The following is a 72,089-nucleotide window of genomic DNA, read 5'->3' on the forward strand; positions in this document are numbered from 1 at the left end:
ACACACCTGCTCGCAAAGTGTCCATTTTAATCTTCCAAGAAAGGTAAAAAAATATTTTGAATAATTTCTTAAATCAAATTGTGTTATTTTAGTACGTATAATCAGGCTATACTATCATGAAGAATATTTCTAAATCATTTACAAATAAATCAATCTTTTGAGTACATAGCGTATTAATTATCATATATAGTCGATTCTGTGACCTTAGCAATTAGCATGCATATATATATATATATATATATATATATATAGAAATATTAAAACTATTTCTAAACTGTTTCTTATTTGATATAAATTACATCATCGTAATCATCCTTATAAATCCTCTAAGTATAAAATATAACCCTTTTTTCTATTGTTATGTTTGATATTTCAGTTTCTATGATAGCTATGAGTATAGTGACGCTGGGACTTAGGGGCCGTTTGGTTGGATGTAGTTGCAGAAACAGTGTAGTTGGAAATATATGCAGTTGCAAATGCTGCAGTTATAACTACATCTAGTCTGTTTGGTTTTACGCAGTTGCAACTGCTGGAGTTACATTTCTTCTGTTTGGTAATATGAAGCTGATAGTTGTATTTATGAATTTTGTTACCTCTTCAGATAGAGTGGTGAGGTTACCTTCACTAAATATAAAATAATTATATAAATTTATTAATTATTTAAATTTACTATTTATAAATAAATAAGTAGATATATATAATATTTTTATATTTTTCAATAATTCTTCAACTTATTAATTGACACATTTAAAATTTTTAATTTATTTAATTTTAATATGTAAATCAAATTTTAAAAATTTAAGCGATTCTCTCATTTTTTTTTATCAATTTTAATAATTATAATTAATTAAAACTTATTAAATTAACATACACGATCACATTCTATAAAAATTTAGAAAAAAAAAACTATATTTATATTTTAAATAAAATAAATTTAAAAAAATTAATTTTTTGCACAAAGCTTGTATTGTCTAAAAAATTTTATTAGTATGAGTTTATTTATAAGTATTTTTATTTACCTATATACATATATTATTTATTTATTTAGCTATTTATTTATTTATTATTATTATTAATTTGTGGGTGATCCTATCCCTCACCAACTGCTGCAGTTGGAACTACGACCAATTTGGATGTAGTTCCAACTGCAGCATTTGGGCCTTCTTGTGCAGTTGAACTGCAGCAGTTGAACTCAACTACACTAAACCAAACAAAGAAATTGTGGCTGCACGCATTTGCAACTGCATTGCGGTTGCAAATGCGTACAACCAAACAGCCCCTTAGAGGGGATGAGAAAATAGAATAAGCACAACTCGATAAATACTCGACTCGTCGTAGAATCCACCACATTGTATTCGAACACACTCACCACTACTATTCAGAATCCACCAACACAATAGTTGAGCAACACTCTTATCTCACAGAAAATCTACTTCAGAGATAGGAATGAGAAGATATCCTTCTTCTCAAATAAAAGTATAAATTTCAACTCAATTTGATTTGTTTTTCATTATAAAATTATTATATATTTTTAGCTTAGTTCATTTCTAAAACAAAAATAAATAAAGCAAATAATATAATAACTTTCTCTCAAAAAAATATACATTAATAACTTTAATTCAATATCCTTACAATCATATTATAACATGGACTCAACCCACTGTACGTTTGGGAGATTGGATTCCATCAAATTATTTTCAATAATCCAACATTCAACTCAGTGATTTGACTTGTTTAAAATTCAAATTATATAATTATNAGAGATAGGAATGAGAAGATATCCTTCTTCTCAAATAAAAGTATAAATTTCAACTCAATTTGATTTGTTTTTCATTATAAAATTATTATATATTTATAGGCTGTCAAATGACCTTCCATCTTCTCTATACATTAACTCATTCATTAATTTTATAGAGAAACTAAAAGTCACTTCTAAAAATACTAAAATGCACACACTATTCTAAACTAACATAATTCATTTTAAGAAAAAGAAAAGACAGTTTTATAAAAAAAAATTGAGGGACACACTTATTTCAAAATTAATATTTATAGAGTAAGTAATGACTTTATTCACCAATGCCAAGAATAGTGTCATTCTCCCTAATTGAAAAGAACTTTTCCTCAAGTTTGGTTTGTGGATCGTCTTCATAATATGGTGAAATATCCTCCTTTCAAGCAATCACTGATGGGGGTGATGATGGTGCTAAACCCTTTGATGAAGCGCCGGTAGAAAGAAGCAAGGCTATGAAAGCTTCGAATGTCCTGAAGTGAAATAGGTTCAGTCTATATAATAATGGTCTCAACCTTTGCTGAATCCATCTTGATACCTTCGGCCAAGACAATATAGCCCAAAAAGATTAGGCTATTTGTCACAAAGTCGCATTTTTTTAAATTGGCATATGGCTTTTGCTCCCATAGAATTTGGAATACTTGCCGAAGATGTGTTATATACTTCTCAATGCTTTTACTGTAAATCAAAATATCGTGAAAACAAACAACAAGAAATTTGCCAATAAAGGATTTGAATATATGATTCATGAGCTGCATAAAAGTGCTTCAAGCATTTGAAAGGCCGAATGGCATGACCATCCACTCGTAGAGACTGTCACGTGTCTTGAAAGCTGTTTTCCATTCATCACCGGGGCGCATATGGATTTGATGGTAGTCACTCCTTAGATCAACTTTGGAGAAGACCGAGGCACCATGAAGTTGGTCAAGAAGATCATCGAGACGTGGAATAGGAAAGCGGTACTTAATAGTGATTTTGTTGACTGCTCTACTATCCACACACATGCGCCAAGATTCATTCTTTTTTGGCACTAGTAGCATCGGCACTGCACAGGGGCTCATACTTTCTCGCACCTTTCGAATAAGCTCTTCAACTTGTCGTTGTAGCTCTTCATTTTCTTTCGGACACATTCGATATGCTACCTTATTGGGGATAGTGGTGCCCGGCACAATATCAATGCAATGTTGGATCTCCTACATAGGTGGAAGACTGGGTGGAATCTTCTCCGGAATTACATCTTTAAACTCATGAATAAAAGGTATGATGATAGAAGGTATTGTATTCTCTATTTTATTTTCCTCTACGAGAGTAAATTATAGGCCTCGGAGGATTCTGACAACTTCTTAAGAAATAATGATTTAGAACATACCTTGCCATGAGAAGTAGTGCACTGTGTGTGAAAAATATTATTAAGCTAATCATCTTCCTTGACAGGTGTAGCGCTCAAGGCTTGTCGAGTGACAAAAGCCTCACCTCCGTCACCATAAGTGATTTTATCTTCCTCTTCCACTTCTTCATCCTACACGGGTGATGTAGTTTCAAGACCTTCCTCTTTGTCAGGTGTCTCCTCGAAAAGAGTAACAATTCTCCTATTTGGGCATTCAGAGGCGCAATGTGTCCGAGGCCTTGACATTTGTAGTATCATCGCGGGTTAGAATTTGAAGAACTAGGATAATTAGAAGTAGTCACTGCCTCTTGTTTTGGATGAGGCTTTTGGGATATGGACATAGAAGTTTGAGAAGCACTCCCCTGGTTGGAAGTGTTCTCACGAGCTATGGATCGATTACCACTGGCACTTGATGCTCGACGCACACCCTTTGCCTTGAGTTGCCTCTCTACCTTAATCGCAAGCTTGTAGGCATCATTGTATGTCCAATAATGTTGAAGGTTGACGATGTCGAATATCTCACGACGAAGCCTACCAAGGTAAAGAGCTATGGTTTGCTCTTCCGGTTTGTAAATGCCGCACCACATGATAAGATGATCAAACTCCTCCGAGTGCTCCTCAATAGAGCGATTCTATTGTTTCAGGCGGTGAAACTTGAGAAAAGCATCTTGCATATAGTGCTCCGATAAAAACTTCTTCTTAAGTTCTTTCTAAGTTTGTATTTTTTATTTTTCTTCGCGAGCTCGTCAAACTTTGAATTGCTCTCACAAAATAGACGCATACTTTTTAAGCTTGATGGCCACAAGCTTTACTTTGTAGTATTCGGGTACATCTTCATATTCAAAGATCTGCTCCACAGTGTGAAGTCAGTCAATGAACTCATCATGTTGCATCCTTCCTTCGAACTCAGGAATATTAACTTTGATGTCGAGGTCCCGGCGGAACTCATTGTTCCTCCAAGGTAGTCGATATAGAGAACCTTCCTTACTAGGTGCCCGCCTACGAGCATTATGAAATTGATTGATATTCTCCTCATCTTCTTGCTTTGAACCATGACAAGGGTCGCCATATTCCAAAACTTCAAAGCAAGCAAGTTGCTCTTCAAGAAGTCGCACTTGTCTCCGCAAGTCATCTTGCCTCTCAACATCCTGCAAATCATACTCACGCGTTGCGGGATCCTCCATGCGTGGATCATGCCTTTGGTTGTTAGCCATCTTGAACCTAGGGGTCTGATACCAATCTGACGCCGGGACTTAGAGAGGACGCAAAAATAGAACAAGCACAGCTCAATAAACACTCAACTCGTTGTAAAATCCACCACGTCGAACTCGAGCACACTCACCACTATGTGGAATCCACCAACACAATGGTTGAGCAACACTCTTCTCTTATAAAAAATCCACCTAAGAGATAGGAGTAAGAAGAAATTATTCTTCTCAAATAAAAATGGAAACTTCAATTTAACTTGACTTGTTTTTCATTATAAAATTATTATATATTTATAGGCTCTCAAATGACCATTCATCTTCTCCATATATTAACTCACTCATTAATTTCATAGAGAAAGTAAAAGACACTTCTAGAAATACTAAAAAACACACACTATTCTAAACTAATTAATATAATCCATTTTAAGAAAGTGAAAATACAATTTTATAGAAAAACTAAGGAATATACTTATTTCAAAACTAATATTTATGGAGTGAGTAATGACATCATTCACCAATTTAAAGAACCGTGACCGTAACTCTTTGAACGTAGGAATTTTACAAACTTGTTATATCTCTAATACAAAACACATACCTTTGGACAAAATTGATGATGCTTCTTTAAATTATTTTGTTCCTTCTTCCTCAATTTCAGAAGAAAATTGAAAAAAGGCACTAAACAATTTTATCCTATAAAACTAATTTAAGTGCATTGAAAAGTAAATTATTACAAAATATATTTGATTACAATAGTTTGTGCCGTTGTGATAATGCAAATCATATTATTTAGTTATTTATTGCCATTAGTAATAATTTGCAACGATCGTTGTTTGTTATAAAAAATTAGTATTGTAACTAATAGTTATCAACTGCAACCGTGTTTATTACCAGAAAAGAATGGATTTCTTATTTGCATTCAAGTTAAAAGAAAAAAGAAAGATAACACCAAGAAATACCACCACACAAGATTAATTAATGCCCAAAGAAAACATGGGAGAGAAAATTGAAAACACCACTGGATACTATCACAATGATTTTCTTTTTTCTTTTTTTTTTTGTATCTTAAATAAGAAAAATAAATTAAAGCTGCACAAAGAATATTTAATACACAACAAAAAATACAGCCACCACCACCACCAGGTAATTGATTACCAATAAATATGTAATTAACCAAGAACACCACCTTATTAATTCTCTAGCTACAAAGTAGTAATGTAATGTATATATGCCCACCAATGCATATACATATGTTAGCTGAGGAGCCCGTTCTCTGTGCATACAACAGGCTCAGATGTGGGAGTGCTCATCTTCTTTAGATTTTGTTGGTGATATACTTGTCTCAATCTCTCAATCTCCTTCTTCAATGCCTCTTGGTGGGCTTGCATTTTTAAAAAAAAGAAAAAGAAAGAAAAAACCTATTTGAGATCCAATTAAAGTGTATATCAAAAACTTTGCAAGGGCAGGTGACAAATATAAGGGCAAAAAATATGTATAAATATTTCCTATAATTAAACCTACCTAATATATGGTGTTCAGAGCTTTTTATTTAAACACTTTAGTGCCTAATTAAATTTTCCCGTATATATATATTGCAATTGTGTATCCTTGGCCTTCCTAGTTGCCTAATGTTTGCAATATCATGTGCTCGCATGCAACACTTTTACGCAAAATAGCTATCATAATTCAATTTGAAACAACAAAACAAAAGGAAAACCAAATTGAAAGAGAAGAGAAAAATGATTGTTTTCTGAAAGTGGTTGAATGTTGAGCATTTAAGTCAATATATGGTAGTTCAGAGACCAAAATATTTAAGTGAAGAGTTTAGAACTAACACATAACATCTGAAAGGTACATGCATGAAATATTATTTGTGCATATATTTAACCCTAATATATAACCAAACAAGATATAACAATAGTAATTATTGTGTGGGTCTATGTAACATATTGGCCTTATTTTTGAAGAATTATCCTTTTATCAAATTGTGCACTATTTATTCATATTTACTTGAGTAAAAGTTCCATTGCTTGATGCACAGTTGATGTTTATTATGATTTGTGACCTGCAAACTGGTACCAGGGACCACTAATTAAGTAATTGTCCAAAAATTATCTTCATGTCTAAAATAAATGTATTAATTAGTCCATAAATTTTTTTTTTCTATTTATATTATTACTTCGTGTAGGGTAAATTATGGAAAGCAATGAGATTATTTACAGCGTGGAAAATCCAAGTACATTTTGATGCTTTAAAAATCTATATTTTATCAAAGTGTACACTATACATGTATTTAGTAGCTCAAGTGATTTGTGGGGTTCATTGTAGTATTATCAGCTATAAATTAAAATTATTGAGTCAATGGAAATACCAATTTCGAGGAAAAGGATACCTCTTATTTAGAGATTAATTAATGTGATTAGTTTTATAACTAATAATTTGCATGTACAGAAGAGTAGAATAATTATTTACCATGAAGTAAATAATATCAACCTACCCAAGTTGCTATAGCAATAGCAACAACCATGGGCCTAAGTTAATTTGTATCATGTGTTCATGAATGGAAGAGGACCACCACAAACACACATAGTGCCTGTGGACCTATTCTAGATAGGGAAAAATACAAAAAAACAATTAAGCAAAACCTACAAAAAAGAATAACAAATATGAAATATAATTGAGCATGGTTTTAGACTTTTAGTTAACTCACCATCCTTGAATATTTTGTCCTGTGCCAGGGCCGCGATCCGCTGCTTGAGATGGCTGTTACCGACGCTGAGGATCGACCGCTGGTGATCGAGGAACGCCACTCGGGGCGACAATGCAGATACCTCAGTCTACATGCAAATATATACCCCGAAAATAAAAATTTAAGTATGCATGTAATAACCACTTTCTGAAAAAAAAAAAAAAAAAAAAAAAAAAAACAAAAAAAAAAAAAAGTATCAATAAGAGAATTGGAACTTATCATGTAAACGCTAGTGGCATGCACTGTTTCATTACTAATAACTCAACGAACTCATTTGTAATGTTGCATCAGAGCCAATTCTTCTAGTTTAAGTATATAATTTTTAGCCTAGCTAGTCTCTAAGGTATNATAAGAAAAAAAAAAAAAAAAAAAGAGAACAAAAAAAAAAAAGAATCCTTAAGAGAACAGGATCCTATCATGCAAACTCTAGTTGCATGCACTGTTTCATTACTAATAACTCAACGAACTCATTTGTAATGTTGCATCAGAGCCAATTCTTCTAGTTTAAGTATATAATTTTTAGCCTAGCTAGTCTCTAAGGTATTGATGTTTTGGGCATTAAAAGTCACATCCTCAACCTTTGATTTATGGGTTTGAACTGATCCTTTATTTTTTTCAATTTTTGTAAACTGGGACCTATTTTCGTGAACTGGGACCTCCTAATATTTAAAATGTTACTGCATGTGCTTCTAATATTAAAGAAGGGATTAATTTTTATGCAGATACCTGCAATCATAGTGAATTACAGATATATCCCTACAAAATTCAACTTTCATATATTGTTTCTACAAAAGCCCTAATATTTAGAAATATGTCTCTACTGTTAGAATCCATTAGAAAACTTTAATTAATCCTAATTAGTTTATAAGATAACTTGATATTTTTGTCCCTCTTATATTATATTACTGTGACTTTTAGAGGAACATATTTGTCATGACAAAATTGACATTTCATTTAAAATATAAAAAGTTCTATAACGGTAACAAATCAGAGTAACATATTTGAAAATATTAGAATTTTTATGAGAACAACATATGAAAGTTGAACTTTAGATATATATTTATAATTTACTATATTTATAGGGACCTATATGCATTTAACCCTAAAAGAAGAATGTGGTAGGGACATGATAATGCATGCTAAAAAAGAAGCTCTTTTTTCTCTTGCGAGAAAATTGAAGAGGTACATAAAATTACAAATTCATAGCAATGGGAATTAATTAAATTGCGGAGTGCCATGTGGGTACGTAGCAATGTGCCTAGCAATTGCAATTAATAAAATTGTTTCTATACATATGAAGAGAGATTTTACTTTACTTAACACCACTATTATTTCAAGAGCAATACTACTAAATTATGCATATAAACTTTACACTCTATTCATCCAAAAACTCTTTTTTTTTTATATCAGTCTTATCATTTTTGTAACATTAAAATTCTAAAAGAAATAACTAAATTCTCAGATGAGATTGTAAGGTTTGCGCCCAACTTAGGTGCACAAGAAACATTTCTCTAATTTTAACCAAATTAAAAAGGAAAAATAAAACCATAATGATCTACATTTGCATTGAGAGGGAACATATATAATGTTGGTGTACGTTTGTTATTATCAAAAAACAGTTTGTAAATAGTCTTAATTAATTCTGTCAACGCACATATATGATGGAGATCATATATAATCATGCCATGTGTACCTCCACAAACAAAATAGAATAACACATGGGAAATTTTGCCATCAAAAGCTCCTAGAACGAAAGGGGCTTAGGACTACTTAAATCTGATATTATGTTGTTTAAAAAATTGATTTAATAGAATATAATAGCGTATCTTATGTCATTTCAAAGAGACGAAGGATTTAAAAAATATGAAGGACCCAATTGCAAAAATATTTGAAACTTAGGGTAAATTAAAACTCAAATTCAAAATTTGGAGAATTAATGACACGCATCTCTCCCATTAGCTAACACTACACATACCTGTAACGTAGTCACGCTACGTTCGAGCTCCGCAATGTATTGGAGCTTCCTCACTCGCGACCTCTGCGCCGATTGCCTATTAGCTAAAATCCTGCAATTAATAATTCAACTCAGTTAATTAAGCATAATTCAATGAGAAACAAATTAATTACGATATTTATATGTTAATCCTGCTAGGTGACTTGCTACGACACGAGTCTGAGGTTTTTGTGATCAAGAATAATACGATTGGTTATATAAGACTGAATTATATATTCATATGTTTTACTTGTTCTTATTCTTATTTATTATTATTATTATGATTTTGCGACAAATTTTTTTTTTTTCTTTCTTTGGTTTAAATGAGCTACATTGTGGCGTAATTCGACCGTTGGGCTCGCTAACCTTTTGACTCTCCTGGTGTCCCTGCTCGGCCTCGCACTGGCTCTGCGCCTCTTCGCACTCGGCCGCGCCGGCCGCCGCCTTGTCGTCGCTGACGCTGTTGTGGTCCGACGGCGTCGACGGTGCTGACGACGCCGACGGAGGCGGCTGCGGCATCGGCATTGGCATCGGCATCGGCGGCGGCGGGGCCCCGGCGTCGTCGGAGAACATGGACATGAGCTGGTCGTCGTCGAGGCGGTCGAATTCGGCGGCCGGCGCCGCGGGGCCGGCCTCGAGGAATGGGCCGGAGTCGCTGACGGAGCGGCGGTGGGCCCCGCGCTTCGCGGCGGAGAAGTCGAGGAACTCATCGACCCACGAGGGCTGCAGGGTGGCCGCACTAGTAGTCGTAGCGGCGGCGGCGGGCCAGTTGAGGGAACACGTCATCATGCTGCATGGGATCTTGGGCGGAAGCTGCGCCATAACGACGAGATAATCTTTCTCTCTCTACCTGTCTCTCTCCGCTCTAACTTTCTGAGCTATTTCTCGTTCGAACGAAAAAAAGAAAAGAATGAAAAGAATCACATGACAAGGGAAGAAGAGGAAGACAGCTTAGACACAGCTGGGTGGTGGCCGGTGGAGGGAAGAGAGGTTGGGGATTAACGGCACAGCACAAAAGTCGCAGCTGCAGTTTTTTTTAGATGTAAGTGGGGGAATCAGTGACCACGTGCAGATGTGACCGTACATCTCTCGTGCTCCTTATAGAGCGCCCAACTCTCTCTCTCTCTCTCTCTCTCTCTCTCTCTCTATATATATATATATATAATTAGGCTACTATACTATCTATAGTACGGGAGCTCCCGTACTATAGTGTTGTTTTCGATCTTAGGGCATTCAAATCAACGATCCACACCGTTAAATATGATCTAGGGTATATGAAATTCTTAGAAATAAAATTTTAGTTCTTTTCAATATCGTTTACTTAGTAAATAAATTATGTCAAAATGGACGGTGGGAATTGAATACTCTTTAAAATTTGAGCATAGGACTTTTAAATTCAAGATCAAGAATGTTAATCTTAATCTATATAGTTTAAAGAATTTTCTATCAAAATTTGAAGAAATTTAGATTCTTCTACACCGTTAAACTCCAAACTCGTCATAATAGTCTTTGAAAATTGACAATTTTGAAATAGTTTGATCATAAAGTAAACTTTGTCGAAAAAATATAAAATTTTACTTCTAGAAACTTTAAATANAAACGGTCTATAGCGACACTTTTAAATGTAGGTACATGTCAAAAAAGTGCCGCTAGCTAAAATTACCGACACTTTTAAAAGTGTTGCTATATGTGGGGTCGCTAAGTATATAGTGACAGTTAAAGAGTGTCGCTATAACCTAAAAAGTGCTGCTAATTTACCAACACTTATTTAAGCATTTAGCAACCGCCGAAACTCTATCTCGTTGGCTGCGGTGGCGGAGGAGGACGACAGGAAAGGCTTTTCGTCTAGAATTTCAATGAATTGAGTGAAGAGAGAAGAAAAGATGGTAATTGATTTTTCTTTTTTTTTTCTTTTCTGTTTGTAATCGGGCCAAATGAACTGGGTGTGGTGGGTTGAGTAGAGTAATCTTTTATTTTTAATTGGATTGGGCTTTATATTTAGGCATTAGTAAATATTTTTTAAGTTTTAGCATAAATGAAACACTTACTCAAAAGTGTCCCAAACATGTGTCCCTATAACCTAATTCTGTTGTAGTGTGAAAATGATCCAAAGGGTAGATCCAACGGCAGAAAACTTGGTAGCACTAAATACTTCGTGCTATTAATAACATAGTAGCCGGACTCTACATATATATATATATAGAATTAGGCTACTAGACTATCTATAGAACCGGAGCCCCAGTACTATAGTCTTGTTTTCGATTTTAGAGTATTCAAATTAACGATCCACACCGTTAAATATGATTTAGGATATATGAAGTTCTTAGGAATAAAATTTTAGTTTTTTTCGACATCGTTTACTTAGTAAATAAAATTATGTCAAAATAGAAGGTGGAAATTGAATAATTTTTAAAATTTGAGTATAGGACTTTTAAATTCAAGATCAAGAATATTAACCTTAATCTAGATAGTTTAAAATATTTTCTATCAAAATTTGAAAAAATTTAGATTCTTCTACACCGTTAAACTCCAAACTCGCCATAGTAGCCATTGAAAATTGACAATTTTGAAATGGTTTGATCATAAAGTAAACTATGTCGAAAAAATACAAAATTTTATTTCTAAAAACTTTAAATACTCTAGATCAGTTTTAACGGTGTGGATCGTTGATTTGAATACCCTAAAATCGAAAACGAGACTATAGTACCTGAGCTCCGGTACTATAGATAGTACAGAAGACTAGCTATATATATAGAGAGAGAGAGAGGGAGAGAGTAAGGCTACTATGCTTCTGTAAATACGGAGTCTTCCGTGCTTTCAGATCATTTTTCATGTTGCGACTTTCGAATCGTCGATCGGCTCCGTTAAACTTGATCTAGAGTATTTGAAGTACCTAGAAAATAAACTATACGATTTTTCGATATTATTTGTCTAGTGAACGAAGGGGTTCAAAATCAACGGCTGAAAATAAAAATCTTACAAAACGTAATAATATGACATTAAAATTTTAGATCAAAGATATTGATCTTGTTTTATATAGTATAAAGAATTTTCTATCAAAATTTCACGGGATTTGAATATTTCTACACCATTAAACTTGCAAACGGCTCACTACGGCCATTAAAATTATTGATTTTGAGCCCCTTCGATCACTAGGCAAATAATATCGAAAAATCATAAAATTTATTTTCTAGATACTTCAAATACTCTAGATCAAGTTTAACGGAGCCGATCGACGATTCGAAAGTCGCAACATCGAAAACGATCTGAAAGCACGGAAGGCTCCGTGCTTCCAAAAGCATAGTAGCCTCATATATAGTAGAGTTACTATGCTATTGGAAGCATAGGGGATTTAGTGCTTCTGACTTTTTGGCTCTTAGATCAACTTCTTTGATCATTTCTAACCTTTGGATTAATACACCACTCAACCCTAGGGGTACTACTAAACCCTAGGAGGGACCGCAATCATCTCAACCGTATATTTCTTGATCTAAGGATCAGAAAGTTGGAAGTATAAAACCCTCTATACTTCCAATAGCATAGTAGCTCTACTACACTATATATATATATGAACAAACTATCCTTTTTATCATTTGTTGTGAAGACGAGGAGCACATGCTGTTGGCTTAAATGGGCTAGCATCCTGCCCTGTGGCAGGAGGCCATGTGGGCCAAGTCATGTTCGAAATGGCGTGAGGCTGGGTGGGCCGAGTCATGTTCGAAGTGGCGTGAGGTTGGTTGAACCGAGTCACAATCGAGACCCGTGGGCTCTATATCTGTACGCTTTAAGTGAATTGGTTGCATATTTCTAACAGCTCGAATTTTTGGGATTAATGGTTAGCGCTAACGATCCGACGCATGCATGTGTTGCAAATTCTGGTCTAGTTGAGTTACATATATATACAGAGGCTCGAGAGCAAAGTAAATGCGCAGAAGTGGTGATTAAGTTTAACAATGAGGCCCATTTAGGGCTTTTAATATTTTATCTTCCAATACTGTAAAATTATAATGACAATCCCCGCAAAAGATACATGCAAACAAACTTCATCCTGAGATTGGAAGTGCCTCTGATGGAGAGAATAATTGAAAGCGTTTTTTAAAGTTTGTGAGAGTAGGCTTGAAAATATTTTGTTACGAATTAAAATTTGTTAATATCATTTTTCGGGATTGTTTACTTGTAGATCGATCTATTTGGTGAACCCTTTGGTTTCAATAGGTTTTGGGTTAATTATATTCACATAGCATTAAAATTTTCCTCCTATTCTTTTACCTCTCCTACTAGTTTAATTAAATGGCATGGTTAACTTTATCTCCATTAGGATAAATATAATTTACTGTTGTACTACATATTTATACACATAATAAATTAATACGATACTGTTTTATTATATATATATAATAAATTAATATAATCTGTAATTTTTTTATTTTTTTATCATTAGACATGATTTTTTTATTTTTTTATTTTAAATTTTTTTATTCTTATATTATTTTTTTTATAATTTTTGTAGTCTTATTGAAAAAATAAAAAAACATATCACTACTTACGTTCTCCTCAACTAATTCTTTTATTTGGTGCAATAGCATTAGGTCACTTCCAAATACCAAGTGAATATATGTTTTCAATAAGCATATCAGAACAGAGAAACTATAGCATTTCCAGTAACCATCTAAGAGTCCCTTTGTTACTAAGGCTTCATAGAATTATAGCACTTGAAGCTAGTTTTAGCTTAAAAATGTATAGAACTTATCTGATCAACTATCCAGCCTTTTAAAATTTTGATGTTGACACATAATCTTTCAATTTATTTGATTTGAATTAGTGAATAGCACTTTAATTCAAAATTTGACAGCGTCATTTATCTTTACAAATTTAATTATAGTNATATTTATACACATAATAAATTAATACGATACTGTTTTATTATATATATATAATAAATTAATATAATCTGTAATTTTTTTATTTTTTTATCATTAGACATGATTTTTTTATTTTAAATTTTTTTATTCTTATATTATTTTTTTTATAATTTTTGTAGTCTTATTGAAAAATAAAAAAACATATCACTACTTACGTTCTCCTCAACTAATTCTTTTATTTGGTGCAATAGCATTAGGTCACTTCCAAATACCAAGTGAATATATGTTTTCAATATGCATATCAGAACAGAGAAACTATAGCATTTCCAGTAACCATCTAAGAGTCCCTTTGTTATTGAGGCTTCATAGAATTATTATAGCACTTGAAGCTACTTTTAGCTTAAAAACGTATAGAACTTATCCGATCGTCTATCCAGCCTTTTAAAATTTTAATGTTGACACATAATCTTTCAATTTATTTGATTTGAATTAGTGAATAGCATTTTAATTCAGAATTTGACAGCGTCATTTATCTTTACAAATTTAATTATAATATTTCATGCAATTCTTATAACTATAAATTTATTAAAGTTAGTAATTAATTAAAATTTTAAATTTTACTCAAATAGATTGAAAGGTTGAATAGTAAAATCAAAATTTTGAAAGGTTGGATAATTAGGTCAAAATGGTCAATAATTCACGTAAACGCTGTACATTTTTACCCTATTTTTTTTAATTTGTTCTTTGAACTTTCAACATCAACAAAGAGACCTTGAACTCAATAGTTTCCCTTTAGTCCCGAGCTCTTTTAGAAAGCAAATTATTGCAGACACTTATATATATAGTACTGAAGTTTTGAATTTTGAATGTCGAATTTAAAAGATTGAGAACAAAAAGATTACAGAAACTAATATTGCAATTTTTCCAATCTTGGTGAAAGGATAAAACTGAATCCATGAAGAGACAAAATTAATGCAAGACCTTGAATTACAAGGTAGTACAGTGGAAATACTATCATGTGAGACCTTTAATGTTATTTCCAAATGGAAAAGGACATAATATTGGTGAGGAATGCTTTAAATAATGTGATACAATCAATTTATCCAAAAGAGTTAAGCTATAACGTTAAATAATTCAAAATTATTTTCTTCAAAAGTTTAAACTCGTAAAGAATGGTATTTTTATTTTTATTTTTATATTTAATGCTCATCCTCACATCTGAGCTCGAGACTTTTTTATAGTCACATGATATGAATTTCAATTAAATGAAAGAATATGATTTTGGAGAACATGGCTTAAGTTTTTGGAGAAAACAAGTGTTTCGCATAATTTAAGATACAAGATAATTAATGATGTTTTAATATTCATATTGATAATATGTTAAACAATGTGAAACAATAGAAGAAAATGATATTTTTAATATTTATATTGAAAAAATATTAAATAATGTGAAATAATGGATATTCCCAAAAACTTAAGCTACCAAGAAATAATATTTTTAATATTATTATATATATATATATAGTATATATTATATATATATATATATAATATATATATATATATATTATATATATTATAGTATTATATATATATATAAAGTAAGAGTTAGTTATGCTATCGGAAGTAAAAATAGTTGGTGCTTCCGATTTTTTAGGACCCTTAGATCAACTTCTCATTATAATTTCTAAACTTATTGATTATATTATTAACCAATGGGGACCACTTAACCTAGGGGGACCACTCAAATCTAAGGGGGGCACGTATTATCCAACCATATGAATCTTTGATTCCAAGGGCTAAAAATCAGAAGCACAACTCTTTATGCTTCCGATAGCATAATAGCTCTACAATATATATATATATATATGTATTATATATAATATATATATATACATATATATAATATATATATATATATATATATATATTATAATATATTATCTCTTAAATAACCGAAATAACTAATTTCTTGAGAAGTTTAAACTACTCGATAAAAATATGTTTAATAAATTTATATTCAAGGGATTAAGGGCCTCATTTGGCTCGGGGTTAAAGTGAGAACAACGAAAGTTATTCCTGCTATTCCACCAGGCAGGATATATTTTGGTAAGGATAAAATAATTCAGTCAAACCTTGCTATTTTCGATTAATCCAGAATAGTTTGGGATAAATAATTCCACCCTTTTAGTGGATGATTGCTATTACAAGACTTAATTTCAAGCTTATTTACTGAATTAAAATAAATTATATGGACATGATATATATATTACATCTTATAATAAATTATTTTTATTGTAAAAATTATTATATGTATTATATTAATACATATTAATATTATTTGTACTTAAATATTATAATAAATTTTAATTAAATATGTTACTAAATTATTTTTATTAAATTTGTGTTTAAGTGGAATTTGAAAAAAAAAAAAGTATTATATTTCAAATATTTTTTACATAGCACATAAAGGTGTCCAAAATATCCGATATCCCATACCCGACCCGGACCCTATCCGGACCCGAACCGAACCCGATAAAAAATGAGTAATATACGGATAAAAAAAATTACCCATTAAAGTTTCGGGTATGGGTCCGGATATTTTATACCCATACTCGATTTGGACCCGACCCAAACCTAACTTTTAAATGGGTAGGGTCCGGAATAGTTTTCAAATCCGGACCTGGACCCGGACCCGATGAAATATCCGATAGTAAATAAAAAAAAAAAAAACTTTTGAAGTTGAAGAATCAATTTTAATATGACTTATAGATGTTGAGTCACTACGTATTTTCATCCTAATGAAACCCTAGCCGTCTCTTTTACTCATTACTTTTTTCTAATTTTTTTACTCTTTGTTTTCTACTTCTTTTTTTCATTTCATTTCCGTCAACAATATTTCATTGTCATCATCATCATCAGTGTCATCATCATCATCAGCGACAATATTTCTTTTGAATGAATTTTATTGGACGGTAAAACTTATTAGAATGCGAGTATTTTTATGGTGGGCTTTATAGTTTGTCTATTGACTATTTAATAAAGTTTATAAAAAAAATATATTTATACGGATATTCGTATCCGATCTAGACCCGATCCATATCCGGTCTTGAACGGGTAGTATACGGGTAGTCACTACCCAGACCCGCTCAAATAGACCCGATGGGTATATTAGTAATTTTAGTACCCAGATCCGAACCCGACACGAAATTAAATGGGTAGGGTATATATATTTTTTGTAATCATTTCTTTTTAGGGTATGGGTATAGTATATTAATTATCCGGACCCGACCCGGTCCACGGACATCTTTAATAGCACATTATATTATATAATATAATTTATTGCAAACTATTAATCATATTTTATATTAAATTCAATAGTCACTTTTTTTTTTTTACTTTTTCACTATTCTATAAAATTAACCAAACATAATTTTAATCTTGTTAACTATACCAAAATGATAAACTATTTGGAAAGGAAAAGATCATTTTAATGCTCGTTATTTTCGAATCAAACAAAACGGGCCCTGAGACAATAAATGTGTTGTGGGAATTTAAGGAAATGAAAAAAAAAAGAAAAAGAAAAAAATGAGCTGTCCAAAGAGAGTACGAAGAGAGAGAGAGAGAGAGAGAGAGGGAGAGAGAGAGAGAGAGAGAGAGAGAGAGAGAGAGAGATATGGAGAGGATGGGGTTGAGATTTGAATCATGCACTGCCATGTGCAGTGTTCGCTTGCCCACGCTTTGTCTCTCCACGCTATCACATGCAGTCATGCTACTCTTGTGTCTCCTCCCCTTTCCCTTTCCATTCTCTCTCTCTCTCTCTCTCTAATATATTCCCTTTTTCTTTTTTTCCTTTCCTTTTTCTTTTCTTTTTTTGGATAATTGTCTATGTATCTATCAAAATTTTTGAAATATTTTATTTATTCATACTTTTTTTATTTCAAATATGCATCTTATATGTTTCTCCGTTATTCGAAAATACTCCTTCTATTAGTATTCGTTAAGTCATTTCGAATTAAATCTGAATTAAATTTCTATCATAGTGAAAAAAATAATAAAATACCTGTTTTACTCCTATAAAACTTACAAATAAAAAAAGATTGTTAAGGATAGAAGGATATATTTGAAGGAACAAAGTGTCAGAATATTTGTCTTGCCCCTAACTTAAGGACCAATTAAAAAAAATTGATAATAGTAAAAAAAGTATAGTTAAAAAGGTAAAATTATAATTTCATAAAAATAACGTTGTTCCTGATAGCTTACTATCAGAATTTAATTTTAAGAATATATTTAAAACTTTTAAAATCTTAAATAAAAATTTTTAATATTAGTCTTCTAAAAAGAATAAATAAGAAAATGGGAAACTTCTCAGTATATATAAGATTCCTTTTTTTGTGCGTTGATGTGAGATCATTTTTTTCTATCTTGTCCGTGCAGCTTCTTGGCGCTTTGTGTAGTAATAAGGTGTCGGGTGTCCTTTTCGGCCTATTGCTTTTGCCTCCACCGGTGGAGGAGTGGGATTTGCTAAGGAGGTTTCAACATGGAATAAAGAGGAACAGTAAGGACTATTTTGTAGATTTTTTTGGGTGTTTTGGTAGATTTGAAAAGAATACTGGTCTGGTAAAGTTTAGGAGACAAAGTGGTACGTACGGTCTCACATATTATTTCGTCATTCGGTAAAATTTCACTTACATTCTGCAATTTGTTAGCCTCTTCTGATTAAAAAAAATTCGGAGCCTAGTCTCGTACCATGTTAGCTTGAAAATTAATATTATTGCGAGACTTCATAGAACGTATCTTTCCATACAGTCTGCTAAAATAACTGAAAGATAGAAATGATGCACAAAGTGAAACTGTTTTATCTGCCATTTATAAAATAATGATAGATAAGAATCATAAGATGATCTTATGTTGAAGATATTTCCCCACCGGTCTTAACTAGGACTGGATTAAGGTTGGTTGTTGCACTTCATAACATCAAAGTAGGCTTCATAATAGCAATTTGCAAACTCTCTAAACAACCATGTGGATGTGGCACACAATACTGTTCTAGTCCTGTAGCAAATTTACTCTCCTTTTTAGGCCTACACATTCCTCTTTTACAGCTCACACAAACCACAAACATATCAGAGCAAAAAGGATTTAACGCTGCAGTACTTTGGTGCAACAGTGCCAGAACAGTACTTGGGTACAAAGGTATCGTTTGCTTTTCAGTGCATGTGATATATACAGCCGATAATATACAGCCGATAAGAATGAAAAGGAGAGGGAAAAAAATAGAGAGGAGAGAGAGATAAATAAGAGGAGCTGAGAGGAGTAAAAACAGGAACAAAATTCTTAACAACATATATAGTAGTTTCCTGATTATAAAAGAAAGCTTAAAAGCCTACATATAGACTCTTTACACTAATCCAACACCTAAAAATTAGAAATCTTTTGAAAACACTAGATTCGATCTAATCTATACTAGCCTAATTATTGATTTATTTCCAATCAACTGGCTAAAATAAACACCAAAAATATAAGAAATCAAATGACGTGATCCCGGCCTGGATTGAAGTGCATCATTAACCCTTTATGCAGCTTCTAAATTTGAGGTTTGATACTTCCATGTAAGGATTTAGGTATTGTGACACGGAGGTACTGGTATATGCTGATCATAAAAAATATATGTATACCAACAAATTTTTCCAACCTTTGTTTTTTTTTTTTGCACCTATATATTCTAGTTGCTTAATTGTATATCTTTATCAAACGTTTTTATACTTTATTGAGATGGCTATTTACTAATTTCAAAGAAAAAAAGTTTTAAACTACACACCCGCATGAGGGCCGTACCATGCGGATACTTTGTTGATACGATATGGCACAATATGCATGCACCATATTGATGAAAACTTAAATCCTTACTTCTATGTCACCTTACTAACTGCCTATGGACATAAAGTAAGACAACAAGAATTTCCAAATGACTTAATATGTGGAATCCTAGATGATTTGTATACTGAGAGTATGTTTGGTTCATGATTAGAATGAGAATGAGAAATGAAATTAGTTTGAACTAAAATGGCAAAGGGAATGAAAAATCATTCAAAATTGTTTGGTGCGTCAAATTAGAGACACAAATTGTGTAGCTAATAATAGCCATCATAGCAACCAATGTTTTTTTTGCTCACAAAGGGATTTCCTGCTGTTCAAAGAACTACCTGATAAGTTATACATTAAAAAAAAAAACCAGAATAAAGAAGCAGATCTTGTAGTCTGCTGCTAAATGCAACATACCAGCAATATATTGCCAGCTTCCCAGTCACTACCAAGTTAATAGCATCAAGATTTCTGGAATCCTAAGGAAAAGTAGTTTTCTAGCAAAGACACAGAGTATTCCTGTACCATCTGCAATTCCCTGGGTTCATATAAATCATCATGAATATATTCAAACAATATGCACAAAGAAGTTGCTCTCATGACTAAGGCTTCGCTTGGTATCGAGGCATATCTAACATTATTAGATAAAATGGAGTTAGGATAAAAACATATAAATATATACTTCTGCATTCTCAGGTGGGATCGCAGAAAATATATCATAACTGACTCATCGCAACATACAGAACACTATATTACGTATGGAAACAAACAGATATTTTTCCATCGTACTTTCTCACCGCACGTAATGCAATCTCCCCGCAATCCCAAACGAAGCCTAAGAAGCACATTACGGCACATGTAATCATGTCAAGATGGCTGTATTTATGTTTGTCTTTCCTCTCCAACACTCTATGCATTATTTTGTTAATAGGAACTAAAGACAAAAAGAAGCACCACCTCTTGTAGCGAGTAGCGACATTGAAATTAGTACGCAAACAGAACTATTGCATTAGATTAACAAATTAGATATTTTTCCCTAGTCAAACTCTATAGACAAGATACCTACACTCGACTATTCCACACTGCATAAGTCCACACAACATAATTGTACTGCACAATTTACCAGTGGAACTCCAATAAAGATTGATTATCGTACAACATTCCACGAAAACTTAATTATTCAAGACTATGTACCAGTAAAAATCTCCTATCAATCTCATAAACAAGATAGATAAAAGCACAAATTATAAAAAGCTGGGACACTTTACTTGGCAGAGGCGATGAATGTATGATATAAAAAGTAATGTGTCTACTTATTTAAGTCATAATTGATAGTCATAATTGATAGAAAGCGTTTTGTGACATTGAATAGCTTTCTAGTTCAAGTATCAAACAACAAGATGAACGGGCGATGGATGCCCAACTTACAAAATTTTCTAATACACATTGTGGGTGATATAGATAATACTAAATGATCTGGATTTTAAATTTATAATTTTCATATTTGAATTTTGAGCTACACATAAACACTCTAGATTATATAGTAATCATTCAAAAGGACAAGAAGAAAACAGAAAAACAAACCCATAACAAATAGATGGGACTCTGCTTATCAGTTGTTTATGAATATTTATTTTCCGAGTTTGCATTTCATATAGTGAAGCAAAACTATCATGAAAACTAGAAATTAAATATATTTTCACTTGCTTCATTGAGTAATTGCACATTGATAGCTTTTACTTCAAATTAAAAGTTTATGCATATTATGATGTCCTCTAAAACGGCATTTCATGTAAAGACAATATTCCTAATTTGATGATAGTAAACATCTCTGTTTTTCTCTTTCAAATGATATATTTGTCCATTTAAGTGTACATGTTAACGAATACTAACAACAGGATAAACAATTTGTCCTACATTTTCTAGATATCTTGGTCATGTAGTGATAAATATTCTCAATATATAAATGCAAACTGTTCTTCAAGTGACATGTCATTTAATATTTTTTACACAATCTTGAGAGAGATTATTATACAAGTACCAAGGTAATGAGTCGAAGAATTTACTAAGATTGCCAATAAAGACCTTAAAATTGAGATCTATTGCTATTATATTGTATATAAGATAAGAAGGCTAAACCATTTCCCCTTGAATAATACAGTAAGGGAAAAGGTTTTAGTCACAGAAGGCATGATCATAAAAAGTATAGAAACCATTTCAACCAATATTTAACAAAAGCAACCTGGCAGGGGTATTTGCACAATTTTTGCATATTTAAAGGGTACATATATGCAAAAGCGCATAAATAAAATTATAGTCACTTTTACTGACCGATAAAGAAAATGTCTTGTCAATGGCACCATCTGAATGAATTTAGACATCTTTACATCCAAGAACACTTGCATCCTACTACTGGAAGCTGAATAAGCATTTGCTTATCTCATTAACACAGTTAAAAGTAAGTCACAAAAAACACTAACGAAAACTTGTCAACGAACCAAGCCTTAGAATAGTAACAGCACATTGTAAGACACTAAATTATCAAACTTTTTGCTTTCATATATAGAAGTATGTAAATACATGCATATTTCTATTTCCTAGCCTAGATGAGAAAACAAAACGAGTATGCCGAAGTATGCTATGCACAATTTGTCCGCCAGAAGTATGAACAAATGAGAGAGTCAGTCATTGTTACTGGATCCTCTTACCTTCTCAGAAAGAATTTTAAGTTCCCGATCAAGATCGACCAATTTTCTAGCCAAATTTGTAAACCAGTCAACATATCCCGCAAATTTCAAACACCAAACTCTCTGAAAATCATTGATCATCTCTGAAGCCACCAAACAAAGTTCATGTTTGCCCATCAAACGTTTCTTCTCCAACTCAAAATTACAAAGAACCATCCCATCAGACCTACTACTATCAATGTGTTGAGGCCTGCCATTCTTCAGAAGCTGTTTTCTATACTCATCAAATCCATTCTTCTCATCCTTTAAAGCTTTTCTGTAATCATTAACCAAACAGCGCATAGCTCTGAGATCATGCTCGAATTGAAACTTGTCTTGTCGTCTCTTCTTTAGATCTTCTACCCTGGCTTTCTCCATAGATTGGATGATGAGATCCTTTTCCGCAATCGATCGCTTAAGGTGTTGAAGTTCCGATTGGGCATTTATGCATGCTTGATTCCTTTCAAAGGACATCATCTTCATCCTTCGCATCCAATCCTGGACTTGTTCCGTGTAAGCATTGAAATCAAATGGTAAATGATTCGAACTGCCGAAACACTGCATGCTGTTCTGCCTCCGAGTACGATCAACGAAATGTGCGTCATTGCCGCCACCGCCGCTGCTGCCGCCACCACCAGTGTCACGACCATCACGGACACCATCGACATTGTCGTCATCATCATCATCATCATCATCATCATCATCATCATCATCAATTTCTACAATTTCCCTCTCACAACTACTTACAACCAAGTGGGAACCATTAAAGCCATGATCCCTCAAAACAGAAAAATCTCCCGAATTCAGTGCGAGGGATTTCGGATAAAGGCCACGAGTGTTACAATCTCGCTCTACATCAACAAGATGATGATTCCTAAAAATGTATCCCTCAGAGGAAGAAACCCTTACCCCTCGGCGATCGCCGCACCTCTCCTCCACCGCAACCTCCCCGTCTCCTCCCTCATCGCTCGAATCCTCCACATCCACAACCAAAACCGCATCCTCGCTGCAGCGCCGGAGGAGGCAGGGGCGCTTATCGGGGACGGAGGAGGGGAAGGGGTTCTTCCTCTTGGGGGGTTCGTATACACTTTGATGCGCCATTAATGGTGGGTTCGAACGTGGGTTCGACTATCGTAGTTGGAGACATGGGGAAGACAAAGAGGAATCGGAGGGGGAGAATGAGAAAGTGAAACGATTTTTAGGGTTTATGAGGGGACGGGGGAGAAGGAAAGGGAGCGTGCTTTTCATGGTTCGAAGAGGAGGGGAGGGAAAAGGAAAACACGAAAGTCACGTTTTGTGTAGGAACAAATTTTGGAGATGGCCTTTTTTAAAAAAAAAAATTGAATAGAAGCCGTAAAAATTTCAGTTCGGTTCGGCTCTGTTCGATTCGTTTTTAGTGGCATGGAACTGAACAAATCACGAAATCTAATTTGATCTTATTTGGTTCGGTTTGATTTTAATAGTAAATAATTTGATTTTAGTTTAAAAATATCATTAGATCAAAATTTTCAGATTAGTTTTGGATTCAAAAACTGAAAAACCAGCTCAAACCGCCCAGAAAACGAAGACTGCGCAGGCCGGCCCGGGCACCCGTAGCCACATCGGGCCGAGGAAGGCCCGCACCCCCCACTGCGAGAACATTACGGGCCGGGGTGGGCCCATAAGCCCGCAGAGGAGAAGGCCGGCCCGGGCTTATAAGCCGTCAGAGGGGCAGGCCGGGCCGGGCCTATGTGCCCGCCGCCTGTCAGGCCGGGCCAGCTCTCTCCCTGCTGGGCAGGCCGGGCCGCCAAGCCTGCAGCAGGCCGGGCCTGCCAGGCCATCAAGCCCGTTGAATGCTTAGGCCGGACCGCCACCCGCTGCAGGGCGGGACAGCCCGGACCCGAGAGACCCACTACAGGGCGTGCCGGGCCCAGCCCACTCGTCCCACTGCGGGGCGAGCCAAGCCCGCGTGCATACTGGTGGGCGGGCATGGCCAGGGCCGGCCAGCTAGTAACAGTGCGGAGAGGGGCGGGCCGGACCCGTATGAGCGCAGAAGACTGGGCTGAGCCCGTGCGTCGCCCACGTAACGGGCCGGGCCAGTAAGCCCGGTAGCCACAGTTCAGGCCGGACCGGGCCAATGAACCAGCTGCGGTGCAGGCCGGTCCTGCAAGCCCGTTGCGGGCCGGTCCCGGCCCGCAAGCCTGCTGTGGGACGGGTTGGGCCTGCAAGCCTGCAGATGAGCGGACCCGACCAGCTAGCCACACTGGGACGGGCCGGGCCGGGCCCACATAACAGCTGCGGGGCCGGGCCTACTTACCAGCTGGGCCGGCCGGGCCTGCAACCAGCGGGGCCAGGCCTGGGCCTAGCACCCACAGCGCTGTGAGGGGCCCGCCCCCCCTGTGCAGCGTGCCGGGACCACGCGCCCCGCCAGCGAGGAGGCCGGGCCGGGCCCTACGCCAGCGGGCGGAGGTCTGCCCCGCAGCAGTCTCGTTTCTCTTCACGCACAAAGCAATAAATATAAAAGGGGAAACTTCAAATATCCCCCTGTAGTTTCGCACTTTCTCACTTTAGTACCCTGTGGTTTAAAGTATATCAAGTTAGTATCATGTGGTTTCGCACTTTCTCAATTTAATACCCTGTGGTTTCAAGTGTATCATGTTAGTGCCCTGTGGTTTCTTTTTTGTATCAAGTTAGTACCATATGGTTTTAATTTTCTCTTTTTATTATCCATTTCGGGGTATATAATTTAACGAAATATTAAACCACATGGTACTGAAGAGAGAAAGTGCGAAATCACAAGATACTAACTTGATACATTTGAAACCACATGGTACTAAAGTGAGAAAGTGCGAAACCACATGGTACTAACTTGATACATTTTAAACCACATGATACTAAAGTGAGAAAGTGCGAAACCGCAAGGAGGGTATTTGAAGTTTCCCCAATATAAAATAAATAAATAACAGATTTTTTTTTTTTTTTCATGCAATGAGCAGAAAAACAATACACAAAGATGTAATTTTTTTGGCTGACTAAATAATTTGATGCAATAAAGTTCTATATAATAATTTAATTTAGTTGTCTAAATGTTAATGTATTGCTAATAAAAAAGTAACGTAGCAATTTTGTGATCAATGGTTTGCTGATATGCCATAATTAAGATGCCACGTAATATTTCAATATTTAGTCAACTAAATTAGATAGTGGGTTAATTCTAAAAATAAATTAAACTTTGAGAATTAAAGTGTCACTGACAAAGTTTAATGACCAAATGTGCAATTTACCTTAAAAATTCCATCATGTAATTACAATATTATTGATGACATGCAATTTTCTAAATACCAAACATTATTATTAAACTCTAAAACATTATAATTAAACTCTAAACGTTATCATTATACTCTGAATCCTAAACTCTAATTCCTTCACATGTGTTAACCAACATCTATTTCTATTCTTTCTACTACATTAAAGGAGGGTTTGGGGGACCAAAGGGTGACACGTCTGCCCCCTATACCCTCCTTTACTCTCTCTCTCTCTCTAAATTTCTTCAAATTTTGAGAGAAAATACTTTAAACTATTTAGATTAAGATTAATATTCTTGATCTTGAATTTAAAAGTTCTATGCTCAAATTTTAAAGAATATTCAATTTTCACCGTCCATTTTGACATAATTAATTTACTAAGTAAACGATATAAAAAAAAATTAAAATTTTATTCCTAAGAACTTCATATACCCTAAATCATATTTAACGCTGTGGATCGTTAATTTGAATACCCTAAGAACGAAAACAAGACTATAGTACCGGAGCTCCGGTACTATAGATAGTATAGTAGCCTAATTTTATATATATATATATATATATATATATATATATATATATATATATATATNNTAAATTTTATATTTTAAATTCTAAATTTTAATTTTAACTTATAATATTTATTTTCAAATTTTAAAATTTTAAATCTCTAAACTCTATAAAATTAATTAATTACGTTTATTAATAATTAATTAAATATATTATATTTAATTAATTTTATTAATAATACATGTAATAAATCGTGTAATAAAATCTAACTTGATAGATGCAATTTAAATCACGTAAAATATCTCTGTATAAAAAATACAGAATTTAAATTTTAGAAATAAAATTTTAGAAATATAATGTATATATATGTGTATATATATAATTAATTTTTATTAAACAATTTCTTCTACAATTTTATTTTTCTTCTATTTATTGATTTTTTAAAAATTATTTTGATAGATTTATCTCAAATCCTTTTCATATAAATCTTTATAAAATAAATTGGTGTATAAATTTACTTTGCACATATACTAATATTAATAAATTTTATTGAAATAGATTTAACTATTAAATTATTTTTATATAACTTTTATTTAATTAATAATTAGAGTTATAAAACTATAATAAAAATATTTTAAAAAGTAAAATTTATTATAAAAAAATTTTTTTATGTTGCGCGCGAATATTTCACTAGTATCAATAAAATATAGTTGCGTACTCCAAAGTGAAGGATCCAAAATATTACTTACTCTATACTTAATTAGCTTTTATAAAATTTTATTAGTGCGCCGTTCACCCATTGGCTTCATTAGAACAAATGTAAACCATGGACTCATCATCAAGGAACGCAAAAGTTAAATCTATGGTCAACGATCGTGACATCGTGCCCTATCTGTAGTAGCGTAACTGACCAGCGAGTAAATTCCCGCTCATGCATATTATTCTACGCAAAATTTTCCTCTCATCACTCCCCATCCCTCCAATGCTAATACAAGACTAGTAGAAGTAATTATAGCTTAATTCGCTCTCCCTCATCACACATTCAAACAGCTGCAGACACCATGTCCAACGCCAATAATGTCGACTTGCAGGCGCCGGCCGATCCCTACGAGTGGTTGGCCTCCGACGAGACGAAGAGGCCGACGACCTACAGCCTCAACATCCGCATCCTCACCACCGCCGTCCTCTCCCTCGCCTTCGTCCTCGCCTTCCTCCTCTTCCTCCACCTCTACATCCGCTACGTCCTCCGCCGCACCCACCGCAGCCACCATCGCCAATCCACCACCGCCATCGCTACCACCACTACAGCCGACACTACCACCCTTCGCATCGGTTTCGCCGCCGCCGCAGCCAATAATAATAATAATAACAACAACGAGCCCGCGAAACGGCCGGGCCTCGATCCGTCCGCCATCGCGGCGCTGCCGTCCTTCTCGTACGCGAAGAGGGAGGCCGTCGACTGCGCCGTGTGTCTGAGCGCCGTCGAGGCGGGGGAGACCGTGCGGCGGCTGCCAGGCTGCGGGCACGTGTTCCACGTGAGATGCGTCGACGCGTGGCTCGAGACCAATTCGTCGTGCCCGGTCTGCCGGGCGGGGGTGGAACCACCGCCACCGGTGTCGGTGTCGGCGGATGTAGCAGTGGCAGGCGACGCTGCGGTCGGGGGGAAGGAGGAGGCGGTCGGGTCGGTGTCGGCGCGGCTGAGCACGTCGTTGCGGCGGATGCTGAGTAGGGAGAGATCGGGGAGGGGAGCTGCAGTTGCTGCTGCAGGAGAAATTGCAGTGGAGGATTTGGAGAGGCAGCAGTAGTAATTAAAGATTAATTAATTCTCAGTACATTATTTGTTTTGTTCAAGCAATGATATAAACTCTCTTTTTTTTATTACTGTTTCTTTTATTGGTATTCAAGAAGCTTATAAATTCTCAATTTTACTGTTAAAAATATTATCTAAATATAATCATATTGTAGATGCACCATTATTAATTTACCATTATTGCTAGTTTTACAATCTAACTAAAAAGGATTATAATTCTAAAACTTAGCCATTTTTCAACATCTTTTCTTTTATTATCTTTTTTTATAATAGTAAATTTTAAAAAGGATCGGATCAATTCTATGATAGAGGATTATTATAGGATTCAACTTTTTTAGATCGTAGACTTAGCAATTTTGTTATTAATTACTATGTATATAGGAAAAAAGGAATTAAAAAAATTAAGATTTATTTGTCGACAGAAACAATAGATACATGCGAGTTTAATTTTAATGCGCTTGATTATACTTTTATTTTTAATTTGATCAATAACAATTATTTTTAATAGAGCATTCGGTAATAATAAATAATAGTCCAATAATTTCAGTGGCATCGAAAATAAAGAATTTTATATGTGAACAGTTGAAAAAAAAAAAAGGGGGCCAGAGAGGGCCTAAGTTTGTCTTAGTTTAACACATGCTCATGCCATAACAGCAACAGCGTGGCGAACAGACGAGAACCAATTAGAAACTGCCACGTGCGCAGCCGGTAGTGGAATTCTACGGCTTGCATGTCGTTGGTCACGAAGTAGTGGGATTGGTTGGGGCTTGTGGGACCTACAAATAGACAAGGGACAATCACGAGTCCCAAGTTTCAAAGGATTCGGTAGACGAACCATGTTGACTTTTATTATTATTATTATTATTTTTAAGGAAGAAAGATAATATAATATTATTTTGTTTATTTTTTTTAGAAATAATACTGCTAATGTAAATCAACTAGAATTCAAACTTAAAATTTCGGAGTACCAACTATCAAATTTTTTGCCACTTACATTAAAGACAGTTGGTCTTTTTATTATTTCTTTGTTCGATGATCCGGTGTTTTAGAAGTGAGGTCGAATTTGCCGGCGGAACCGGTTGTATCATGACCCAATTTCTATGCCGGTTCAGTTCAGCTCATAAAGTTATAAAATTGATTCATTTGAACTAGCGATTTGACCGATATATTAATAAACTTCAATCCAATTTTAATTAGGCGGACTCAAACTATCACTTACTATAAATTATCGATCGGATAATTAAATCAGTTCGGTTTATTCTCTTTAAAAAACCTTACAAAATATATTTATTTATCTTCTTTATTTTTATTATTTTATAAATAAAAAATAATAATTTATTATTTATGATATTACGTTGACATTATTGATTGGACCCATGGAACCACTAGATGAACCAGTCGAATGGTGACAAAAGCATTGAGTTAAAACATTGATTTTCACATTGCTTTGGTGTAAAGAGATTTCTTTTTCTTTTTTTTTTTCTTCTGGATAGATCGTTAAGTACTACGGTCATTATATGTGGCTAACCGTGAATTAGACATAAATATAATAAATTTGTAGTTTAAAATTTTTTTAAAAAAAATATTTTTAAAAACAAATATAATTATTTATTTCTCTATAGTTTCTAAAAATAGCATATCTGAATCGACAATCAGTAATGTTAAACGTAATCTAAACTAATTGAATTTTCTATGACTTGAATTTCATAATTTTTTAACAACATTTGTATATATAGACATATAGTGGTCAAGTAATTTCAAAGTTACTTCATATTCATTAGAAAATAATAATTTTGCAGTTGAGTACTAAATAAATAATATCAAAAAATAATAAAATCTTGAATCTAGCTAGAAGGTTTAAATAGTCTAAATCAAATTTAACAATATATTTGGAAATGTATTATTGATATAACTCTGAAAGCTAGAACAGCTTCAGTGTGATTAGAATGTAGAATGCCATACTACACATGGAAAAAATGCATGTAAATTAAGCTCGAAAATGGAGAGAGATGCATGGTAAATCACCGAGAATGACACAAAAAAAAAAAAAAAAATCTTGTCATATATTCAAGAGAAGAGATAGTTTCATAATCTATATAACAGAGTAATTGCAACCAACTAAATTTTAGAGCTAATATAAATCTAATTATCGTAATAAGATTAGGAAAATGTTATACTATTGATAACAGGGAAAAATCTTATTACACTCATGACCAAGAGTAAGGATAAAGTTTGGAAGTAAACAACTCCAATTCCACGGACATAATATATCTATAGTATCGGAATTTCGATACTATAGTTTGTTTTCAATCTTAGAATGTTGAAATCAACGATCAAAATCGTTAAAACTAATATAGAATATTTAAAGTTTTTAGGAATAAATTTTTTTTTTTGACATAGTTTATTTTATGATCAAATTAGTTAAAAGTTATCAATATTTAATGGCTAACATGACGAATTTATATATAGTTTAACGGTATAGAAGAATGTAAATTTATTCGATGAAAAATATTTTAAACCATCTAGATTAAGATCAGCATTCTTGATCATGAATTCAAATGTACTATCCTCAAATTTTAAATGATGTCAAAAAAATAAAATTTTATTTTTAAGAATTTTATAATCCTAAATCATATTTAATGATGTGAATTGTTGATTTGAATACCCTAAAATCGAAAACAAAATTATAGTATAGAAGCTCTGGTACTATAGATAGTATATTATCCTTGTTCTTCCATAGCAATGTTCGTATATGATCCAACCAATGAGTGTGGGCAATTTTTTTCCGTAGTTGAAGAATCATCTTAGGTTATTGGGTTAATTTCATTTGTACCCTTACAAAATTATGAAATATCACGAATATTCTTCGAATTTTTAAAATTTTACAAATGCCCCTCTAAATATAATATTTTTTCATAAATACCATCCCTGTTAATTTTTTCTGCCTTCCGTCAATTTAGTATTTTTTGTCATTTTACTTTAAAATATGAAATTACCTTTTTACCCTTAATTTGTTTCCTATATGTTTATGGGTTAATTTCATCGGTACCTCTCTAAATTTCAAAAATATCTTAAATGTCCCTATAAATTTGGTTATATCATAACTTCTAAATACATACTTTCTTTCAAAAACATCCTCGCTGTTATAACTCCGTCACTTCAAGTCATATTAAATTTAGTTAGATGGCGGTCTAACACTGGTTAAAATTTGAAATGTTTATTTTGCCCATAAGTTGAGAAATTTTTGAACGGTACATTAATTTTATGATTTACTATTTAACCCCTAACTTTTATTCATTATTTGTTTAACATTTAGACTAACATTATTCGCTGATATTCTTTAATACTACTTAGCTCCTAATTTTTTTTAATTATTTATTTTAGTTAGTTATATTTAAAATTTCATTTAACTTAGATTGCTCTGTTAGCTATTACTTATTATATATTTTTTTATTTTAACTTCTACAAAATAATTAAAATTATTAAATTTGTTGGAATCATCAATGGATTGATAAAATCTGTAATTTAATTAACAAAAATCAATCTAATTTCAAGGAACCAAATATTAAGAAAACTTTGATCAAAAAAATTAAATTAAGGGGCTATTTCATAATGTATAATAGTTAAGGAAATCTCTATATATTAATCTTAGAAAACTTGTGAGGGTATTGATGAAAATGTATTGAGGGTAAATTCGGTATTTTGAATTTATTATACCTAAACATAACGAGCAATAGTTACGAGGGCATTTTTGAAAATTTTTATGCTTTTTTGAGGGCAAATATGAAATTTTAAAATTTTAAAGGGTATTTATGATATTAGATCTATTTGGAAGGGTAGTGAGGAAATTTTCCGTTTGTGTGGTTACTGAAAAAAGAGGAAACTGAATGTACTCTTGTCTCTCTTTCTTTCGAAAAATTTCATCACCTAAAACATTTGACGGAAACTGATCGTCCCTGGTATAATGTTAAAGAATTTGATGATTAATATGTAAAGTCTCAAATTCAAAATCTAATTATTTATATTTTTTGCTAAATTTAGTTTTTTAAATAAAATAATTGAAACAGGTAGCATGCTATATTTTTTTTTAAAAAAAATCTGATGGAAACAAATTTCTTAAAAAACCTTTCTCAAACTTGCTAAATTTGATATTTGCTCGTGGACCGCAAACTTGCAATTTTTGTCGGAGTGTGTGGCTTAGTTTGATCTTATTTAAATATCTTCAAACTGAATGTGAGGTTAATATAAATGTAAGGATAAATTTCAAATACTATCTCTGTGGTTTCGCACTTTCTAACTTTAATACCCTGTGGTTTAAAGTGCATCAATTTAGTATCCTGTGATTTTTTTTTCTCTTTTCATCAGCTCCTACCTTAACATTTTGTTAAATTATATACAAAAAACTTTAAATACCCCACTTAGATTTATCGAATATTCATTTTAGTATCTTTTAATTTTAACTTTGTCACTGATTAAAAAAAAAAAAAAGTAAAGAAGATGCTAAAAATAAAAATATGAAACCACGATATACTAAATTGATACATATTAATTAAATCATAGAGTACTAAAATAAAAAAATACGAAACCACGGGAATTGTATTTGAAGTACGTCTCCCTAAATTTAATTCTTGCCTTTAGTATCCTTCTCCCGATTGGCTTCACTTCTTTTTCTCATTTTTCTCTCTTTTATTTTCTCTCCATGTCTTACTAATCATTTCCATCAACCGTCCCTAGAGCAAGTGGCAAAGGGCTTGGTGGTTGGTATCCGAGACCCAAGTTCAAATCCTAGTTGATTCACATTTTTAGCTAAGTTTATTTCTAAATGAAATGAACGAAGCGGGTAACGTGCTACCTATCTCTCAAAAAAAAAAAAAAACAAAACAAAACAAAACAAAACAAAAAAAAAACGTGCGTGGAAGGGGAAACCACTGAGTTCAGGGTACAAATACAAAACGTAAAAGATAATTTTGAGACTAAAATATTCAAGAGAAAAGTTTAAGGGCTAAAAGATGTCACAACATTTGTGACAAACCTTGGAAAATATTTATCCATGCATTCCATCAATCAAACTGACCAATGCTAGGGAGTTTCACACACGATTGGGTTCGCTAGGGTAAAGCAAGGACCAAGTTAACCAAGAATGTGTTTGGTAAAAACGAACTACACCCCATCAAATTTGGTGACTTCGATCCAAGCGATGAAATTCAACCTTGCGCTCATTACGGGCAAAGTCACTAGCTAGTTTGCGCTGTGCGCAAACTCGCTGCCATATGAGACGGATTCGCGCACGTCGGCTCCATAGGTTCCATGGAAGTCGAGCTGCACGATTCAATCCACGAACACTGGCATGAAAACTCAGCCACTTTGACCCTGACTTTGGACAAACCAAACATGGCCTACAGTACACCCCTATGGGTGAGCATATTCGGCTCAAACTGAATTACCATACAAACCCCATCGAAATCAGTCGGGTCGATTGCTTTTACATATAATATAATTATAATTAAGTTCCGTTCTAAAAGTTAAAAGCTAGAAAATCGAATAAACGGAATAAAACAAAAGTTGAGTAATTCAATATATATTAGTCTCAAATTTTAAAAAACTTATATATTAATTACTATTATTATTATCTTAGATTAATGATTTTAAACATAAAACTAATCATAATTATATCTTATTTTTAGTAATTTAGAAAAAGCCCTAAAAATATTTTATTAAAACTAAATAAACTGAACTGAATCAACCGAATTATTTGGTTTTGTTCACATCAGTTTTTGCCTCTAACTCGTTTTGGTTAGGTTTTATAAAAAGCTGTAAATATGGCACTAGACAGACCAACAATGCTTACCCCTACATTTGCCTACTGCTTTTGCCGCTTTTGTGAACCAATTCGATCGACAAAGTTGAGAAAGCACGTTTGGTGATGACAATGGTGGTAGAGGTGATAAATGCGTCGAGAGTTCAATCCCGTATTAGATAATTAAGAAGAAAGTAAAGAATTGATGTATTTCAATGGGTGCAGATCTAATAGGCTTAAACTTTTAGATTGAATGAATTCAATTATTTGTCATATCCTTAGACTTATGTAAATTTGGATTAGGCTCAAAACTCCCTAACAAGTGGTACTCGTTTAAATAGTATGGTGCAATTGAATTAGTTGTTATTAAAAACGTGACGGGAATACATGGAGGATTTGTCTATACCTCTATACATATATATAAATTTTCATGGCTAAATTCACATGAATGTACTATCTTCATTTGAGGGTGGTGGAGAGATCAAGATGCGTATGGATTTTTCAATATATGATTTTCGGTTTTTCTTTTTCTCTCTCCTTTTTTGTTGCTCACTGTTCGGAGCCCTCCGGCCTCCATTCGCTGCTCCTCATGCGTCCTTGACAAGAACGGTTCATGATGCTATCACAAGCTATACTATTCTCAACAATTATATATGGAATATCTATATTGTTATGTTTTTATTTTTTCATAATTTTTTTTTCAATTATCTACCTGTCGCATCGCACAGGTTGTTTCATTAGTGATAAAATGATAAGACAATTTTGTGTACTCAAAAGAACTGGACTCAGAGAGGAGTGGATTGGATGTATGAGCTCATATTAGTGCATTAAAATCAATTACGCCCGAGAGGCACATGCCAGGAGCATGAGTTGGGCTAAACTTTTGATTGACAATGACTAAAGCACATGGATTGGGATGTGTGGATTTGCAGTGACTTACAAAGAAAAGCTAGAAGGACATGTATTTGAGACGAACCAAAAAGTGATTCGGTGCTACGCGTGGAAAGTAAAACGAAAAAAAAAAAATTTGAGTTTAAGGGGAAAAAAACAAGTAAAACGAAAAAAAAAAAAGATTGAGTTTAAGGGAAAAAAATTGAGTTTAAGCAGAAGCAGATTAGTTCGCATGTAAAATGAGAAGGTTGTTAAGAGTTTATGTAAATAATCGCATATTGAATAATTAATAAGAGAGAAAAATGTTGAAATATATGCCACTGGGCCTAATGAGTTCCATCAAAATATGCTACATGTGAATCTGGACCATGCGGTTGGGTCCAGAACTCCTTGCTTATAGGGTCCCCCTTAACTTTGTTTATTTTAGATCAGCACGGCACCCTCTTATTGACCGTCCTTAACGCAAGTGGCAAAAAGACTTGATGGGTTGGTATCTGAGACCCACCGCACCCTCTTATTGACCGTCCCTAGCGCAAGTGGCAAAAGCGCTTGATGGGTTGGTATCCGAGACCCAAGTTCGTATCCGAGATCCAAGTTCGAATCCTAGTTGATTCACATTTCCAGCTAAGTTTATTTCTAAATGAAATAAACGAAGCGGGTAGTATGCTATCTTTCTCTCTCCCAAAAANAAAAAAAAGCACCGCACCCTCTTAGTTCCTAATTTTTTTAATTAAGAAGTTTAAAGTTCAGAGGTTCTTTTGATAGTTGAGAGGTGGTTTCCATCCTAATTTTTTTATAAATTGTCGATAAACGCTAAGTCTACAATCCAAAGAATTGTAATCTCTTCAACCCGTCATCCAAGAGGTTGTAGGGTGTTTAAAAAAATAAAAAATTCGAAGGTGCTAAGACAAGTAGAAAAAAACACAAAAGGGGCTTTTGGTGAGTAAAATTGCAGGATTAGTGGATTACAACCCAAAATAGGTTGAAGGCCTTGCATTTCCCATTAAACTCTATACTAAAATTGAAGCCAAATGCCGTTTCTCCAATGAGCCACGTGGCCTTTTTTTTATATGGATTTTCTCTCCCTCCCTCACATAGACTCACATGGGCTATGTTAAATGGGCATGTATTATACAAAATTTTATTTCATGCACCCTCTGTATCATATTAAACAATAATGATTTTAAAGGTAAGAGGCTATGTTAAAGAGGCATGTACTATGAAAAATTTTATTCCATGCACCCTCTGTATTATGTTAAACAATAATAATTTTAAAGGCAAGCTCAGTTAAAATCAACCAGAAGAACGTCATCTTAATTTTACAGTTCTGAACCTTAATTTTCTTTGTCGCCGAAAGATCTACCAACTAAAATCTTTATCAGATTGCTACTATTTTCCGTCCTCACTTTTGGAGTGTCAGAATGACACGAAATTGTAAATTTAGTCTAAGAAAAATAATTCCGGCATATATTGAAAGTTTAATATTTTTTTACAATGTATATTTTCTTCTAAAAAAAAATTATATTCCTTACAGAAAATTCTAAATCTCATGTTTTCATTCCAATTGCACCATGGATTATTTGTAAATTATCTTTTACTTTTTTAAGTCCAATAGAAATAGTATCTCACCCACAAGATAATCTTTTTTCTTACAAAATTTTTCATACTACATACAAAGGGTGTATGAAACAAAAAAATTCATAGTACATAGAATACTGTCTTGTCCTTTTGCTATCTTTCTAATCATGAGAGTGCATACATCCTCCCCCCAATTTTTTCTATATATAGCATTGCTGTTCACCAAAAGAAAAAACAAGAGATTGATGAAATCAAAACATATATAGATTGTAGATATTTATCTGCATGTGAAGCAACTTGCCGTTTGTTCCAATTTGATATCCATTTTAGAGAACCATCGGTTGAGCGACTACGAGTACATCTTCCTTTAATGAATAATATTATTTTCCACAATACTGAAAATTTAGAAAGTCTTTTGCGTAGACCAAGCATTGAAAAAACAATGTTGACTGAGTGGTTGCATACCAATTCAATTTATGAAGATGCTCGACAACAACGATAGTGATTTGCCTATTTAAACTTCTGCTGTAGCGAAAAAATCACGTTTGTAAGTATTAATATTTTTAAAATATTTTTTGTATTTCTTATTCCATCATATATATATATATATATATATATATATGAGATATTGTTCATACGTATGCAGTTCGAAGACTAGAAAAGGACCAAGCAAAGTTAACACCCGCAAGAAATCAAGTGGAACCGATAGGCCATAATTAATGATTTAAGAACTGTTTTATCAATTATATTTGTATTATCAAAGACATCACATCGTATTAGATAATCTATATTATATATTTAGTTATCTTACATAATGTGAATGTTATATATATCTGTATGTTTCGTGATAAATAAATAATGAAAGTCGTATTATTAACTCTCAACGCTACGACCTCCCGCCGCGAAGCGCGGGTCATTACACTAATATATATTATTACAGTACACACATCTCAAACTGTAGAGCTTTAACAAATGACCCACCATACTTTTAACTTGGCAATTAAATCTCAAAACTTTATTAAAAAATTTAATAGTCTCTGTCCAGGAGAAAAGTAAGTAATTGAACAACTGTGCTAGCGGCATATCTTATAGATATCCTATAAACTTTCAAAACACAAAAAACTGAGTGAATTTGTTTTTGATTTTTTCTTTTCAAACAACTAGAATTTTAAAGAATGTTTCATTGTGTCATGAAGCTTCACAAGATCAAATGCAAGATGAATGAGAACAGATGTTTAATTAGGAACTTTACTTGAAAAGAAGAGTTTTATTGAATTATTTAATGAAGTTTACGAGAAAAGGGGCTGTACATTTCTAATGCAGGCATAGATCCTGTAGGTGGCTATTGATGCTCTGGTACCAAACTGATGCAAGCTGAAATGCTATAACTACAAGTAGGGTTGTCAACAAGCCGAACACGAACAAGTTGGGACCGGCTCGTATTCGTTCATTTATTAAATGAGGCAAATACGAGATGGTTCGTTAAAATATCGATCCCGAGCCCATTTCGAGCGGAACACGAGCTAGTTCGTGAATAGTGAGTTGGATTGCCGGTCCTAGTTGCAAGAACTGTAGCAACAAGTATTATATCAACAGGTAGAAGAGTAAAAAAGAAAAGAAGAGATAAATAATTCTAATCCTAATAAGATATCTTAATTTTAATAATTTTTGCAATTTAAAACTTCTAAATCAATATTCCTAATTTTAAAAAATTTATTTCATATCACAAATCCTAAAATATCAAAAAAGTCTAAAATAAATAATCAATAATAATAACTTGAAAAATTACCAAAAAAAATCCTAATTAATATTTTTGGTGGCATCAATTCCATAATAGGTAAATTGCACCATTAGTTCCTAAACTTCAAGCCAAGTTTTATTTTGTTCCTTGAATTTCTAAGTTAAAAGTGATCCCCTAGAGGCACCTCATATTTATTTACTGTTAGTGGATAAATTATTGTCTACACCAAAGTGCATATCTATGTACTATGTATTTATGGACTATTTTGCTCTCATGGCATATTTCAACCTTTATACCTAGAGTTGAAAATGAATTGAATAATACCTAATCATATCTGCCTCCATATTCGATTTTATCCACATCCGAATAAGAAATATTTGAATTTGGTCACGGATCAGATGTAGTTTCAAAGAGTTTAAAATTATTCGAATATTCACAAAATTGGATATTTGATATGAATATTTGAGAATAAATATGTATGTTATTAGTTAAATTTTGCAGGTGAATAAGAGAGAGTACGATATGGTTCACACGTACGGCAGGAGCCTTGCCCTTGCGCCTCTGCTTAGGGCTGTGGGTTTGATTCATCGCTTTTGAGCTGGGGCTGTGGGTTCGATTCCTTGCACCGCCCATGTAAACTTTTTTAGATTTAATTTCAATTTTTATTTTAAAATTTAATTTTAAATTTAAATTCAGATCTTAAAGATATTTTAAAATTCAAATTTAGATTTTTTATTTAAATTTAAATTTTACATTTAAATTATTCATGTGATGTATTATTGATAAAAAATTTAGAAGGCATTTTTGAAAAGTTTTGAATATCAATAAATAGAAAATTCAAAGAAGCATGAGTGATATAATAGATAAAAATAAAATAGATTTTTATAATTATAATGGCTATTTCTAATAAAAGCCAGTCATTAAAAAAATATTTCTGATAGGCATGCGTAATATTATTAAATTTAAGTAAGCATACTTGATATTAAAATAGTTAGGGAATTTTTATTTTTTTTTATTTTTTTTGGTTGTGGAGAGTTCTAAGTTTTAACATCGTATGCATCTAAGGATGCAAACAGGACGGTTCTGGAAGCGGGAGGTTCCTCTACCTCCCGTTTCATTTTTTATTGGGGCGAGACTGATTCGGAGCAGAGTATTTTTTATTTTATTTTTTGCTCCTACTTACCGTTCTATTCAGGATGAATCAGGATGAAAGTAAAATTTTGACAGATTTTTTAGGGGTCGAAATGGATTTAAAAAAGGATGACTTCCAGCGTCCCGCAACTCCGCCCTATTTACTTAGCGATGGGGACTATTCGGAATAAATTATATATTTTTATATTTTTTATTTTTAGATATTGTCTCATTCAGGATGGATGGGACTTGGGAGGGAAGCTCCACGGATCCATTTGTATCCCTGCATGTATCAACCGCTGGACAATGCAATGAACATAAAGTGGGGCCCGCCAAAATGCGGGGCCCACCGTTGGACGAGGTAGTGAGATGACGCAACAGGCCCTCCGCCTCTCCCTATAAATAAGGGACTCGGCTACGTCCTTCGAAGGAACCATAAACCCATTCGCTCCCCCACCCCTCCACAATCCCCGCTCGATTACTCGCGAGCTCGGGGAGTACTCCGCAAAGAAGAGGAGAACGAAGGCGAGATCTTATAGATTCTTCTGTCGATTACTCTCTCCACCGCGATCTCGGTATCATTCTCGATCTCGATCTATCTCTTAAGCTCGATCTATCGAGTGGCTTCTCGACGAGTGTCTTAATCGAGGTTTCACGCTCTAAATTCCTAACGAAATGGTGTTTTAGCTGCGGATCTGTCGAAAATTTGGTTCAATTAGGGCTTTTCTTTGCGATTTCGGTTCCAAGGCCTCCAATGATCCATTTCTGGTTCAATTCAACGGCTACATCTAACATACGATTGTTCTTTGTCGTAATTTTAGATTCGATGCTATTTTTGGTTTTGCTATGCTGAAATTCTTGTGATTTACTGCTCTTTCGTGCTCATTTTAGTGGAAAACAGTTGTTTATATGTTTGAATCGTTCTATAAGGAGCCGATCTCTTGTAGCTGGTGATTTGATCTATTCTCATAAAATTACATGGGTTTTGATCTGTTTTCTATTTATTTTTTAGACAAATATAGCTTTCTATTCTTGAATAGTACTTTCAGGTCAAGTATAGGGTGAATTTATGATATAAAACTTCCTATGATTGTTGATTTGATGATTATATATGTATTTCAGAGTTTTGTATACAGAAGATAGAATAAATTCATTGTTTATACGATGTAACGTATGAAAATATGCTATTACCCTCACAACTAATTTCTCTAGGGTTACCTTTATCTGAAAGCGGCAAACAACACTAAGACTCAGAAGGAAGCTAGTTATTGAGAAGGGGAGATAAGCATGGAAAGTAAACAACAATACTAAGTAGCTGATATCTGACGAGATGATTATTCATTTATTCTCAGACTTTTAATAACTCTTCAGTTTCAGGCTTATATAGTGAATACTGCCAAATAAGATTACTTCACTATATAGCTTTCATCTGACATGCTAGATGTTTTCTGAATAGGAACATAGATGAGGAGATGTTGCATGTGGTTACAACAATAACCCAATGCCTCACCCAAAATGGTTAATGAGAACTTATTGGATTGGTTTCCATGTTGTTTTATATTTCTTATTTCACATCCATTGTGAGGTCTAATTGCGTTCCGAATATTGAGCAGGACAGTCAATATAGGTTCTCATGAATAACCTGCAGAGAACAAGCTGCACATGCAGACACATTGATGGCAGAATCACATAAGGGTATTTCTTCAACTGCTAATATGAAGAATAGAAGAGCATTACTTGGTATGATTTGCTATTCTGTTTCTGTGCTGGTGGGTTTACAAAGTTAAAACTCGTCAGCCATTTCTTATTTGGTACATTGTGTTGCAACTATTGAAAGTCCATGAAATATGTTAAACATACATGGAGGCCAAGATAGTGATTGAACACTTTCTTATTCTATATGCAATAGCCCTTAAGAACATCCATGGCAGTGGAATAAGTATATCATAGAATTTAACATACTTGATTTAAACCTGATGTACACTTTTTCTTTGGAACAGATGAAGATTTTGGAAAGGACTTTCTTACAAGCTGGAATTTGTCTAGACTGGGAAAAGATGGACTCACCTTTGATGTTGAAACAGTTTCACAGAGCGGCAAAAAGTTCAATTTTGATAAACTGTGAGTGGATTTCAAAGAAACAAATTTCTGGACCAACTCAAAGAGTATCATTCTACTCTGTAATTATGATATTAATATAGCCCTCTATTCAGGGTCGACTTCGAGCTTGGTAGTAACTTTGACAAGCTATCATCTTTCAAACTGGAGATGCCTGATCTGGTCTTTTCCACTCCATTCAAGAAGGCAGAGAAGGAAAATGAGAAGTCTTCTGATGAATTTGTTCCGGGAAAAAAAGAATCCAAAAAAGACAAGTTTGCCTTTGATTTTGATTTTAATGAGTAAGTTTATTGCACTATATTTATTACTTCAGGACCATTTGCTATCCGAGGTTAAACAATGTTATAATTTTCTTTTTGTTATGTTCACATGTTTTGTTTGCTTTTAGATTGGGTAAGTTTGATCTTGGCTTAAAACTTCTGACTGGAGAAAAGGAAGCTACTGATCGCTCCACTAAATGCCCAGAAGATATTGGTACCAATTCTTCTATTAGTCAGGACAAGGGTACGAATAAGGTAGGCAATTCAGGCATGAACATGGATATCCTTCAGAGTAATGAGAATAAGGCACCTTCCGAAACAGAGAATCTATCCACTTCAAGGCCTACTAAATTGATAGGGCAAGGGATGGCAAAGACTGCTGGTTATTCACGTTCTTTGAAGCTGACGTTTGATGATATTCCCCAGGAAGTAGATCCGTCTGCTACGATGCATTCCATCATGACAAAAGAAAATAAAGAAGAAACTACTCAGTTCAGCAAGGAAAATAAAGAGCAACCAGTTGCAACACACAATGCAAGATCATCTGTTGAGAATGCCGCACAGGGTTCCACACTTCTATCTGCATCTAGTGATGTTTCAGCCCCGCCAACAGCTTATTACTCTGAAGAGCTTTCTATGTTGGATCTTATTGACCCAAATCTGGTTGGTGGACAAGATAATAGCATGGAATCAAATGATTCAAGACACCAGAGGCCAGAAGGTAAAACAGAACCACCAACCACTGAAAGAGTGTATCGGAAATATGATAGGAACGTAAATGAGTGTGGTAGAGAAAGCGTATCTCATAATGAATCATCTGAAGGGTCCAAAGATGTTTCCGGTACCTCTGCTACAGATGTCTTACAGAGAAGTTTTTGTGGAACAAAGGTTGGCGGGGATGGTGGAGAGAAGAAAATTTTGAGTCCAAATCTTCTTCCATCACCAATGCACAGGTTTATTTTATCTTAGTAGTTCTTTGGTTAATGATTGAGAAATGATCCTTTCATTCAGTTGGTTCCATGCATGAGTTGTCGTTTTAATTTTTATATGCTGATTATCTTCACAGTTATCTCCAAGTTACTGTGTTGTTGCAGAAATTTACTGTGTTGTTGCTTTTATAACGTCACTTGTGTTTGCTGTCTTCATCTGTAACCACAGACTTCTAGTTCATTTATCTGATTATCTGCTGTAAGTGCTTTTTAGTCAATTCCTCATATGAGTAATCTTAAGTTCTAGTGCAATTTTATTTCTTTAACTGTACAGCAAGTTATAGGGTAAGTCTAGGAAGGGGTATGCAGCTAAATTCATGTATTCATGTGTGGTGCAGAAATTTTGCATCTCTTAAGTCCATCGCAACAAAAGAAAGAGGATCCTCTTCTTCCCTATCACTTAAGCCTCTTAATGCGCCACTAACTCGAAAGAGCAGTTTCCTGAAGTCACATCAGAAACCTGCAAAAGGGGCATCCCTTTGCACTGCAAATGACAAAAGCGATAAAGAGCACAGCACTGATAGGTAAGGAATTCTTTAAATGACCTGACTCTATCTGTGCTGTTTATTTTGTTGCAGAAGTTTGAATGAACTCCCGAAACTTTTCACCTTGAGGGATCAAACTTACTTAAGGACCTTGAGGAAGTCAACAGTTAACAGCATGCTTGATAAATCACTTGCCATGTTAAACTTAAAGTGCAGTTGAGACTCATAGTTATACCTAGGTTACTCAGTGTGGCTAAATTTAGGTTGAACCTGATCGTCATTGTGATATATGAGTTGACAATATTGCCTTTGTAGATTCTGTCCTCTATTGATGGTATTAGACCTATCTTTCTCAATTTTAGCTGGAAAGTTGAAAAATACCCTGCAAATTATCGAGGAATTAAGAAAGAGTAAAATGAAGTGATAACTATTTTTTGAACAAGTTGGCTTTGGTTACCATTCAACTGTTTTCTTAGAGGGTAAATTGCACCAGGAGTTCCCAATCTTTTTAAATTCTTACAATTGGGTTCTAATCTTTTGCATCCCATTTTAGCTGCAACTTTTTCATTAAGTTCCTCTCTTGAATTGAGTGAAGTCATCAACATATTCGCCATTTGGGAAGTCCAAAAGTCGCATACACAACAATGTGATGATGATTAGGCAGATATTTCTGTGCAACTTGATTGAGAAGTTTAATTGAATGGTTATGCATGCAATGAAATGCCACAAGTAGGGACCAAATTGTAAGAATATTTTGCTAAAAGGTTGAGGAACCTTGTATAGTTTATCCTTTTTCAGTTATAGGTGATTTTGAACTTGGTGATCGGAAAATTCCTAAACAACTGGGCTAATTTTGGAAGAATTGTCGGCAATAAAATAACTGGACTACAACCAAATGGCATGAAATAAAATAACTAGTACCTCTTGATTAACCTTGTAGATGAAACACGAGCTTTGACGATCTCAAAGAACTAGGACATTATTACTGAAAACAACAACAATGAAGGTCGTGTCCAAAGTGCAATGTTTGGATTTTGCTAGGAGAAATGCAATCTTTAATTCAAATCATTTTTCAGTTGCATCTAGCACCATACTTTATCTTTTCATCCATCAATTTGATGCTTATAATGTGATAGTATTTTCTGGTCAAGTGTGCTGGTTCTCCTTTTCTTTTATTTTTCATTTCTATGCTGGTAATACACAATAATTTTTTTAGTTACTTCAATTTACTGATATTCTCCAAGAATTTTCTTCATTAGATCCATATACAAATTATATAAATCCTGTCTTTGCAATTCCATTTCTTACTCGAAGTTGTAGTAACGAAATTTTCTGTCCTTTTGAAAATTCATGAATAGTTCACAAATGTTGGTTGACTGAATGTTTCTTCAAATTATTCAGGAATATATTAATATTGACCAGCAAATTGTAAAACATATAAATATGTGAAATAATAACTAATTCAAGTATTTTGCATTAATCAGTACCAAATATATTAACATTTACTATCTGAATTACCACTGAATTTTTTCTGAATTCTCCATCAATGTTGCCGAGATCAATTCAAATACTCAACTTGTGATTATACTTGAAATGCCTTGATTTGCATATTTGGTACTTTATTTTTCTCATTACCCTTGATGCATTTCTTGCTTGACTTTTTGATAGTGCTTGTACATTTACAATTGCAGTTTCCATCTTCCATCTTTCAACTTGCTTTCACGGGCTGATACTGGCAGTAGCAGTACTAAGAGTGGCACTTCCAACCTTGTTTCAAGCTGCACACACCTTAAAAACCCCGAGGTCATTTCTTCCGAAGTGCAACATACTGCTATGAAGGATATAAAACATACTCTGCTTTCTAGCATGATGTCCTCAAGGTAGGATATATGCATCCTTCCTCCAGCTATGCAGATTACTTTGCAGATGTTGATCTATACGAAGTTTTTTATCTAATGTACTTTTCGTTTGTGCAGAGTTGCGAAACTAAATGGCAACATTCCAAGTTCTACAATGCGAATAGAAGCAAAATCAGTTAAGTTCTCAGAGGGGAACCAAGATGCTCCTCAGAATGCAATATCTAGCAAGCCCTACTCACCAAACAAAGAAAAACATGTACCCCTGAGCCCACTTTTGAAGAGAAAGACTCTAGAGGTCCTCTCTATTTGCATAGTCCTAGTATCTGGATATATGATTCTATAGAGTACTTATTTAAAACCTATCTTCTAGTTGCAAGCTGAATTTGTTGCTTATTTGATGCTATTTCCTTTTATTTGCCTGTTTGACACATTTATAAGAACAAAGATAAAACCTCCACTACTTTTAAACCCTGTTTTGTCATTAAATACTTTAACAGGAAAGACCAGATGGTGTTGTTTAACTTGTGAATCATAAATGAAGATAATAGTGGTAACAAAGAACTATAACAATCTGCAAGCTAGAGGACCGGAAAAATTTGTGAAGGGCAAATGAAATACAAAACTGCATGACTGCTACCACCACATAAGGATTGTGCTGTGCTTCTTATCTACAGTATCATCGTCAACAGGAATTATCTTTTTTGTTTCTTTGTTTGGATTCTCTCGACTTTGCTGAATCCTTATCCTCTCTAGGTTTACCTCAAGGATACAGATAGAGTGGCATGTAAATAAGCCACAAAATATCATGTGAAGGAAAAAGGACAGTGAAATATAGAAAAGTCATTGATATAAGAGGTTAGGCAAATGCTACCATCCATGGGATGGGTGAGAAAACCACTATAATAACTACTGTTAGAAGGCTTACAATGATCAACAGGAGATCTCTAACAAATGCATTAAGTAGAAGCACCATGAAAGAAGCATTTAAAAGGCCGACTGGAACTACAAAGCCAACTATAAATAGATTATCTTAATTTTCCTTTTTGCATTTCTGTCTCCCGCCTCTTTTCCTCTTGTATTTTCTGCTTTCTTTTTCTCTCACTTTTCTCTCTTTTCTCCTCAAAGGCACTGGACACCGAATGCTGAGAATTGAAAGAGAGCTTTCTCATTTCCTTTTTCTCCTGTTCATATGTCAGATACAAATACTAAGTGGACTGTATTGTTTAATCTTCTAGACTGATGGCAAAGCCATAAACATATTCACTTCTGATTTTGCAGAAAGCATGACTAGATAAAATATCGTACGGCCTAAGTGAGAATGCATGAAATAACAGAAATAGGAGCTTTAGAAAATGGGCTTCCAAGGTCCGTCCTTATGCTAGAGGGAAAACAAGTATGCTAGAGACAAAACAAGTTCTTTACCATTCCTTATGCTAGAAAGAAGACAAGTTACTTTCTCTTTATGAACATAATTAATTCTCTCAAGTCCTTTAATCCCCTTTTGGATCCATTATTCAGTGTTTCTACATTTTAGTTTGTAAAATTGTGAAAATCTACAGCTTTTTTTCTCTTTCACATCCATGCCCTGTAGTCTACATCTGTTAAAACTGACAACAAGAATGCAGAAACTAGCCATCTGTGACTAATCAAATGGAAAAGTATGTAAAATTTTGTTGTTAGTGTTGATAATGATGTCCTTTGACTTCTTGTTTCACAGTGAGCTAGCATGCTTAGGATCTTCTATGGAGTGCAATGAACATTAAGCCTCTTTGAACAACTTGTTCGCTGATGCCAATACGTATAATCTTTTACTATTCTTATCATTGTTTTGTTACATATGCTTGCGTTGAAAATTTCTAATTATTCATGTATATTGGCAATTTTCTTGTATTACTGATATTTGATGATACATCTTGCAGTTAGAATCTCAATATCTGATAACCTCTGAGAATTTCAGTTGCCTTCTTATGAATCTCACTACAAATTAATTGGAGGCTTGATTGGCTTCTTCATTTTAGTTTGTGTATCGTTGCCAGGGATCAGTAACAGATTTAAAGGCTCTTAATCCATTGAAACGCATCATGGAGTCTCCTGCTGAACAAAGGTAGCTTCCATCAAACTTGCAGGATATATACATCCATAGCTGTTTTGGTTCATAACTTATGCGCTCATATTACGCAGGAAATCACCGAACATTAGCTCAAAATCTGCTAGTGATTTGGTACTCATTTGATATATTTCCACACATCATTAATACAGACTGTGCTTTAGTTAAAATGAAGATATTATCACGGTTAATTCTGATGTTTTCATTTTTCTTGTTTTTCTACTGTGTAGGTTCCAGTAACTGAAAGTCAGAAAGCTTTAACTGATAATACTGTTACTTCAACTGGTCTTAATGTGATGGGGAGCATCTCAGACTTTGAAATGCCTTCACTTGTTGAAAATGATGTAAATGTGGAAAAAGCTGAAGCTTGTGCAAAAGAGCTTGATGATGTAAGTGCATTATATATTTAGAATTGATTCGTTTTGTTTTCTTCATGAATACAGAAATGTTTAGGGAGTCATTTTATTCGGCTTTTAAGCCACTGGATGAGAGAGAGAAGGATATCAAAAATGACTTGAAAGAAAGTTGCAAAGAAAAATAATGGTTAAAATTAGAGTGACAACTGATGTTGCACAGGAATGTAAAATTCAGCAGAAGTATCCACACTATAGACCCTAAATAGCCGAGTAAAAATGCTTAACTGTTGTCTGTCATTTGTGTAGATGCGATTAATGGTATAAATGATAGAGTAACAACTAATGTATGGGACATAGAGGGAAATAGACAAGTAACTTGCTTATGATAATATGCATGTACCTATGGTTTCCTACTGTTTTTGCAGTGATCATGAATGAGCACTCTAGGGATGTTGAGAACAGATGCTTTGGTGTTTATCTTTTGCTTATTGTGGTTTGATTAGATTCTAAGTTGAAATCATGGAGTTAAAACATCAACATCAATATCTAAAGGTTTAACGATAAGTTGGTCCAAAACAGAATGTGCACAGTGAAATTATTTAAAATTCGTTTCCTAATTGGTAGAAGGCAGAGTCATGTTAACTAGGTGTTTATTAGGAAAGAAACAATGAATAGAATTATACGCAACATTAAGACATGATGGTTCAAGTGGAGAGTTATGCATTAAGAGTATTATTTGATAGTCTGTTGCATGGCATTTTTAATCAAAATGAAAATGTATATGATGGATATCGAATAGTTTATTGTTCTGTAAATGAGAAACTAGTACATAATTTTGAATGTATACGAAATTACGGCATCATAATTTTTCCAGATATGCAACATGCTGAAAAAGAAGCACGAGGAAGCTAAAGAATTGCTTGTTCGAGCTATTGTAAACAACAATGCATTGCTGATGTTAAACCATCCCATGTATGAGGAGAAGATATCCTTTACAGCTGTATCATTTCGGGATCCTGCAACTGCAAATGTGTTTTATATATCTTTTTGCCAGATATCAAACTTGTGATTCCTTCACCAACAGAACATCCGCGCCCTTCAGAGGTTTGCTACCAGTCTGCACTCCAAGGACTACTCTTTTTGAACTAGTCAGTGAACAACCAACTAATCCAGTGTAAGCTCTAACTCTTCTGACTATATGCATACAAAATCTGAAGGCAATTTACTATTTCATGTTGGTGGTCTCATTACTATGATAAAAGTAGAAAGAATAATGGCAATCAACTTTTGAGTAACTGAGTGCTCATTTTGGACTCGAGGATAGTTGATCAATCATTCTGCAATTGGTGAAAACTCATACTTGTGGAACAGATTCTATGGTAAAAATTAATGAACTCTTCTGATCACTCTCTTGAAAGGTTTTCCAAGTCAATAGTTTTTCCGAATGCGAAGGATAAATTTGCTGGGAAAGATTGCATTTATTTTAAGCCTGAAAGAAAATAATAAATATAAATATGAGGTCTGCACTTCATGTTAGTAAATTGTGAATTGTGGGAGAGAGGGAAAGACCGGACTGCTTAAAGCAAATCTTCCATCTTAAATATGATAATCGTATAGTTGGATAATAATTTGAAGTACCATACAGGAGAAAGAGTTCTGACGAGCCTGGAACCTAAAGGAATTGAATCTTTAGTAGTAGATACTATTGTGGGGCCAAGTTGAAGTATTAGGCTTAAAATGAGCTTTACCTATCATTTTTTTTTTTTTTTTTTTTGAGAAATCAGTAGCATGCCACCGCTTCATTCATTAAAGAGATGAATTAAGCTACAAAGTGAGGCAACCGGGCCTCCTGAGGAATAAAAAAAAAAAAAAAAAGATTATACACAGAACGCTTTCCAAAAAGAAAGAGACGAACGGACGGTCGAAAGAAGTTGGCTCAGGGTGGCCTTTCGCTTCTCGAAAATTCTTTTGTTGCGTTCCAACCAGATAGTCCACCATAGGGAGGCGAGTGTAGTTGCCTCCCTTCGCCCGAAGGCACCCACAAGCAAACCCTCCAACAAGGATTTGGTAAAGTCATACCGTACAAAAAGATGATCTACTGTCTCAGGTATCGTTCGGCAAAAGACGCAATCCTCTTCCCCCTGCCAGCCCCTTTTTCGCAAGTTATCCGCCGTTAGGACCCTACGTTTCAAAACTATCCAGACGAAAATTTTCACTTTCAAAGGTACCTTAATAGACCACAATCGAGAATAGCTTTTGTCTATCACTTCGCCATCTTGTAGGAAGTTATACAAGGATTTAACTGAAAAAATATCAGATTGAGCCCAACGCAATCTAACGACATCATGATCGCCGTTGGGCATCGTATCCGTAACATTCTCCTTCAGCTTCAAAATTTGTTCTCTCTTGTATCGAGCTTGGGGTAAAACCGTGCAGGATCTTGCGCCACTTCCAACCACCTTCGCCGAAACAAGCCTTCACCAAGTATGATTTGTTTAGCACACTACTAAAATTCCAGGGAATTGGGACTGGAGAGAAAGTTGACCGCACCAAATGTCCGACCAAAAATTTACTCTACTTCCATCACCAATCGAGAATGAAATTCCACATTTGAAAACCTCCCTAGTCCCTAGGACGTTCCGCCACCACTGCGAGTACGGTCTGAAGGTGGCTCCTTCTCGTAGCGGACGTCTTCTGGAGTAGTACCGTCCTTCGATGAGAGGTCCCGATAAGTGATTCCTGTCAGCGAGGAATCTCCACCACCATTTCGCCAACAGAGCCACATTCATATTCTCCAGGTCCTTGACCCCTAGCCCTCCCCCTTCTCTATTCCTACAAACCGCCTTCTATTGGACCAGACAATGACCCCCGACGACAGTAGTCCCCCCTTTCCAAAAAAAAGCTCAACTCAGTGCTTCGATGCGGCGTAAAACCCATTTCGGTGCTCCAAACACCGAGAAATAATAAAGAGGTAGGTTCGATAGGACCGAGTTCACAAGCACCAGTCTACCTCCTTGAGAAAGCAGTTTAGTTTGCCACCCCTCGATCCGCTTCTCAATTTTACCAATAATAGGCCACCAGTCCTCCTTCCTAAGTTGTCTCACCGAAAGTGGGAGACCGAGGTAACGAAACGGGAAGGACCCCCTCTTGCATCCAAAAATTCCGACCAACCTGTCCCCAGAGGAGGCCCCTCTACCTAGGTCAAACAACTCGGACTTAGACCTGCTAATCTTCAGCCTGGAAGCCCACTCAAACAGTTGCCACAAGAACCGTAGGTTTCGCACCTGCCTATCTTCGGCTTCGCAGAAAAAGATGGTATCATCAGCATACTGAATGATGGCAATCTTGTTTGCACTAGTTGAGCCTACCCCTCTTAGTAAGTTATTGGAAACTGCTCTCGTCGTCAGTCTTGCCAACCCTTCTACCACCAGAAGGAAGAGAAAAGGAGACAAAGGATCTCCCTAACGTAATCCTCTACGTGTTTTGATCTATTTAGTAGGGGTCCCGTTGACTAGGATAGCCACTTTAGCATTGGAAGTGCATTTCTCAATCCAACCGCACCACATCTGATTAGCCCCTAGCCATTGCATGATCTTTCGCAGAAATTCCCAGTTCACTCTATCATAAGCCTTCTCAAAATCACTTTTAATACCAACGCTCTCCTCTCCCACATGTGAGCTTCAGCTAACTACTTCACTAGCCATAACGAAGGAGTCCAGTATCAGTTAGCTTTTTAAGAAAGCGGCTTGAGTAGGGGAAATAATATTTTTCATAACGCCTTCGAGTCTATTTGAAAGAACCTTAGAGATGATCTTGGATACCCCGTTGATGAGACTGATTGGCCTAAAGTCACTAGCAGAATTGGCATCCTCTTTCTTGGGAACCAAACAAATGTAAGCATAGTCCAAAGGTCCAGGATTAAAATTGGTGTCAAACAACTCTTGAAAGATAATATAGAGGTCGGCCTTAATCACATCCCAGAATTTCTGGTAGAACCTTAGATTAAACCCATTCCGACCTGGAGCCTTGTCGCTATCGAGCTGAAAGGTGGCTTTTCTGATCTCCTCCTCGACGAACGGGGCCGTGAGCAGCTCCGAACTCAGGACCTAACTATCACGAAATAAATCGCTCCAATCTCCAAAAGTGGAGTTACTGGGGTTGTTCGGGGCGAAGACGTCTTTGAATTTAGAATAGAAATATTCCCTTTTCTCTTCCTCCCTAAAGATTCTTCTACCGTCGTCCTCCACCAAGTCAATAAAGTTTTGTCTTCTTCTTCCATTCGCCACCGAGTGGAAAAATTTAGTATTGCCGTCCCCTTCTTTCAACCAATGCTGCTTGGCTCTAGTCTTCCACAAAATCTCCTCTTCTGCCACTATAGTCAATAGTTGTTTCTTGAGTTGTTTTCGCTTATCCTGCTGTCGCGAGTCAAGGCGAATGCGTTCCTCCAAAATGTCTAGCTTTTGTATCTCAGATATTTCTTTCTTCGTCTTCATGATACTGTGGAAATTTGTTAAGCACCACTCCTTAATCCTCTTGCGGCAATGTCTTAATTTGGCCGCAAAAGAGAGAATGCCCGACCTTTGCCGCGGCACTTCGTTCCACCAGGTAGGCATCAAATTATGACTGCCTCGGCACTTCGTTCCACCAGGTAGGCATCAAATTATGCCCGACCTTTGCCGCAACTTTTACCTATCAAAATTTTGATGACAACTGTTAAGTATTGGTTCCTGGATTAGGTTAATTATGACTGCCTCGGCGTTTAGTCATGAAAATCATGGAAAGGCAGAATAATGATGATACTAGAAGCCTAATGGACTGTTTAACAAGAGAAAAATTTGATACTTGGGTGGTACATGTCACTTAACAGAAAATGTTACCATTTCTCTATTTTGATCATCACTTGGCTTCCTTCCTTGGATTGCTTTTACCTTTTATGCCCAAAATTGCTATGTGCTAGACCTAGCATATTGTTTGGTTATGGCCCCTCATAATAGGTTACAATTCTAATGCAATTAAAGAAATTCAGATTTGAGCAGCTACTCAAGTCTGAAACAGGAACTAGTTGATTCGAAATTAGGTATGTTTGAATATTGGACAAAATAGCAGATCAGGTACTATATTCAAAATTAACTCTAACATGGGCCAAATTCAAATTTTGTTGGTTTCTTTGGTGCTACTGAATTATGTATTTTGCGTTGATCTAATTTTTCACTATTGGCCGCTTCACAAAACTATAAAAATGGTTGAGGAACTGTAGTTGACTTATTTAGCAAGGGCAATCATTCATTAGTAAAAATGAATTTTCATGCTATTAAGCTAGTTTTTTTGTTATTTTAGGTTAGGCAAAGTTGGCTAGCCTATTGCCAAAGGATAGGTTTTGAATTTTTGAAGAATAATGTGTCTCTGGCCTGCTGATGGTCATGGTTTGATGGGCTGCAAATTTGAAATCATAGCTTAACAACTCTTCAGTTTATTATCAAGTCCTGTCATTACCTAATTTTAATCCATTATTATTCAAACTTGAAGTGCACAAACAACTTTTTTAGAGTAGACCCGCATATAGACAATACAAAAAGAACAGTTTATTTCTCAATGTCTGTAGGATGAGAAAGTGAAAGTCGATAGTTGCACTTATAGCACTTCCATAGAATAATAGCATTGTCGATCAGGAATTTTAACAGGATCTGAGAGTGGGATGATCCTAAACTTTATTAATGATTATCTTGTTTGTCAACGAGTAACCCATATGTTTAGTGCCATGGTCAACCATTCAGCTAAGTTGGACATGTGTTGCAATGGCAACTGTTGTTCTTATAGGAAAGTCGTCAATCATGAAGTTGAAATTAAGATTAAAGTCAATATTGTTTTTCTATTTCTATAAACTATAGATGGCAGGGGACAGTAATCGACAATTATGTTAGAGTGCTTAGAATTGGCCCACACATTTAGGCCTTCGTAGTCGTAGAAGCTTTTTCCACTAGCGTTTCTTATTCCTTGCTTAAAAAATCAATCACTTTTTACTTTTCCCAGTAAGGAGCTTTTAAACTTTCAAAAAATTCTATGCACATTGGGGAAAGCATAGATTGTTTTATTCTAGCTTCTGAAAGGAACTGAAGGTTTGATGTCCTATTTATATATGTATTTTTGGTTAGAAACTTTAAATAATTTTCCTTTGTTTTGATGTGTTTATGCCTTACAATTCTATGATTTTATTTATTGGTTTTAACTATCCATGGTTTTATTTAATTACACTGTAAGAACTGTTTGAAGTAGGTTAGAACGGCATGTGGCAACATGGGCTTTAGCTTTATGACAGTATTGATTTTTGCCTGTATGTATTTTAAATTGGTTTTTAATTTCATGTGTAATTTCTAGCCTATCATTGACGAGACTAATTCTAGTAATTTGCATATGCACTAAACCATATGGGCGTGGGGTGATTTTTTTTTTTTTTTTTTCGGTTTCCGTGGGGTTGTCCTATATGCATAGACCCGTTATAATAGTTAATTGCAAAGTATCATGCTCTCATCTTTCTAAATATTGGTGGTTTTGTTTTATTGTATTGGGTCCACCATTAATTTGGCAATGGGAGATTCTCTTTTTTTTTTTGCTCGTAGAGAAGGTTTAGGTGGTGGACACAATGGGACAATATTTTGTAGGAATTAGACAACTTGGAATCGGTTCAACAAAAAACCCTGTCAAGGCACTTTTCTCTAGTGCACAAAGTGTTTACCTTACAAACACACCAACCATTTTTCGCATATATTGAGATCGTTCATATTTTTTTGGCATAAGCGCTTTAATGTGCTTAAAAGCAGAGGGCGAGTGCTTGTCCTTTGACCTATCGATGGAGCCGCACCGTCCAAGAAAAGCTTGTCGTTCTTGATCTTTTTGTAGATTCACAAAATTGGGGGGATCCGGAGGTGTTCAGGGTTTTCTATAATCAACTTAACAGCACCAAAAACCGTCCAAATTGTGTGCACATCATCCATTATAGTTAATGACCCACTACTTTAGTGTCTCAATGTGCACCGATGTGGTGACTTGGATCTCTATTTTAGAGGGTTACTTTAGGATTAATTGCATCATTGGTCTCCAACCTTTTTACCTTTTTTTCACTTTGGTCCCAATATTTTTTTTTTTTTTTTTGCAATTAAGTATCCAAACCTTTTATTTTATTACAATCAAGTTCTAGTCCTAAAGAAAAAGGCTAAATTTGACGGAATGCGCCATGTTAGCCCCAGTTAAGCGCTTACGTGGCTTTTTTTGGGAGGTTAATTTTGTTTGGATTGGAATTCAAAGTTTGAACATGAACTTATAATTTGAAATCAAATTATGAGTTAAAATTCAAAATTTAATTTTAAACTAAAATTATGAAATTTAAAATTAAATTAAATTTGAATTTGAATTTAAAACTATAATTTTGATTTAAAACTGGTGAGAAATTTGAATTGGATTTGACTTTGAAATTGAATTTGAATTTTAATTTTGATATTTAGAATTGATATAACACTAAATTTGAATTAAAATTCAATTTAAATATTAATTTGAATTTCTATTTTAATTTAAAATCTAAAATATATTTCAAAGTTTGAATTGAAAATTAGAATTTGAATTGGAATCTGAATTTGAATTCAAAATCCAAATTTGAAATTGAAAATTGAATTCAAATTTTGGTTTTGAGTTTCATATTTAAATTTAAATTCTTACTTTGAATTTCTGTTTTAAATTCAAATTCTAAATTACATTTTTAAAGTTGAACTTAAAATCAGAATTTAAATTTGAATTTGAATTTTTGTATTCAAAATATGAATTTGAAATTGAAATTTGAGTTCAAAATTTAAATTGAATTTATTTGACTTGTAACTTTGCATTCAAAATTTTTATTTCGAAATTAAAATTTGAATTTTGATATTTCATCAATATTGACTCTAAATTTGAATTCGAATTCAAAATCTGAATTTGAATTTTATTTTTAAAATTGAATTTTATTTTTAAATTTGAAAATTTAAAATTTAAAACCTTAATTTGAATTTCTATTTTAAATTTAAAATCTAAGTTACATATCAAAATTCGAATTTAAAATCCAGAATTTGAATTTGAATTTTTGAATCTAAAAATCTGAATTTGAAAACAAAAAAATCTAATTCAAATCTATATTTTAATTTCAAATTTAAATTTAAATTCTTCGTTTAAATTTCTATTTAAATTCAAAATCTAAATTACTTTTCAAATTTTGAATTCAAAATTTGAATCTGAATTTTTGAATTCAAAATCCGAATGTGAATTCTATATCTGAATTTGAAATTGAAATTTGAATTAAAAATCTGAATTTGAATTTAAAATCGAAGTAAAGATCTGAATTAGAAGTTTCAATTTCAAATTTGAATTTGAAGATCGAATTCAATTTCAAATTTGAATTTGAAATTCAAAATCAAAAAATAAAATTAAAATTTTGAATTTGAATTCAGAATTAAAATTTTGCTTTGAAATTCAAATCTAAAATCAATTTTAAATTTTAAATTTGAACCAAAATTAAATTTGAAATTTCAAATTTATATTAAAATTAGAATTTAAATTTGCAATTTGAATCCGAGATAAAAATTTAAAATAAAATTTAAATTAGAAAATCTAAAATTTCAAATTTAATTCAAAATATAATTTAAATTTCAAATTTGAATTTAAAATATAAATTTAAAATCAAATTTAAAGTAAAATTGTTTAATTAGCTGGCATTGTTGGGTGTTTAGCTAGTGCTGACGCGGCACATTCCAATAATTTAAATGGGCGTTTCAATGACTTTGATCTATTTAAAATAAAATGAAGAGTTTAGAGACTTGATTGAGGGGAAAAAAAAAGATTTTGGGGGCCAAATGGAAAAAAGATGCATAAGTTGACCAACAATTTGTCCATTTCAGCCCTTTTCTTCTTATTTTTGCAATTAAGATTTCTGACCTTCTGCAATTTGTTTTTTTTTTAAGTTTCTTCTGTAAAAAATTCTATACATCTTAACCCAAACTGCTATGTTAGGACAAAGACCAATTAACTTCATAATGTAGCCTTGCAATGTATTATCTCTTATTTTAGGAGTAAAATCAGAATAATTTTAAAAGTAAATGAGGTAGTTTACTTCTAATTAATTTCTGAAAATGGGCCACCTAAATTAACGACCACATTATTAAACTTGATATATTATTTGAACTTTCTAGAAATTAAATTTTCTGATATTATGACTTCATTTGTATGGTGATTATGTGGTTTCAAATTCATTTTATATTAGTTATTAAAAATTATCAATTTTGAAACCTATTAACTGTTAGGCAAATAATGTTGAAAAATCATAAAATTTGAATCTAAAATGTTCAAATACAAAGTTTAATAGTGTTGATTCGGTTGTGTCGTCATCGAAATTAATGCAAAAAAATACACGGCCTTATTTGCTTTTAGAAATATTATAATGTTGCTCTATATTTTTCTTTTTGGGAATCTCTCTACTATTTTCAGGTTAGAAAAAAATGTATTATATACCAAATTTATGTTCGCCCAGTGGCTTAGTACTATGGTTCCTTTTCTGGTGCTTTACATATGGAAGATAATGTTTTAGTGTTCCAAATTTAGTCACTGTTGGACTTGATTATGGTAACTTTCAATTGTGGCCACACTTCTGCTGATATCTACAAAGTAGGATGCGTATTCTGGACATTACCGACCCATATGTCTCAAAAGCTATCGGGCTTTTCCTTCTTTTCTTTTTCCCCTTTAATCTTCGGGTCAAATTAACAATTAAAAATGAGTTGGTTCCTACGTGGTGCCGACGTTGACTCCATTTATCCATTGGATATATCTAAATGGTGTTTGATTCACATTCATGCCACTCAAAATTTCTAATTACTTTTCTCAAGCAAGCATCCAATGTAAGATTCTCTTTTGTACATGGGCAGCACAGTTAGCATAGTCGGTGCGAGCTTATAGGCACGGACAGCATATGTCCATTATGTTAGGCTGAGCTAATTGACACAAAAGTCTTGTTCTTTTTTTCTTGTTTACGCATGTATTTTTGCATAGATTTTTCTAAGTGTTGTTTGACAATAAAGTAAAAGACATTTCACATTTATGCTATTCAAAATTTCTAATTTCTTTTCTCAAGCAAGGATTGCGGTATAAGGTTCTTTTTTATTCGTGCACAAATACAAATACTGATCATGCTGTGTAGTGCTGACTGGCACAAAAATATTATTATTAAGTATTTGCCTATATTATTTTTGAAAAAATTGAAGTATTTTACTTGTCATGCAATTAATCTTGTCTAGTCCAACTTATCTCAAAACTATCTTTAATTGTAACCTTATTAGGCTCATCTTTCGCAGCCCTACTTCAGTTGTTTCCAACTTTTCTTTTGGGGAGAAATTTCCAACCATTCATCTCATCACTGATTTGTTGCGCTTCTTCTGGGTAGTATTTCTCTTCATCATTTTCCTATCCTCTCTATCATTCTTCCAAAATCAATCATAATCCCCTATTCCTCTTATTTTGCATCGCTTCATCCAAATTCATTCTAAAGTTAAAAAGTACAAAATGAAAAGCAGGGGTTGCAAATATAGTTAAGAGGAAGAAGATGACAATGGAACTAAGGCTGGAACTTTGTTCCTCTTTCACGGGGTGAGACATCGTAGGGACTGGAGGTTCTGGTGATGCTCTTCTTTCTATTTATTATTCTCTTTTAGATAGGAGTATATATTTAGGAGATGATAAAGAAATTTGCTTCGTTCTTTAGCTAATCCGTCGAGTGGAAATGCATTTGAGGGCCATTACAACTTTCATGTTAATCTAAACTTCTGTTGTATAGTTGGCCATGATTCAGATATCAATCCTTGCAGATAGATGCACACGTAGTGATGAGTGGATATACACCTCGTACATCTCTCATAGATTGTACCAAAAAAAAAAGAGGAAAAAAAAATTGGGTGATGTAAAGTGAAAGGGCTCAAATCTTTTTTTTTCCTGAATGGAAGGCCAAACATATGATACAATCATGCTTTTAATTTGTGAACTCAAGTATTTTGTTCTAATTGCAGCTATAGGAAGCTATTGAATTGGCGGCAACTGTCGGCGTTGCCCACTGAATTTTAAATATTCATTTACACCTACCCTCAACGTCTATACCCAATAAGCTCTTACTTGTGCATATATATAGGGTGCCAACCACTGCTTTGATGCTACATTCTTCAGTACTGAACTTCAGCAATAGCCTCCTAACTGAACTGAAGCAGGAGATATATATGGCGTGTTTGAGAGCCAAGCACATATTTTTCCTCATCTTGCTTCTATCACTTTGTTTTTCGACAGCCCGATTGTTGGACCGCAAGGAGCTCATGAATGCGTCTGAAGAGTCGGAGGCCGGCCTGACGACGACGGTCTTCAGAGGACGGTCTGGAGGAGAAGACACGGCTGACAGCATCTACGATTCCAAGCGGCTGAGCCCCGGCGGCCCAGATCCTCAGCACCATTCCATGGGTCCCTACTCATATGCAGTTTCGGTTCACAGTAGACCATGAAAAATTCGTGTTTTCGTATTGCCATTGCGTCCTTGTAATTGGTAGTCCCATTTGACTCCGGCAATATAATGAACTTTCTTCTGGTTTCGATTCACTGTAAGGAATTGGGATTCGCTGTGGCATAATAATTTTCATGTTGATGGTTCCACGAAAGCTCTAGTTCCATTGTCTCTTATCCTTTGTATTGGTCGTCTTATGTTTCTGTAGTCGGTTTCTATTACGAAGATCGAATTCGCCTGGGTTTTGAGTAAAGGTGCCTTCATTCCAGTGTTTCGTTTTGTTCTTACTTCAAACGAGAAACAACAAAAGAACGAATTCGATTTTGATTTCACTACGACTCTCTAAGCAGCAACGAGAATAAATACGTTTATTAAGGCTTCCCCAGCTTTTCCCCATCTGGCTTTACTGTTAAACCGCCGCCATTAGCATAACATAGAAAAGGCCCACGTAAAACCAGTGCTCAAATACACGTATATTCTCGCAAACTATGAATAGTTGTACAGTATCATAAACACTACGTTTACTTTTTTTTTTTTTTTTTTTGAGAATAGGTAGCTCGCTACATGCTTCATTCATTGATGGATGAACTAGGCTACAGAGGTGAGGCAACTAGGGCCTCGGAAAAAACCAAAAAACAACTAGGGCCTCNAAAAAAAAAAAAAAAAAAAAAAAAAAAAAACCAGAAGGTACACGTGGTCTAATGCCATCAGAGGAGGATTTCCCACGAAAGTAACAACTGCTTTATCCTCTGTACAGCCAAAATCGGATCTAGTAGGATGTTTCGAAAAATCAGATCATTTATGATCTTTCAAATGGTTCGCCAACAAGCAATCAGTTCCGGGAGTCTGTTGCTCTTGTTATACCGTCCTTTGCTGGTCGCCCACCTATCCCAGACATGATACATGTCGTCACCTAGCTTACCCCCTTGCACGCCCTCCACCCCCATGACCATGATGAACTTGGTAAAAACAGATGGTCCACTGACTCATCATGGGCAATGCAAAGCACACAAAGTGTGTTGCCAGTCCACCCTCTCTTTACAAGGTTATCAGCTATGAGAGGCTTTTTCTTTAGGACAATCCAGGAAAATACTTTGACCTTTAGAGGTATTCGGAGGCTCCAAATCTTGGTAGCCCGTCCGTCCCTCGTTCCCCCGTCACTCAACATGCCGTAGGCCGATTTGACTGAAAAATCGCCTTTGGCTCTCCATCTCCACCATAACCTATCCGGTCTCTGCGCGACTTTATACATACCAATCTCATTCTTGAGAGCCAACAGGTTGGCTGACAGCCCTGTTGTAGAAGCGAACTCATCGCCCAGAATTCTATCCCATCTCCAGTCCTCACTATCGAAACAATCCCCAACCAATAGGGGTTTACGATTCGTCATCGCATATATCTCCGGAAATGACGTTTCAGAGCGGATTCCCCGCACCATCGATTAGACCAAAAGTCTATAGAGCTCCCATTGCCCAATTTATAGGATATTCCCCAATTGAAGATAGCATTGGTGGTTAGGACTCCCTTCCACCAAAACGAGAAGGGTCTAAAACTTTTTCCTTCCTTTAGAGGTCGTCTTCTTTGGTAATATAAAGCTCGGATAATCTTGACCCACTGCAGGTGTGGAACTGTGTGAAATCTCCACCGCCATTTGACCAGGAGAGCCCGATTCATGATATCGACATCCAGAATACCAAGCCCGCCTTCGATTTTGCTCACACAGACGTTCTTCCATGCCACTAAACATCCCTTGCCAGTGGAATTCCTATTACCCTTCCAGAAGAAGTCTCTACGTATGGCTTCAATACTCTTAATTACCCATTTAGGCATCTTAAAAACCGAAAGAAAGTACAGCAGTAGATTGGTAAGAACGGCATTGACCAAGATGAGTCTACCCCCTCGTGATAGAAGCTTGGCTTGCCATCCATCAATTCCATTCAGCAATTTCTGAATGATCCCTCTCCATACCTCCTTTGTGGGGGGTTTAGGGGAAAGAGGGATGCCTAGGTAAGTGGTAGGGAGAGTACCCACTCTACAGTCGAGCAGCTGCACGAGCCTTTCCGCTTTGCCCTCATTCTGTCCAAGGTAGTATAGTTCGGACTTCTCACTATTAATTTTCATCCTCGAAGCCCACTAAAAAAGACACCACATCAAGCTGAGATTTCGCATATATTTTTTCCTAGCCTCCGAGAAGAAGAAGGTATTGTCCGTGAATTGGGTGAGGATAGTTTTACTTTCGTCAGACGGCCCAATACCCATGAAGAGGTTATTAGAAGTGGCCTCATTGGTCATTCTGGCCAAGCACTCCGCCACCATGAGGAACAGGAGTGGTGATAACGGATCTCCTTGGCGAACTCCTCTCTTCATCTTAATCCACTTGGTCGCCTCACCATTGACCAATATGGCTACTTTCGCATTGCACACACATTGCTCGATCCATTCACACCATTTTAAATCAAATCCCCACCACTGGAGGACATTGAAAAGAAAGGGCCAGTGTATCCTATCGTAAGCTTTTTCGAAGTCTACTTTTATACCGACCCCCTCGATTTTCTTCTTACTACCCTACCCCAGGATTTCCGAAACAGTAACGAAAGCATCAGTGATGCTCCTCCCTTTCACAAATGCTGATTGAGTGGGGGAAATTAGGTCACTCAGAACCCCTGCGAGTCGATTGGCTAAAACCTTCGACAGTATTTTCTGGATGCCGTTGAGGAGGCTAATTGGTCGAAAGTCATTCGCTCTCTCGGCCCCTTCCTTCTTCGGGATTAGGCAGATAAAGGTATAGTCGATTGGTGACGTAGACATCGTACCCTCGTAGAATTCCTAGAACAGGTTGAGTAAATCACTCTTAATGGCATCCCAAAAGATTTGGTAAAACCTTAGTGGGAACCCATCCGGGTCCGGAGCTTTATCACTTCCCAGTTGGAAAACCGCTTTCTTTATTTCACTAATGCTGAAGTGTTCTGTTAGCCTCCTGAGCATAGGAGCCGAAACCCGCTTTGTGGAAAAAAACCCACTCCAATCCCCGAAAGCAGCCGACGTCGTCACGTCTGGCGAGCAAAGCTCTTTAAATTTAAGATAAAAGTAATCCTTTTTGTCCTTCTCTGTTTGGTATACGAGTCCGTTATCGACAACCACCCCAATCCCGTTGGCTCTTCTTCTTCCATTAGCTATACTATGGAAGTATTTAGTGTTGGCCTCGCCCTCCCGTAACCAGTGCTGATTAGCCCGGGATCTCCACAGGGAAGCTTCATCGTTAATAACACGTCTTAATTTCTCTTTTAACTCGTCTCTTTTCGTGATCAATTATGTTGGTAATACACCTTGTTTCTCAGCAAGGTCTATCTCTTGTATTTCACCCATTAGGGAATTTTTTAGCCCTCTAATACTGTAGAACTCGTTATTGCACCATTCTTTAATATACTTTTTATCGAAGAGAAATGTTATGTTTACCTCTATAGTATAAGTGTAATATTTACACTCTTGGCTTTCTATGACTAGAATTAACTCATTAGGTACGTGAGGGTTTATGATTTACAGCTTTATGCGTCATGCACAGGTAGCATTTTTCTTTAGAGTATCACATTCCATGATTCCCTCTTCCACTATCAAGGAGAGTGCTCTGCATCATGCTCCCATGCATGCATGGATCGCATTATCTTCATCTATAATATACTCGGAGCCTGATCTCCTATAGACTAGTAAAAACTCATTAACACATAAATAAAGTGCGTTTTTTGCATAATCAATCCTAAGGAACTTTGTTACCAAGCTCATTTGTTTATACGCGCGTTTCAAGTTCACTAGCCGTTAGAGTTCGGTACTGAAAAAGGGTTCATTATTCAAATACTTTTTAGTGGTCACAACACTCTTAAATATAATTTATACCAAGTTAGTTGGCTTTTCATAGATGATAAGACTCTGTTTGGGATGATAGGAAGATTGTGTTACGTACAGTAAAAAAATACTCTATTTATTTTAGTTCTACGATCCTACCAAAAAGCAGAAAAATATATTTCTATATACTTTCGTCTCAACTCTGTTTTGCATACCAGCATTAGATGGGCCTAAATACTAAATGAGCCCGAAGATTTAACTAGCAACTAAGCACTTTCTTAACGATGCTTTGGTGACGTACAAAAGGCGATAAGTACTAAGAAAAGTTCTATAGAAAAGCCTAATAAGCTCCAAATTTTCGCTTGTCATAGGTTGGACTCACACTTTTGGTTGGTATGTGTTGTAAGAGTTGCAACCTTTTTCTTTTTCTTTTTTTTTCTGGCTAATTAAGTTAAGCCAAGTTGGCTTACATTAATACACCAAAATAGAAGAGAAAGTGAAAACGTCTTTGCGTTCGTGTAAATCCTCGCACATTGGTTCTTTAGATTTTGGGACCACCTTAGTTTACATCAAAAGTATCCAATCTTTTCTCTTTTCAATTTAACTGTAACTAAAATGCAGTGCACAAATTATAAAGGTGGAGAGTTATCATCTGCATCCATATATATATATACATCTTGTGCACCGCACTTTGTATTTGATTATCAATTGTCTATGAAATTTATATTCGGACAATTTAAGTTGACTACTATTAGCTAGTCAAAAGCTAAAAAATAATAATAAAGAATGCATGGTGGTGATATATAGATGAATCTTACTATTGATGCCAAAATATTATTTTGTAATTAAAATAAACCTCCCACTACAACAAAAACGGTCTATAGTGACACTTTTAAATATAGGTACATGTCAAAAAAGTGCTGCTAGCTAAAATTACCGATACTTTTAAAAAGTGTTGCTATATATGGGGTCGCTAGGTATATAGTGACAGTTAAAGAGTATCGCTATAATCTAAAAGAGTGTTGCTAATTTACCAACACTTATTTAAGTATTTAGCAACCGCCGAAACTCTATCTCGTTGGTTGCGGTGGCAAAGGAGGACGACAGTAAAGACTCTTCGTCTAGAATTTCAGTGGATTAAGTGAAGAGAGAAGAAAAGATGGTAATTGGTTTTTCTTTTTTTTTTTTCTGTTTGTAATCGGACCAAATGGACTGGATGTGGTGGGTTGAATAGAGTAATCTTTTATTTTTGGTTGGATTGGGCTTTATATTTAGACATTAGTAGATGTGTTTTTAAGTTTTAGCATAAATGGGACACTTACTCAAAAGTGTCCTAAACATGTGTCCCTATAATCTAATTCTATTGTAGTGTCCTTTACTGCAATGATTCAGTAAAGAACCATTCAATAATTTTTATACTTTGAAATTTGGATGTATTATTTATTTTTGAGTACGCGTCGACTCAACAAATTAAACTCGGAAAATAACTCAAGTAGTTCGTGAATAGATAAGGTTATGGCTAAGGATAATGTTTATTTCCACAATAAAAGTGTTCTCGTGCAAGTCAAAGCTTATCGTGTTTACGTGCACGACCCACTCGCGTTGTTATATCGCCATTTGTCTTTGTGTTAGTACGGAGAACTCACTTTTATTCCACGCCTGTACAATTCAACTATAATTTTGAAACTCAGACCTCATGGTGTTCTTTTTATTTTTTTTAAATAAAAGTTTTATTTAAGTGCGCACGTTGATGCATGCATGGCTTTTTTATTTTTTATTGTTGGCATTCCGTCAAACCGAATCGGATGCATCTCTATATATAATCGGGTCCGATTTGACGGTTATTATATTATCTAATTAGACTAGTTTTAATCTCGTTTTTAATTCGAAAAGTTAATTAGAGATATATTTTAGCCATATTAAAATTAAAAACTGATTTAGCCTAATTTTCTATTTTTCTATTAGGATGTTGGGAAACCTTATAGATATATATTCCGGCAATTCTTTTATAAAACATGAACGAGAAAAAAAAAAAGAAAAAATACTCAGAAATTTGTGAGAAATTTATGCGACATTTTGTGGGAGAAAAAAATCACATTCTTCATTAACTTATTATTTTTATAGGGTTTTGAACGGTAGATTATAAATTTAGCTCGTTCGTAACTCGATCTGCGGCAGGTTGGAGTGTCAGAAAATCTTCGTGGACGGTCCGAGAATACATAAATCAACCTTTACGATTCAAAACCTATCGCATTTTAGTGCGAATCGCTTCTGTTAAAATAGGAACAAATATTTTCGCTATGTTCTATATTTATTATGATAGTTAAGTTAAAATACAGTTCAGTCAGACAAGAGATGACAGAGAGCTCACTCAATAATAATAATAATAATAATAATAATATATATATATATATATATATATATATATATTGCTGCCAAACAAACACATTGGATGTGAGATGCAAGCAATTTATTCTCTACTCAATTACTCGTACACTCGTTCATGTAAAAATTTTATTCAATAAAAAAAAAAACAGTTTCAACAATGTCAAAGCCCTTGAAACTATTATTTAATTACTAGCTCCATAGCATTTAGTAATCTTTAGTAATGCTTCTATACATGTTAGAAGCATCAAGGTCATTTATTTTGTCCAACAATTCTAAAGCATGCTGCAATAGAGCGATGATCATATCCCTTGATTATATATGTTGTGATTATTGAACGTTTTGATCTCTAAATATTAAGGTTAACCTAATAAGAAACAGTTGAAGAGTATTCGACACAAAATGGTAGATGAATCGAACTTCGAATCTCTTAAAACCAAGATAACTCGGGGCCGATCTAATGCATATATGCTATATAAACCTAAAGAATGCGGGATTTAGTCTTAACGTAAAGTTCAAACATGGCTTCTTTAAACACTCCCTCAACAATGGTTACTATATACTAGTGTAGTGACCCGCGCGATTCGACAAGTAAATATATTATAATCTTTTAAAATTTAAATTTTAAATCTTATATTTCTATAAGTTATTTTGTAGAAAGTAAAACACATTTACTTTAAAAGTTTTAGTAATTTTAAAGTATATTGAAAAGTATGAAGATTTTTTTTTTTTAACATTTTAGTTTTTTACATTGAAGCATCACAATAGATATCAAATCACATCTATTTCCGACAATTTAATTTAGATGCCTTATTATATAGGTAGTGACGTGTAGATTTAATCAGAAACAATAGAAAATATATTTAGCAAACAAATTTCAATATATCCATTAGATTGCGCTAAGTATGGCATTAGTTTGTATAATAATTAATCATTTCAAAAATTCTAAACCCTAATATAAACAAATCTATCAAAATTTTCAGTACAATCAAATCATTATACAATCTATATCTATACCTATACATTATTTTTCATGAAGTCTTGCCACGTGGCGGTCCCTCCTTTATCCTTAACCTTCTCCTCTCTTCTCTAATCACAACCCACACTCTTCATCTCCCCACCGAGTTACTAACGCATCATTAATTTTAATAATTACGATCTTAAACCCACATTCTTCATCTCCCCACCAACAAGTTACTAACGCATCATTAATTTTAATAATTACGATGATCCACACAATTAGCATCACTAAAACCCCATCATCATCATCTCCTCATTCTCCGAAACCAAATACCACACTCCAACAATGTCCTATGTTACAAACCAACTCTTCTTTCTATTATTCTTATTATTATTCTCGAACGCGAGTACGAACCCGTCAACGCCATTCGGGTCGAGCCATGATTGTTCGGGCGCTTTGTTTAGGTTCAGCGAATGCTTAGAGTTTGTGGAGGGCGGGGCGAACGGGGCCGAATCGGGGTTGCTGCTCCGGGCTCGGTCACGTGCTTAGCCGGAGCGTCACGTGCCTCTGCTAGACCATACGAGAAGGGGCGAGGCTAGACGTATCCGTGAACGTCACCAAAGCTCTCGCTTTGCCCTCACTTTGTGGGCTCTTCTACACGCTAATAGTCCCCTATTACAAAAGTAAGAGGTGTATTTTTTTTATGGTCCAATTTCATATATACAAATTGCTTTCATAAGAAAAAAAATAAGTAAAATAAGATTTCTTCGTACTATTTTTTTTTATTTTTTTGGCGCATAAGAATGGTTCATATTTTATAATTTTTTAAAATTTTTTTAACTTTTTGTTTTTAAATTGTATGTGTACTGAAATTAGGGTTTCGTGGATTATAGTGCAGCATCGCGGGGGAAAGCGAAGATAGATTTGGAGTCAATGAGAGGAAAGAAGTGGTAGGTTTGGAGAGATATGTAGGGAATCAACGTGGCTGTGACGAAAAAGAAGCTCAACGTTGATAATGGCGGCAAAGGTAATGTGGAGATGGGGATTCGTCTTCCCGATGTCGGTAGTGCGATTAAGATGCGTATGGAGTAATAATTCTATTGCTGCTTTTTTTATTACTATTTTTTATAATTTATTTACTGAACTTATAAATTTTGTTACATTTGTACGTATATCTGTTTCATCTCTTTTATTTGTGTATATGTTAATATATATTATCTTTATTTATTAATGTCTTATGGCAATTCAAAAAATTTAAAATTTTTACTTGTGAATCTTCTGTTTTCTATATATAGCATCAGCCTGCCGCAATGCGTGGGTAACTTCACTAGTGGATACATTATAATTTGTAAATAAATCAAATCATTATACAATGGAGACATTATGATTTATAAATAAAAATAAATATAAAAATTTATAATATAATAACCAAAATGCTGGAAATAAATATTAAAAAAATATAGAAATTCTAAAAAAAATTTACCTTAAATTGGAAGAGTCGAATCCCACATAATTTAAAATATATTATACGGTAGAAAAATCTAAATAAACAAATAAAACATCAAATTCAAATAAAAAAAGAACCTTTCAAATTAATCGTTATATCAATTTTCTTGAGACAAAGTAAACAATATTTAGTACATCATTTCTTATTCATCCAAAATGAGTATGAGTACAACCCTTTGTATAGACTCTAAATTGACATTTCATATTCTAAGATGACTTTTTATTTTCTTTTATTAGAATATATGGCTTTTCATATTCTCAACTTTTTAAATTTTTAGATATATTAAGTTTTCCAACCTTTTAATTTCTAATTAATTTTTAAAAAATAATAAAAAAAATTGGTGGGACCCACATTCTTAATTTAAGGGGTAGTGCATGGGGCCACATTTCCAAATTAAAAAAATGATGATCTATCCATATAGAAAAAAAAATGATGAAAGAAAAAACACAATTAATTTGAAAAAATAAAAAAATTGATGGGACCCACACCCTCAAATTAAGGTGGTTGGGTCACATCAACTTTAAGAACATGAGGATTCATAATTTTATATAGATATATAGATATAGATATAGATATAGATAGCTATCATTTCAAATTTCAAAATAGCTAGTATAATATAATTCTAAAGTGATCGACCGTCCCTAGAGCAAGTGGCAAAGGGTTTGATGGTTGGTACCCGAGACCCAAGTTTGAATCCTAATTGATTCACATTTCCAGCTAAATTTATTTTTAAATGAAATAAATGAAGCAGGTAGCGTGTTATCCATCTCTTAAAAAAAAAAAATCTAAAGTGAAGCGAACCTTTCTCTTTGCATGCATGCATGCATGTGCATGCATTTTACAAATTAAATTTTTTAGGTAGATAGAGTTAGTAGACCATTCGACTACTGGTCGGTGAAGGATAAGATTCTTACAACATTTTCACTATATATAGCTTGTCGACCTACTATAGGCATGCTACTAAAGGCAAGACGAGGGGATTAGTTCTTAATTACTAGGTAAAAGTGTTTTAGCTTATCTGAACCATAATATTTTTTACTCTGACTGCCTAATTTTTAAAACTTTTTATTTGGTTTTTGAGCCATTTAATGACTCTTTTCACTTTAAATTTGAATGCACCATCTAATTTTATGAGCTTTAGATATTTGTGGATTGAGATTTCATGTGATTACATTTCTATTAAAGAAAACAGTGCGCTCAAATTTTGCAGCAAAAAATGTGGCTCAATTTAACTAAACCAATACAAATGTGAGGCACTAAAATTAAAAACTTTAAAGATTTAGTAGTGAGATTCAGTTACGTTCCATGCACTTTTATCATTTAGTTTAGGTAAAAATGTATAAAACATATCTCAACTATCATCTGTTTTAATCTAACTATAAAATTTTTAATTTTACTATCTAATCTTTGAATTTATTTGATTTGAGTCAGGTAGTGATCCTTTCTATTCTTTACAAATTTTATTAATATATTTTCATGTAATTCATGCACGTAACTATAATTTCATTAAAGTTAGCAATTAGCTTAAATTTGGTATCCAAAAAATATCAAATTATTTAAATCTAACAATTAAATTGAAAGATTGTGCATTAGAATCAAAATTTTGAAAAACCGGATAGTGAAATCAAAATAGTCTATAGTTCAGATAAGTTGTACATATATATTTTTATCTTTATTTTATTTGAAGAGTGGCTATTAATTAAACGATAGAACGTCATAAAATAAGAAATTAGGGTTTTATTAGGGTTTTAGAGTGGTTACCCTACACGACACTGCGTGGTGGAATTGCCGTCCTTATGAGCCAAAAAGGAACCGAGCCTGCTCTACTATACGTACATGTTGTTTAGATGGATAAACTTAATTATATAGTATAGTATAGTATAGTATAGTATAGTATAGGTGGCTACTGTTTCCAAAAGAAGGAAAAAAAAAAAGAAAAAGAGCATGTTGTCTGGATAGATAAACTTAATTATATATTACAGGTGGTAACTGTTTGAAATAATTTATTACGGGCTGTTATATATGGTGGGATTAATTATGTCGCTAGTAGGTTTATGACTTGCTTGGATATTTGTAGGCTGGCAATTTAGCTCGTTGTTCACAAGTCAACTCATAATTGGCTTGAAAATGCACTCGACATTGATCACTCATTTGGTAAATGTGTCAAATATGAGCTAAATTTTATGTATATAGAATCTAGCTATACTATCCTATTAATAGGATGGAGACCTTCGTCTTATCAAGTCGTTCTTAATGATAGAGATGCCGAATCGATAATCCGAACTATTAAAATTGATCTAGGGTATTTGAAGTATCTAGAAACTAAATTTTAGAAATTTTAAAAATTATTTACATGGTGATCAAAGGATCGTAAAATCGACAATTTTTAACGACCTACATGAACCGTTTGCTTATTTAACGGTGCAGAACAAATCCAAATTGTTTGAATTTTTGATAAATTTTGTTTATACTATTTAGATAATATTTGATAACTCTGATCATGAATTGAGAAAGTCTAATCTCTATTTTAAGAAGGATATTCATTTATGACCGTTCATTTTTCGACTATTCGATAGACTTGATAATGATTTTTAAAAATTACAAAATTCAGTTTTTAAATATTTTTATAGTGTAGATTAATTTCAACGGTACCGATTATCAATTTGGAGTGTCGATCATTCAAAACAACTTGATAGGACAATGATCTCAATCCTATTAATAGGATAGTAGCTGGACTCTCTCTCTCTCTCTCTCTCTCTCTCTCTCTCTATATATATAGAGAGCTAGGCTGGTATACTATCAGTAGCACGGAGGCCTCAGTGCTACTAAGTTGTTTTCAATGATGCAGCTTCCAAATCGACGATCGGCTCCGCTAGACTTGATCTACACTATTGAAAGTATTAGGAAACTAAATTTCATAATTTTTCGGCATCATTTGGCTAGTTATCAAAAGGTCTCAAAATTGACAATTTTGATGGTAGATGTGATGTGTTTGTGAATTTAACGGTGTAAAACAATTCAAATATGATGAAATTTTTATAAATTTTTTTTTTTCACTATTTAGAATAAGATCAGTACCTCTGATCTTAAATTCAAGTCTTTTATCATCATTTTTTAGGAAAACTACTCGTTTGATAGATAAATAATATCGAAAATTTATGAAATTTAATTTTCAAATATTTTCAATAGTGTAGATCAAGTCTAACGGAGCTAATCGTCGATTGGGAAGCCGCATCATTGAAAACAACTTAGTAACACGAAGGCCTTCGTGCTATTGATAGTATACCAGCCTAGCTCTCTCTCTCTCNATATATATGTACTATTTGAATTTTAGCTCAATCCAAATGTGAGGTGGCCTTTATTTTTGTGAATTTCAATTATTAAATTAAGATTCTAATTTTTTAATTTTCTTTCAACTTTTTACCTTACAGTAAGGCTAACAATCTAATTTGATGTTTGCAACCTAGCTCGTGATTGACCCATTAATAAATGAGCTGAATTTGTTAGCTCGATATGTTAATAGGGTAGTTCGTGTTCGACTTGTTTATTAAACGAGTTGAAAATGAGCTGCCCCAGCTCGCTCGTATTTGACTCGTTGACAATCCTAGATGTTGGAATGTGCTTACTGTATTTATAAGGGCTCAATTTAGACATCTGAATAAATTATCCAATGATAATTTATTCAACATAAAAATGTTTCTATGTGATTTGAAACAACTAAGTTTGACATTGACTAGTGTGGTTAAGTAGGTGTTTGGTTCCATACAAAATTATAGAAAACTATTTTCGAAAGTAAATTATTTTAGATGAAAAAAATATTTTATGGTTCTCTATGTTCGGTTTGTATGAAACAGAAAACTTTTTTTTTTTTTTTTGAGAGATAGGTAACACGCTACTCGCTTCGTTTATTTCATTTAGAAATAAACTTAGCTAGAAATGTGAATCAACTAAGATTCGAACTTGGGTCTCGGGTACCAACCACCAAGCTTTTTGCCACTTGCTCTAGGGACGGTCGGTAACAGAAAACATTTTTGTATCATAATTTGCAGTAGCCCTGCTCTCTCTCTATATATATATAGTATAATGTATAATGTATAAAATTCTATAATTTAAATTAAATAAATAATAATTAAAGAAGTAGTTGGCGGCCAAAAGTGATGCAGTTCATACAGTTTGCGTCAACTCGGGACCCTATCACCTAGACATTACTGGGCCTAGGTTTTCCCCCTCAACTTTTTATTTCCCGCTCGCGGAAAATAAAAAACATTCTTTTTCTCATTATCTATAAAATTAGATCACATAAAAAAAAAATCTATTCAATTAAGCATTTTGAAATTTTTACATTAATACCGA

The 72,089-nt window shown here is 34.2% G+C and overlaps 4 protein-coding genes across 17 annotated transcripts; 2 read left to right on the forward strand and 2 right to left on the reverse strand.

Moving 5' to 3' along the window:
- On the reverse strand, positions 5,369 to 10,229 carry LOC109717045 (basic leucine zipper 61-like). The gene is given in 5 exon segments (XM_020242698.1): positions 5,369 to 5,762; positions 7,092 to 7,218; positions 9,106 to 9,196; positions 9,490 to 9,516; positions 9,518 to 10,229. Coding segments are annotated over 5 exon segments (801 nt in total). The 5' UTR covers positions 9,946 to 10,229; the 3' UTR covers positions 5,369 to 5,634.
- Positions 24,217 to 27,249, reverse strand: LOC109717131 (translation initiation factor IF-2-like). The gene is made up of 3 exons (XM_020242805.1): positions 27,193 to 27,249; positions 24,873 to 25,050; positions 24,217 to 24,785 (listed from the first exon to the last, which is right to left on the reverse strand). Exons 1-3 carry the CDS (start codon positions 27,247 to 27,249, stop codon positions 24,217 to 24,219), a joined length of 804 nt encoding a protein of 267 aa, XP_020098394.1.
- LOC109717826 (E3 ubiquitin-protein ligase ATL41-like) lies at positions 27,359 to 28,187 on the forward strand. Its single transcript, XM_020243753.1, has one exon. It carries the CDS (start codon positions 27,429 to 27,431, stop codon positions 28,170 to 28,172), a length of 744 nt encoding a protein of 247 aa, XP_020099342.1. The 5' UTR covers positions 27,359 to 27,428; the 3' UTR covers positions 28,173 to 28,187.
- On the forward strand, positions 39,758 to 59,021 carry LOC109717507 (uncharacterized protein At4g18490). Of its 14 annotated transcripts, none has more exons than XM_020243335.1 (16): positions 39,758 to 39,890; positions 40,929 to 41,055; positions 41,316 to 41,436; positions 41,529 to 41,714; positions 41,822 to 42,646; positions 43,021 to 43,206; positions 44,859 to 45,047; positions 45,144 to 45,321; positions 47,045 to 47,130; positions 47,208 to 47,247; positions 47,364 to 47,522; positions 48,364 to 48,461; positions 48,544 to 48,663; positions 57,857 to 57,941; positions 58,076 to 58,148; positions 58,836 to 58,923. In XM_020243335.1, the coding sequence occupies exons 2-15, from the start codon at positions 40,992 to 40,994 to the stop codon at positions 58,088 to 58,090; spliced, it is 2,352 nt and encodes a 783-aa protein (XP_020098924.1). In that variant the 5' UTR covers positions 39,758 to 39,890; positions 40,929 to 40,991; the 3' UTR covers positions 58,091 to 58,148; positions 58,836 to 58,923. The 14 variants fall into 14 exon arrangements, with proteins under 14 accessions (XP_020098924.1, XP_020098926.1, XP_020098919.1 ...); XM_020243337.1 differs by adding an exon at positions 40,772 to 40,833 and having other exon boundaries at positions 40,929 to 41,010; positions 57,857 to 58,148; positions 58,836 to 58,852; XM_020243330.1 differs by adding an exon at positions 40,772 to 40,833 and having other exon boundaries at positions 57,857 to 58,148; positions 58,836 to 58,851.

The sequence above is a fragment of the Ananas comosus genome, linkage group 11 (assembly GCF_001540865.1).
Source record: "Ananas comosus cultivar F153 linkage group 11, ASM154086v1, whole genome shotgun sequence".
In the NCBI taxonomy this organism is placed as follows: Eukaryota; Viridiplantae; Streptophyta; class Magnoliopsida; order Poales; family Bromeliaceae; genus Ananas; species Ananas comosus.

Excerpts from the sequence above, each read along its gene's own strand:
- LOC109717131 (XM_020242805.1), bottom strand. The coding sequence starts at position 27,249 with ATGTCACGATCGTTGACCATAGATTTAACTTTTGCGTTCCTTGATGAT. Across the intron at positions 25,051-27,192 it reads TCCTTGATGATGAGTCCATG|AGAAACGAGACTGCTGCGGG; the intron begins GTTTACATTTGT and ends TTGTGCGTGAAG. Across the intron at positions 24,786-24,872 it reads AGGCCCGGCCGGCCCAGCTG|GCTTGCAGGCCCAACCCGTC; the intron begins GTAAGTAGGCCC and ends GCTCATCTGCAG.
- LOC109717826 (XM_020243753.1), top strand. The coding sequence starts at position 27,429 with ATGTCCAACGCCAATAATGTCGACTTGCAGGCGCCGGCCGATCCCTAC.
- LOC109717507 (XM_020243330.1), top strand. The coding sequence starts at position 40,992 with ATGGCAGAATCACATAAGGGTATTTCTTCAACTGCTAATATGAAGAAT. Across the intron at positions 41,056-41,315 it reads GAATAGAAGAGCATTACTTG|ATGAAGATTTTGGAAAGGAC; the intron begins GTATGATTTGCT and ends TCTTTGGAACAG. Across the intron at positions 47,523-48,363 it reads GTGCAAAAGAGCTTGATGAT|ATATGCAACATGCTGAAAAA; the intron begins GTAAGTGCATTA and ends TAATTTTTCCAG.